General features: G+C 41.2%; 2 protein-coding genes across 2 annotated transcripts; one reads left to right on the top strand and one right to left on the bottom strand.

Moving 5' to 3' along the window:
• Nucleotides 1-3,459: 3,459 nt before the first annotated feature.
• On the top strand, nucleotides 3,460-14,937 carry ccdc172 (coiled-coil domain containing 172). The gene is made up of 8 exons (XM_072676720.1): nucleotides 3,460-3,538; nucleotides 5,149-5,234; nucleotides 7,832-7,948; nucleotides 9,687-9,861; nucleotides 9,940-10,041; nucleotides 10,871-10,973; nucleotides 13,411-13,498; nucleotides 14,905-14,937. The coding sequence occupies exons 1-8, from the start codon at nucleotides 3,460-3,462 to the stop codon at nucleotides 14,935-14,937; spliced, it is 783 nt and encodes a 260-aa protein (XP_072532821.1).
• A 7,309-nt stretch (nucleotides 14,938-22,246) lies between these two features.
• Nucleotides 22,247-28,177, bottom strand: LOC140553930 (uncharacterized). Its single transcript, XM_072676719.1, has 6 exons — nucleotides 28,084-28,177; nucleotides 26,511-26,584; nucleotides 24,715-24,829; nucleotides 24,490-24,602; nucleotides 22,682-22,796; nucleotides 22,247-22,422 (listed from the first exon to the last, which is right to left on the bottom strand). The coding sequence occupies exons 1-6, from the start codon at nucleotides 28,175-28,177 to the stop codon at nucleotides 22,247-22,249; spliced, it is 687 nt and encodes a 228-aa protein (XP_072532820.1).
• Between the last annotated feature and the right edge of the window lie 32,771 nt (nucleotides 28,178-60,948).

Below are 60,948 nucleotides of genomic sequence, written 5' to 3'. Positions count from 1 at the left end.
CTCAGATCTAAAACACTCCTGAGACCTGCAGAATGAGTGGGTGGAGCTAAACAGTGATAGACTAAGTGGGTGGGAGTATGTAAATGAGTTGCTTCTCCTAATGTTAAGTCTTTTCATATGTGGACTATGTGTATATAAACAAACAATATTTAAATATTGCTTTTTATAATAATAAAATGAATTTAAATTAAATGAACATACATACATACACATATATATACACATACATACATACACACACGTGTGTATGTTTTTAATTTAAATTAATTTTGTTATTATGCAACACACTAACTAATTGTGTTTGGGTGTTATTTTAATTTATTTTACTACTACTGCATTTACAGTTAAGACCCCGTAAAGACCCCTGGTGGTCAGTACACTCAGCTACAGCCCCTAAGGCCCTTGGGATTAAAACATCCCTGGTAGCACTGTGGCATTACCAAGAACAAAAGCACGAGTATATATTAATGCTGTTCATTTAAAAAGATTCAGTCTCAGCAGTTCTTCACTTACATTCAATAAAGAACCTTTAGAACCTGATGTTCCTCCAAAACATCCTGACAGCACTTCTACAGGGAAAATACATCTAATGAAGCAGGTGGAGCAACACCAACAGCTACACACAGGTTCCGTCTGACTCATCATCAACAGAACCTGAAAACACCAACCTCCAACTCCACCTGCACTACCAGCACCGGCCAGCAGGTGTCCAACAGCTGAAGAACATGACTAGAACAGCATTTCAGACGTTTACACACTTTGTTAAAGACTCTCGAGCTGATTTCAGGAGGGTGTGAGGGTGAGCACAGCGTTACTGTAGTAAAACTACAGCAGTTTCTTCATGAGAAACAGCACAGCAGCTCCAACCTGAGCTTCAAACACCAGCTTTCAGTTGAGGGTGGAGCTCCAGGCTCCCAGCTGAAGCTCATCCTCTCTAAATGGATGGAAGCAGTGTGGGACTTAGCTTTACCTCCAGTGTCTTCTCAAGTCATCTTACATAAATCACAACTCTGCTGAAATTAGCCAACGATCACGTCCTTCTGTAAATCAGTGTGATGATAAGAGCAGGGCTTTGTTAGGAACTCACCTGATTTCACTGCTGATCCTCCTCCTGATCTAGACGGGTTCTCCTGCCATCTTCTGTCTCTCGTCAACCTAAATCAGATGGAAGTTTACGTTACTGCTGTGTTTCTGAGTAGGTGTTTACATTCTGGTGTGAGTGTGAAATAACCCTGGTTGTTACTGGTAGGTAAATAAAATTAGTTGCCCCGCCCCCAAATCTACTGACTGACAGCTAGCTAGGTAGCCTCCCAGCCAACATGCTCATTCATGTTTCATTCCCAAATAAGCCCCATTGTCCACTGCCCACCTTAATCTCACATGGGCCCTATCTAGAACCCAGATGGGGCCCACACTTAACCCCTCCTGGTCCCATCACTGACCCTATTGGGCGTCCGTATGTGGGGCCAAGTGTTGGTACATCTCCTTTTTTGTCGCTTTTCGTACTTAATACACTATATGTCCAAATGTTTGTGGACACCACTTCTAATGAATGCATTTGGCTACCAATGGAGGAGCCAATGAGAAACATCAATATGAGGCAAATGAGTAAATCCATCATCAGTGCAGTTTGTTTATGTGTTTATTTAAGTATACAATTTATTTATTTGGGTGGGTAAAAACAATTACATTAGATTACAGTGTAGAATTAATAAAATGACCTCAGAATTACTCAGCAATAGCTAAAACTAACCAGACACAACTTTGCATATATTATATTTTCAAGCCATGTTTAAGACAAGAAAAGGTACACTGACTGTAAGGATGATCCAGCCAATCCAGGGGCAGGAAAACCAATCCTACCTGCACCAGGATAGGCTATACTACCAGCTTAACTTACCTGTCTCAAACGAACCAGCTGAACAAAATTAATATTAATCAGCTAATGATAATAAAGCTAATTTAAAATTATATTATTAAAATACTTAATTTATTCATAAGACAAATCACAACAAATTATTGTTATTGCTTTTTTTTTTTATCTATGTTTAATTTCTCAGACTGTTCAATGTAATTTAGGGGGACCGTTACCATTCATGTTACCATCATCACTGACTCTGCACTGACTCTATAGTGCTATATACGATTTACAAGCCAAACCTTCTTCAGTCTGTACAAACTGTACTGACTAATAATAATATAACTAATAAATAAAGCTAAACATAATAAATGATTAAAAAAATACATTTCTTGTTGTTCTGCTGCCGCAAAACGGGTGCACTGATATAAGCATCAACTATTAACCAATCATAGCTCAGATGACCCAATCCTACCGGCCAATCACAAGAGGAGGCGGGATTCCATTTCGAGGCAATTCTAGCACGGATGGGCGTGGTTTGTCAGAATATGTGTATAAAAAAAATAGCCACCTAAAATTAATAAATTAATAACAGATATGATTGTTTTCGCTTTTTTTGACAAATTCAGGACTATTTATCTTTTTCTTTTTTTTTTATAGATTGATAAATGTAAATTAGGATGACCATTACTATTCATGCTGCCACCAACACTCCTCAAAAAGGGTGCACTGACTCAGAAGAGCTATACGATTTACAAGCCAAAACTATCTTCAGACCAGCACTGACTAATAATATTATTACTAATAAAAACGTAATATTAAAAAAATACGATAGAAATAGTCTGTTAATCGAACTGTTGCCGCAAAACGGGTGCACTGATTATAAGCATCAAGTATTAGCCAATCGTAGCTTAGATGACTCAATCCTACCGGCCAATCAGAAGAAGAGGCGGGATTTCATTTCGAGGCAATTCTAGTGCGGATGGGCGTGGCTTGTCTGAATACGGGTATGAAAAAAAATGTACGTTAACTAGCTAATGATAATACAGCTACTTTCAAAATACGTAATAAATTATATAATTATACAGACTATTGTTTTTGCTTTTTTGACAGATTCACGACTATTTATCTTTTTTATTATTATTATTATTTTTAGTTTGATAAATGTAAATTAGGGTGACCATTACTATTCATGCTGCCACCAACACTCCTCAAAAAGGGTGCACTGACTCAATAGTGCTATACGATCTTCAGACCAGCACTGACTAATAATAATATTACTAATAAAAACGTAATATTAAAAAAATACGATAGAAAGAGTCTGTTAATCGAACTGTTGCCGCAAAACGGGTGCACTGATTATAAGCATCAACTATTAGCCAATCGTAGCTTAGATGACTCGATCCTACCGGCCAATCAGAAGAGGAGGCGGGATTTCATTGCGAGGCAATTCTAGCGCGGATGGGCGTGGCTTGTCAGAATACGGGTGTGGAAAAAAATCTCAGTTCAAACGAGCCAGCTGTTCAAAATAAACAAATAAACGCTAAATTAATATTTAGTTATTTCAGAAATTATCCTGACTCAAATATTTTAGTGGAAATATGAGCCTGGACTCTCTGTTTCAGGAGATTTTACTGACTGAGCAGCAAGTGTCAGAAAACACTCGTCAGCTGCATGAAGGTAGCTAGCTAGTGCTAGCTAAATAACGTTAAATTAACGGCTGACTTAGCTTCAACAAATGAACCGTTAGTTAGCACTAGCTAGCTTATATATAGTATGTGGTGGCGTTCATGACGAAACTGAAGAAAAGTAGCTGGTATTTAACGTAAAAATCCGCTGACGAACTTTTTTTCAAGCTGGCTTTATTGAGTGGGAATCTCGGATCATCATCTGAGTCGATTCAGTGTCGAGTCAAGGAGTCAAAATACAATGATTGCTATATATGTTGTTAAGAACAATATTATTAACATTTTTCTTCACAACAGTAAAGTGCTAGTTGATTGTAGTCCATGTTAGGACACTTGTTACTTGCTGCTGAATGTGTTGCATCTAAGAATCGATTCTTTGCCCTACGATTCTTAGATTCGGATCGGATCACCTGGGAAGTAGTATGTCAAAATGTTTACTTAGTATACTAAAATAATGACTTACTATACACAAATATTGACCAATTATATCACAAAGCAGCTTTACAGAATCAGTAATCAGTAAAAAGACTAACAACATAAGAAGACATGAAAATCTAAGACCCCCAGTGAACAGCTAAAGGTGACAGTGGCAAGGGGAACTCCCCTCAGAGCTGGGAGGGTCTCACAAAGGGGACCCATCCTCCTCCTCTGCTCTGAAATATTGATAAATGATTTATAAAAAGTCACCGAACCTCATAATAAGACTGTTCTACTACAGTTCTACCATTCTCCTCCACACAGCGGGATTGATAATCCATAATAAATATACCTAGCTATGTGCTGGAATTCCAACTACCAGTAATAAAATACCAAATAATACCCTGAGGCTGTAATTCTCTAAAATTACCATTGTAAGGGCAAGTCTATAAATCTATATGATCTTATATACCATGATTTCTACCTGCTGTCCTAAAGAACCAGGGGAATCTCAATACGCAGTAGGCCAAGTTCGGACTGGTGTACTTGGTAGTGCTTACTTGGCAATTTGACTCCACCTTAAAATACACCTGATTCCACTCACCTGTTAACTGCCAGGTTGAGGGCCCTATCTTACTCTATCTTCGCGAAGCTAATTGCTATCTTACGGCTAGGCCGATGGGCGTGGTGGTCTCAAAATGAGGCGTGTTTAGGTCAGTTTCTGGCGTGTTGCTGTGTATCTTGGCGATGGAAAAAAACACAGGAGCTTTACTGACAGAAAACGACCTAGGAAGACGCCAACAGTCAGATGTTCGTTGCTATCTTGGCAGCGAATTGTCAACATAGGCACGTGCCCAATGTGCATACACCCCGCTTATTAGGCACACATGGACACGCAGTAGTGCATAAACCCATCTCGTGTGCATCAACTTTTACATCAACAATAAACAGAAACTAAATAAAATAACATTATTAAAGAAACGCTGCTGGGAGCACGGTTAACAGCTTGCCTAAAGATCAATAAAGTAGGGCCCTAAGTGTTCGAGGAGGGAAATCACCGGGACTGGATTTTAGGTCTAAATACCATTTGGATTCAGATTTTGATGTCCATCTAAGTAGCCTAATTGCTTTTGATATCCCATAATGAACATGTACGATATTTAACCACCTTTTTATCTCATTTAGTGAAAGCTGCCATCGTCAAGACGCAGGAGAAAATAAAGTATTTCTCTGACAAGCTGGAAAAAGCACATATTGAGCTGAACGAGAAGGTAAGATCCACCGACAAAGCCGTTAACTAGTGTTTTCCTTTAATATAGTAATTGAATTTATTCATGTGTCATAAAGTTGGTGTTGAAAGACACTCCGTTGTCCAACAAAAGCCTATGCTATGATTGGTTTTGTGATAAAAACACTTTGGTAAGGCTTTATTATAGATGCAGTGGATCGATTGTAGGCGGTGCTGAAAAATCAATTGCTAATTTGCCCTGGATTAAATTAGTTCAGTTAGCCTTTCAGAAAAAAAACACTGTACATCATGTTCTCTGTGATTTTTTATGAATATACACTCAATCAGTGGTCACTATTTTTATGTTCACTCATCATGCATAGGCTGTGTAAAGCATGAAGCATAACTCAACTTTGGATTTCCCTTGATCTGTAATTAATTACTGTGTTCATCTTGCGCAACTGCGCTCTCTAAGTGGTGGAGTGTGTGTGCAGGACAGTAGGTGAAGATGGATGTATATAATTTAAGAATATTAAGAGTTTTCATTACTAATAATCATGCTGACATAAAATCAAAGAAATGTAACAAAGCCTGGAAGAAGTCAGTGTAAAGCAGTGGGGATGCAGTAATATGTGGATTCTGGACAACAACATCCCGTATTTCTGTTGTACCAATTTATAGATGCCAGTACACACATATTTGTTTGCTAAAATTGAGACTAGAAACTCCTGGGTTTGCATTACAGAAAATTAAACTTTACAGAGGAGCATTAGGTATAACAGCCTTGCATACGGTTGTAATGTTACACAAAAAAGTAAAAAGTAACAGCTTTACAGAAAAAGGTTACATGTAATGTACATGTACATGTAACAGCTTTACAGAGGAATGTAACATGTAATCACAGATACATGTTACAGCTCTACAGAGAAATGTTACATAATTACATGTAATGTAACACACAATTACAGAGAAATGTAACAGTTTTACAGAGAATAGTAACATATACCTGCAGATAAATGTAACATGCAATTACAGAGAAATGTAACTATACATACAGATAAATATAACATGGAATTACAGAGAAATGTAACGTGGAGATACAGAGAAATTTAACAGAACTATATATACAGAGAAATGTAACATGGAATTACGGAGAAATGTAATGTTTAATGTAATTAAAGAGATATGTAATGTATTACAGCATTATCAAGATAATGATCAGTGATTTTCAACTATTTGCAACATCCGGCCCACGCAACTGGCTGCACTAGCTTTCACGGTCCCCAAGAAGGTGTGACCGACCCAATTGGAACTCAGTTGCCAAATGTGGCCAATCTAATTTCACTTAAATGTAAAACATTTACAACAACTTAATAAAACCCAAAGAATGCAAACATAACTAGATGGGAAATCAACAAGATCGATCTAAATATTATGTTTTACTTTTGCAAATAAATGTCACAGCAGTAACATGTCATGGCCAGTTGTTTGGTTAAGGTGATTCAAGGATGAATAGAAGATGGAGGAAAAAGGTAATACATGGTATTGAAAATGTTATAGCTCGATAAATGACCCGTTATAGAAACTCATTAGTGATTGCTCTGGCTCAAGAAAAGAGATTTTGCTTTTAGTTGAAGGATAATTTGACCACTTTTGTCATTCATACTCCCGCCCGATTCAAATCCTACAGAGAAAACACAATCCAGTAGACTTTCGGTCAAAATGACAAAGTCCATTATTGCACAGTCACTAGTCAATTTAGGCTGTAGCTAACCGCCTCCTTTTTTAATGTAACTTTACCCAATAAAGGAGCCACTGACTGTAGAACCTGAAATATATCCACTTTTATATTCATAATATATTAGATACTCACTGCTTCAAACACTGCTTGGGGTATTTAATATTTATGCAATGCTCATATTATGTCCATCCTGCTTCTGTCTGTGTAGCCAGAGAGAAAGCAATTACCTGAAGGAAGCTTGATGTCTTTCACACTTGAGTGACGCTGATAAAGAGACAGATTGCCCGACGCTCTGAGACAGAGAGGCTTGAATTCATTTGGTCATCATTATTGCAATTACTGAATGACCTACCACAAAATGATGTGAATGAGCGTTACACACATCACTGAGATATCCCAGCCACTGAGTACTCAAGCTATTGGCTCAACAGGAAAGACGCCAGGCCGTCTGCTTGACCATTTCCTGAACTGTCAAATGAATTACCATGTAGTCTAAATACTTAAATTACTAAATGAACAGCATAACGTGTCCAAAGATATCCAGACAATCCTCATAATGAGTAAATTCATCTACTTTAAGGTGCGCCCATTACTGACATTGTCAGTATAATGGTCCTCTCTAGTGCTCACATGGCTGAATGCAATCAAATCCTCACAGTACATGTACATGTACCAACATCTAATGTCAAGCCTCACTCAGAGGGTTGAAAGCTGTTACTGCAGCAAAGGGGGGCAGGGACAAATTCCCTGTTAATACCTTTGATTTCCTTTGATTTACCTTTGATTGAAGAAATATTAAGTATAAGTGCCTAATGTGTGTCTGTGTGTATCTGTCCACTCATGGACATCTTTTGAAGACTTCTTGGAGTTATAATAGTAACGCTCAGTTCTGACCACAGGCTCGGCTCCAAGCAGAAGCTATGCTGCAGCTGCATCTGGTAAAGAAGCAACAACAGCAAATAGAGAAGAAAAAAGAGGAGCTGCAAAAGCAGCAGAATGATCTCAAGCTGGAGCTGGTAAGCCCAGATTCTAGCCATATGTTGCTTTAATAACTAGAGCGGCTACAGGAATAATGGATTTACAAATGTTTCCTTATTAATGGTTAATGTAGGCTGGTTAATACTTGTGGACGCAAGGCCAAAGTGACGTAATTGTGGACGAAACATCTCGTCCGATGGCTAAATTTACACTGCTGTCTTTCGTGGCCGTGCCTGCCAACGCCTTCTCTGTCTGTCAGCCAACCTCAACAAAAGCTCCTCCTCTTTACTGATCGATATGAATCAGCTTCACAGTGTTTGGCAGCCCTACATTATACAGAAGACGCTTTATATGTTGTAGGCTGATTTCAGTTCATTTGCGCTATCACCGGGATACACTGCTGCTGCTGCCACCTACTGGATTTATTTTGAACTGCATGATCATATATACTTAGAAGTATGGTGAACTATGAAGCGTAAATATGATTGTTTCTGTGAGTGGATTTAAGAACGAGCATTTGAATATTTCTTAGTGTTTCTGAAGGAGTGCCCAAAGTCTGTAACTGGAATATACTGTATATTTAAGGAGAGGCTGGTGTTTGTTATTCTTGTTACCACTCCCTCAATCCTTAAGGACTAAGCTAACATCCAGTGTCAGCTGTTCTCCACCCCCGTCTCCTTTTTAAAATAATATGTACGTGTGGGAGACATCTGTGGGTTTGATTATTGCTACTGTGGGATTTAGAGAGGCATGACATCAGCACAAAGCTGTGCTGAGAACTCATAGCAGCTGCATTTTGAGGTCGTCTGGATTTCATAAGGTTACACAAACGTACATATCTCAGTTTTGAATATTGGTGAATGGAGCACACTCTTAAACATAAAGCTACCAAACCACGTAACCATGGTTACCTACAGCAGTGGTCCTCAAACCAGTCTAAAAGTACCCTGAGGCGGTCCATGCATGTGCTATGCATGTCATTTACATTTACATTTAAGGCATTTAGCAGACGCTCTTATCCAGAGCGACTTACAAAAGTGCTTTGCTATTTACTAAACCTTAGCTAGTTTGAATAGTCTAAAATTCAAAGATCCTCTAAGTTAAGACACTACTAGACACAAGTCAATAGGGTGACCACTCTCGGAAGAGAAGGGTCTTCGGTCTGGGTTTGAAGACAGCGAGCGTTGGACTCTGCTGTTCGGACACCCAGGGGAAGTTTGTCCACCACTTCGGTGCAGGACAGAAAAAAGTCTGGACGCTCGTCTTCTGTGGATTTTGAGGGACCGAGCCGAGCCGTACTTGAAGCTCGAAGGACTCTTGGTGTGGATCGGCTTTTGACCATTGCCATCAAGTACAGAGGTGCTGGCTGGTCCGTTCTTGGCTTTGTAGGCCAGCGTCAGGGTTCTGAATCTGATGCGGGCAGCAGCTACAGGAAGCCAGTGGAGAGAACGCAGCAGTGGAGTGACATGGCTGAATTTAGGAACATTGAAGACGACCTGTGCCGCTGCATTCTGGATAAGTTGCAGGGGTCTGATGGTGCGCAAAGGGAGACCAGCCAGAAGAGAGCTGCAGTAGTCAACTCGTGTCCCTGTGTGCTGTGGATAGGCTGGTGGAGCAAAGATCTGGACTGTTTAGGGGTCCCACTGCTCTAAAAAAAGTTCCACGTATGGTTATTTAAAGCTTAAGATTTTAAGGTTGTAAGAAAATTGTAAGAAGAACCTACTTACAGCCACTAAACTCGCAAGTTGAAATTTTGCGCTAATTTGAAACCTGCAGGGCCGACTGAGGAGAGAGTCTAAAGAGGAGAAAGAGAAGTTCATGAAGGAGATCATGACCTTCAACAATGACTTCAACCTGCTGACCAAAAGGGATGTTGTTGGTGCAGCTTTCCAGAGCCAGACCAGGGCTGAAATACAGAGCCTCCAGCTGGAGAATGACACACTCAACCAAGGTAATCTGATGTTCTTCCTGCTGTTTAGCCCTAAACAGTGCTTAGGTCTTATCATCATGGTTCTCTGTTGTCTTTTAGAGATGGCGAGAATGAGGCAGGAGAGCCCATTTCTGGTCTCTATGTGGTCCAAGAAAGGAACGTTGGAGATGGAGCTTCAGGAGCTGACGTCACAGCTTACAGGTAAAGGAAGAAGCAAATCATGTATTACATGTATTGAACCAGTATTCAGTATCATAATCAATACAGTTATTGTTAACAGTTATTGTTTCAGTAGTCTGTCAAAGTCAGACCTCTCCCAGCTCTTAAAGGGAATGGCGAGCGACACGCTGATTGGTTTATGGCACAAAACACAGCCATGATTAATTAGGAGACTTTAGTACATGCCTTTTGCTCGTTTCGAGCCGTGCAAGGCGTACTTTTCCCATTGTTACGATAGCGAAGACACACTGACGTGCCCTAAATCAAGCTAAATGAGTGCTAAATAGGGCTCCTTATAAAAATACTTAGTGATAAAGAAGTTGAAGATGAGGAATCTCAGAAAAGTATACTGATCATTATCTAATACATTAAACTAGTGGCTGCCACTAACCTATTTTTCTATCGATTAATCTATGGATTATAATTTATTTGTAGTTTAGTCAATTAAACTATTAATTTTCTTCCAAAAATGTTAGACTGAGCATTTAAAATTTCTTTTACTTTAGAATGGAGCTTTAGGAGTTTTAGAATGACCCAAACTAATGCTCCAGTCACCAGTTAACACACTAGCCACAAGATACCACCCTGGGAACATTACAACAACCCAGTAGAGTTTGAGGCTATAATTCATTGCAATTCAGTACTTGTATTGTGCAATCCTCATAATCAGGGGTAGACATGCCCTGTTGCTCAGAGCTTTGGTCACAATATTTTACACTTTAGCCACTAAACATGCAGAGTCCTTGGCCCAAGCTGGTCAATATGGTGTCATAGATGCTGTTCCATAGATATTATATGAATATTTCTGTAGAGCTGGACAGAGAGCTGCAGGAGGCAACAGCTCTCACCGAGTCTCTAAAGGCCGAGAACCTCTCAGCCAGTCAGAAACCACTGACTGACAGCACTTGCCTCAGGTAAGCAGTTACTTTTTATACACTATACGGCCAAAAGTCAGTGGACTCCCGCTTAAACAATGTTTCCAGGGGACTAATTGTTAGACCCCGTCCAGTCTCAACTCTTGGTGGAAGGCTTTCCACTAGATTTTCAGGTACACATATTGGACCTATCAGTTCTGACACACCTCAGCTCATCCAAAAGGTATTTAAGGGAGATCCATCAACCCAGAGATTGCAGTTCCACTACTGTACAGCCCAACGCTGGGGGATTTATACTTATATAACTGATGTTTGGGATTAGAAATGTTGACATCCTCAGGCTCATGTGCAGCTAAATTGGCAGTCCTATTTAATTGGTGATAAATTTATCGAGATAAATGCATTCAAACACCTGAGCCAGCAATGGGTGCATCTTCAGATGCAGCTAAATTTAATTACATAAAGGATGTCCACAAACTTTTGAACCCAGTTAAAAAACCCAGTGCTGGTTTTGGAGTAAACCTTCCCTACACATTAAGTGTTTTATTGCACTCCAGCATTCACTGCAGTGATGTAGTGGCTTTTATAGCCAACCTGCATCCGCTGGAACATTCATGTAGCAGGGCCAGCCTGACTAAAACACTTTAACAAATAGGACCATCGCTATCAAATATCCATCCAACTGGACATACCATTGACGTACGCCAGCCTGTTTTCCACTGAGCCGCAAGCAGCCCTTCATTCATCTGTCCATCCTCTCCTCCTCCTTTCACTAAGCGTGTAAATAACACAACAAGGAGCCCATCCCTTTTAATTAAGCCTTTGATATGGCACCCACACCGTCCGGTCCAGAGTGAGGCACACTAGTAAAACAGCCTTCCGGCCAGCATGTAAAGACCCAGCCGAAAGACAGGGGATCGATAATTAGCCTGTCTTGGACAGGAAGCTTCCTCCACAGGCATGTAAATCACACGTGGGCGGCGTGTAGAGCGAGAGCAGCCGCTCTCACAAATCTCTCTCATTAACAGCAGGCCGGATTAAAGCCCATGGCTATTCTGAAGATGAGGCTTCAGGGAGGAAGAGGCCGAACCCAGGATACTCTGAGTAACCGTTAATCACTCTTAAATGTCTGCCCTCCACGCAAGGCTCTGCTCTTTTTCTGCTCTCTGTCTATCGATTGTTTGAAATTGAAAGCACAAAAGCTGAAAGGAGAGGCGTCTTTGAAATGGAAGAAAATGCCCACGGAAGTGCTTTAATTAAAAGTATCGCAGACGAGACAGAGTTATTAGTCTAAAATGAAGGTAAATAACCCTGTGCACCTAGCAGCCTTTTGTTATTGTCAAGTGATGTCAAGAGAGTAGCACGAGAAACCGGGAACCGGGAGTCTTTGGTAGGTTTTTTGGGCCATATCTATGGCCAGGTTAATGCATCATCATTCTGTACATGCTAAACTCGGCCAAAGATCATGGCCAGGAGTCCCAGAGAGCACAGTAGGTCTCACTCTTCCTGGGTTTGTAGGATAGGCTTCCCTTACAGTTAATCACTAACCAGTGCGATCGCCTGTTAGCTGATTACATAGAAATAGCAGTTAGCCTTCTCCTACAATAATATAAGCTTGTATAGCCTGTTTTCTTTATTTATGTCACTTATTATTATTTTTATTTATTTCAGTGATTTTTTGTTAAAATTACTTCTTTAAAAGGTCACCATATCAGTCCTAATTTCTCTTCAAACATAAAAAACTCTGATAGGCCTGACTGGAACTAATAATTTCTAGGTGACTGTATTTTTCATTAAATATGAATACATCTAAGAAGTAAATAAATAAATAATTAATCTAAGCACTTGTGATTTAGAAGGCAGACGTGTGGACCTACTTTCCCGTGTTCTGGGGAGCCCAGCAAATATATATAGAATCAGCCTGTAAATAATGTATTTAAATAATTACTGCCTGCATTCGATCTGCCCAGATCATTGGACAATGGCTGCCTATGGCACCGCACCCGTTTCAGTGGTTTGCCGTGTTGGATGTTGTGAAACGATGAGTGAATTACTGCAGACTGAGCTCGCATTTAAGTTCATTAGGAAATGTCTCCTTACTTTAGACCTTTTCTGAAACATTGCTATTGCCAGCCTAACTTACCACCCCCTCCACCTCAGCTTCTCAGCTTCAGCTTGCCTCAACAGTGAACCACCAGCATGTGCTGTCCTGTAGATTTTTTATTAGCAAGCGCAGCAGATTATAGCCCCACTAGCATATATTTATGATTCCCATTATTTAGAGTTCTCAGTTAAACTGTAATCCTCGTGCATTTTTGTAAGCTTTTGTCTGTTTTTGTAAAAAATTATGATTTGACCTGTCGACTTTGAGGGGGCAGCCCTAGTAAAAACTGTAAGGTGTAAGCACTTCTAGATAAGGGTGAGAAGTAGTCCACATGTGACTGTGTGTGTATGTGTGTGAATGCTGTCTCTGCAGGCTGAAAAAGGAGCTCGAGGCATATAAGGAAGGAGAGCTGGAGTTGCTCCACAAGGCCCTCTGCGCAGAAATTCAGTTCCTGCGCTCGGTAATTAGCTTACACAACCAATTAAAAAGGAGGTTTTAAGCACAGATAGGATGCTAAAAGTGTGGTGCAGTGGAGAGTGTTTAGTTGTGTATGTAGGTAGAGCTGTGTGATATATGTACAACATACTAATTTGAGTCTAGGATGCTATGCACAGGTGAGCCAAAACATTATGACCACTCATAGATGGATTTTGAAATGTAAGTTATCCCATAAAAAGCACCTCAAGGTCTGGGATGTATCCTCGATTGTCAAAGACTACTGGGTCAGAGCATCTACACATTACTTTTGAGCATTAACTAGTGTTGTGTGAGGGCAACGGAGGCTATACTCTATGGGCAGAGCTGAGAGTCTCAGAAACCTGTAATGAAAGCTGCACGAGGAGTGGGCTATGGAGACTGGTCATAGTGTCCACTATCAAAAATCAAAAGGGCCTAGAGTTGCCACATGGCCAAATGGTTGCTAAGGCCTTGGGAGCGGGTTGTTTTTCCATTTGCTGTGTTGCTAAACCTGGGCCAGGAAGTGCACAGTGACTAATGATAGCTAACTCACTGAAGCTGTAATTCATCTGTTAGCATCATGTAATCGTGCGTAGATCCCACTAGGTTGAACCAGGACCTAGTGCAAGGTCATTTTATAGCTGCAGTGCCAAATTTATAATGCTAAAGTGCGCTTAAAGAGGCTAAGATGAAACAACTGCTCTTGTACTTATTCGAGACCATCTCCGTCATTTTCTGTACCGCAAGTATAAAGACCCTGGATTTTGTGGATTTTGGCACAAAGGTGACGCAAATATAGAGCCAATCAGTGGATCTCTACATCATTAAGCCCTCCCATCTGTTCTGTGGCCCCTAGTACAGTTAGCTAACCATGACATAAATATATATATTTTTTTTAAACGAAGCCAACAAATAGACCCATTCACTTAATGGGCTTAATGGGGTCTCCTCGCTCGCAGTATCAGGGTCAGCAAAATTTATTGAGGCCAGGTCCACATATTGTACGATAACCGGATAAGGTAATTATTGGGACAGGCCGTCCATGGTGGTTCCACCTCACAACTTACAGGACTTAAAGGATCCGCTTCAGAAGGTCTTGCAGGGTAAGCAGCATGTGGTGAACCAAGAGAACCAATGTGAGGCAGGTGGTTATAATGTTTTGGCTCATTGGTTTTACAATACTGTGATAAGCTTTGTAGTATTTTAAAAAAGAGCTGATGAAGAGATTTTACATATTGCAACCTTCTGTAGTATGGATGTTGCAAAGCCAGTACTGTACTATCAGAATGACTAACCAAGAATGCACAGTTCAGCCCTAATAAACAGTAATTATTTACCAGTGATGAGAAAATTTAACTGAAAATTGAATGATCTGTAGCCTTTCATAAAATAATGTTCTACTCTCTGCAGGAATTATCACAGAAAGGCAGTGTGCCGAAATGAGTGCCCTCAGACAGATGCCTGTGCTGCTGAAGGTATGTTGAAAGCAGACACAATCTAGACAGCCTGTTCTGTTTTGATGTTTTACGGCCTGCAGTCTAGACGCCTTGTTATCTGGTTTGATGAAACGTCCACAAAACCCTTAAGCGAAGGACTCCAGTTCATGCGGTACAGTTCATCCCTCATGCCCGAGCTCATTTTCCGCTTCCACATGAAATGTCAGGCCAGTTTAGCTTGTTCTTGAGTGAAAGGTAAGTTTCTTCCATTGTGAATCACTTGTCTAAGACAGTGTTTCTATAGATCATCACTTGGCTTGAAATCTGTGCAATGCTGGCCTCTAGTGGACAAAGATTAAATAGGCAAAAACTGAAAGTATGACGTCACAAAGAACTGCATATTCAGAGCATTCATGTCACGTCTCAAGCAAAGACCAGCAAGACCAGGCCTTACTGTTACTGGTAATGTGGGTGACTCCACGATTGGGGTACATTGACTTAATTGAGTAAATGAGTTCATTTGCATAGTATTAGCACATGCAGCATCTGAGCTGATTTGTCTGAAACATTACTGCACATTACTGACCAGCCATAACATTAAAACCATCCGCCTCGTATAGTGTAGGCCTACCTCGTGCCAACAAAATAGCTCTGACCCGGACTCCACAAGACCTCCGAAGGCCTCTTGCACACAGGTCCTTACAGCAGTAGCAGCATTTTGAGACAGGGCATCCATGTATCACTTATCATCAGTTAAACTTGGGTGCCCGCCACCCTTTCTGGGTTTACCTGTTGTCCTTCCTTAGAGGACTTTTGGTAGATACTGTACACTACATACCAGGAACACCCCACATGACCTGATGCTTGATGTTTTGGAGATGTTCTGACCCAGTCGTCTAGTCATCGCAGTTTGGTTCTCAAAGTCAAAGTGGCTCAGATTCTTGCTTACCCTTTTCCCAGACCCATCATCTTCAAGAACTGACTGTTTGTTTACTTGCTGCCCAGTATGTAGATGACAGCCCTTTGACTTTAAGTTCCACTGTAATCGGATAATCAACGTTCTTCACTTCTTTATCCGTCATTAAATTTTATGGCTGATTGGTGTGTGTATATATTTGTAGTTATTTAATGGCATCCCAATCATGGGATCATCCAGGTGGACGAATTGCAGCAGTTACTGTACTGTAGTATTATAGCTGTTTGTTGTGATTTTTGTAAGTTATTGTTTTAGATTCTACTGAAATGTAACCATTAGATCAGTGATGTCAATTTACACTTACAGGCAGCCTTATGCAAACTGGAAGGAGGTTTCGGATACAGTAAGGCCTGTTTTGGACATGAGCAACACAACTGTACTAGAATTGTTCTTTTTGTACTAAAATTGTTAAAAAAAACTTTTCAAACATTAACAACAGTTTCAGTTCCTTCAACAACAGTTCCTTCTTTATGTGTAAAATATGCAAATGAACTTCAGTTTGACTGCATTTTGATGCTTGAGCACGCCATCTAGTGATAATTCTATGACAGTACACGCAATAGATTTGTAGTATTATTATCACCTAATAAACTGTGTAATGGATCATGATTTGTTCCTCCTTGGACCACTGTCTGTAGGTACTCACCACTGCGGACCAGGAGATCCCTCCACATGCGAAAATGCTGAAATTTCTAAAATGGCCAGAGTGGCCTTGTTTGGCCTGTGTCAAAGTGGCTCAGGTCTTCACGCGTGCCCATTTCTCAAACAGCCGAAGAACCAACTGCTCACTTACCCTCTAATAGATCTTTACATAGACAGTTGCATACACTGAACTGAAAAAAAAGAGGTACTAACATACTGGGTCATTCACAATACTGGGCTCTCCCCTCTAAGTAAGCAAAATTCGTTGTTCACTTCATCTGAGAGTGGTCATAATGATTTGGCTTATCAAAATCCTGCCGACATGATGGGGAGTAATCGACAAAAACATGCATCCCAGTGCGATAGCCGCCTCTTCTGATAGAACCATAATGGCTCAACGATATCTAGGAAGGCAGTGCAATGATGAAATGCTGCCAGTGACTGATGGTTTCACTCGGGCAATAAAATAAAAAAGGTTTTTGGTAATTTTGATAATTGCTGTTCATCCTACCAGCCTTTGTTCTCCCGGGAATTGCGGCCAGCAGAAGCGTGTGGTTAAATTTTATAGGGGTACCACGCTCCTCTAGGGAAAACGTGTCATTACAAAAGACAGAGCTCACTTTCATAATTTGCGTTTCATCAGATTTGAGTCAATTAATGGGATAAATTTGTACTTGAATCGCGTGTTTTTTTTGTCTGTCTGTCGCTGATGATTTGGACTAAATTAGCATTGATTTTCCAGTGGACAGTCCACAATGATTTGTAATTTAGTGCGGGGCCAAGCCTAATCTGTTCAGACAACCAACCTGCTGATTTGCAGACTTCCAATATAAATGCCTGTTCTGAATACTTATGAAGTCCATTGCTCTGTTCTGCCTTCTGCCACCTGCTTCTCTGCTGGATAATTGCTTGGACACTGTTCAGCTTGGCCAGGTTTCATTAGATGAGGAGGGAGGTGGCGGACGCTTTGCAGAATACGCAAGAAAGTAGCCCGGCAGAGGCGTAGCACCGGCATTCCTCGGGCTTTAGAGAGGATGGAAATGTCTTGAAAGAAGAGAAAACTGCAGGAAGGGCTGATCCAGAGCCCCTGTCCACACTCTTGTGTGATGCCAAAAGTGGTTCTTCTATGGCGTTGCTTAAAGAACCTTTTAAAAAATCTAAAAGTCTAGCTCCTCTGGCAGCCCAGCAAGCAATTGATCTATCAGATTTTAACATTTTTAAAAGAAAATGATGGAGCTTGTCCTGGGTAATATGCTAAATGTTCCTTTAGTTTCTGGTTGATTGTGATTTGTGCTAAACAACCTTTTTGCACTGTGGTCTCCCACTGGCCCACCACAATCAACCAGACAGTGGGCATTATTCTGACCACCACCTTCAGTATACTTTAGCTCACTCTGTACGCCAGCTTGTTAGCATGCCGTTTTACAGAAAGACATAACATACAATAACAAGACGTTAGCAGCAGTCCTGTTGTCCAAGTTGTGAGGGTGGTGCCTCCATGAGCAAGGTGGTGCCCATGTGGATGCGCCAGTTGGCAGCACTCAGCACTCAGCTCTAGACCCACTCGTTAGCACTCCTCCTATCCCCTAGCACATGTAACGCGTAATACACACCACCGCCATGCCGGCTGGCATCACACTGAAGTGATGTGGGGAGAGAGAGAGAGACATCTGTGCCAATTGTGCTCTCTCCGGCTCCTGTTGCTGATGACTCGCGATTCGAACCAGCGATCCTCGAGTCATAGTGGCATAGTGTCTTAATCCGTGAGGCTTAGTCGACTCTGAAACCATGTCCTTGGAGCACTTTTGGTAGGTGACCACTGTATACCGGGAACACCCCACAAGACCAGCCTGATTTTTGCTTTGGAGATGTTCTGACCCTCCAGTCGTCTAGCCATCACAGTTTGGCTCTTGTCAAAGTGCCTCCAACTTTTACTTTCGCCCATTTTAACCTGCTTCCAACACGTCATCTTCAAGCACTGACCGCTCACTTGCTGCCTAATATATCCACCGCTTGACCGGTGCCACTGTAACCAGCTAACCAGTATTATGGCTGATTGGTGTGTTTTGCTTCTCTAGTCTTTTTGTGCATAATTGTTGGGACGTTAGCTCTGGACAAGGCATCCTGTCTGGCCTTTTCCACCTCTGACCTGCAGAATGCTTCTTTCAGTAGTAGTAGTAATAGCTCTAGTTACCTCCCATCTCCCAGCTGCCTCTAGTTTCTGTTTCAGCTGCTGCTCCCTGACACCCAATGGGGCGGATTATTCCAGCACCGCTGGAGCCCGCCGAGACCCGCCGCGATGTTGGATTGCTTTGTTTCTCTGTTGTCTGCGTGTAATTAATGGGGTGTAATCACATCAAGAAACATGACTGATGTGTCACGCTCTTGGAGAAACTCCCCTCCCCTGCAATTAGAGCCATTATACTCACCGTAATCAGAAGTGCCTCTGTAAACAGCAGTGTTTACATTTATGCTGTTGGTTTTAACCATGTAATTGAAGCAAGACATCTTCTAATGACTTTGGATTGTACCAATTACCCAGCTAAGCCTTATTTACTTGTTACAGTAGGAATCTTATGTACTTGGAGGAACTGTTCTGAACGAGTTAATAAGCACGAGAGAGCAGTAAACTGAATTCTGTGCTGCTGCTGCTGCTAAAAGCAAATCAAGTCTCAAAGCAAATAGGTCCACACTCTTCCAGGTAGCATCTTCTAATGAATGTTGGCTTGCTGGCTTGTAAACAAAGTTAAGTTCCTTTGGGTGGAGCTAAATTGAATCTAGACTATTTTTTGTAATAAACTAAATAATAATAAAGTGTTTGTAACTGTAATAGGAGTTGGATACCATTAGACCATTAGGGACCATTAGGAAACTCCAGGTTATCAGCCTGTTTATGCTTGAATTTTCTGGCTGTCCACATAAACTGCATAGTAACTGGGTCTCTATAAATGATGGCTACTTGTGATGGGGAAAAGGAGCATTAGGGCTACACTTTCAGACGTAAGTTTGAACCAGTTAACTGGTTACGAGGCCCATTATGTTATGGGCAGAAGTCCTGAAGTGGTGGTATTAAAGTAGATTATACTTTTAGTCGAAAAGATTGGAATTGATTACATTACAATTGTAAGTACTAGTACTACAGTACTAAGTACTAGATAACATCTAGTACTAGATAACATCTTAAACCCTATGTAGCTCCCATGGTGAGATAAAATCCAATTTTATTTAGTGATGCACAATAATATTAGAAAAATATCAAAACAGGAAACATGAACGAAGACACTTCAGCCAGAAGCAGGTAGCTAAAAAAATTATATTTTTTTAACATATAATATTATATATTTTTAAATATTTAATATATAATATTATATAAACTCGTCTTTTTTTTACCAGATAGTGCTGGTGTGATTAATGGATCCTCTCAGTGCCGAAGAGATTGCAGCTGGTTGGCTGGGTTAGCTTTTAACGCATTACCCACTGCATAGCTTTTTGTCTACTTTTAGCCTATAGGCATTTCTTTTTAGTCACACTTCCATTTTCCCCGATGTAGCCATTGCATTTTGTTTTGATAGGCTTTCACTAGTGGGCTGAATGTGTGTACATTTTGGAGGCATATTTAATGTCAAAAGGTCAAAACTATAAGGTAACAGTACTGTTACTCATGGCTGTTTTGCTATCCTTTAAAAACCCTTTAAAAGTGTAACAGGGCATCTGTCACAGAATAAAGATCATATGAATGACCATAAAAGGAGTGAATGAATGCACGGCTGGACTTTTCTCCCAAGGATCAAAGGCTGTGTCAGATGGTCAGAGCTGTATAGGCTAGCTTACATCTTCTGCAAGTTGGCCTGTGCCTAATTAATCAAGCCCTGTAATAAATGGAAGGAGGGCATGTTTAAGTTGTAGGGTTTCTTTCTTTCTTAATTTGTTTTACTGCTCTACACATTTTAGAATTATACTGAAAACATTACAAAACACAACAACAACAACAACATACATGGGCAGCTAAAACAGCTAACACTGATCTGATTGGCTCAAAGAAATATTAACATGTTCCACTATCACAGGTATGACAGTATAATGTGTAGAAATTCAACTATTAATTCCTAAAGTTCTTAATTTTAGGAGAAAATGTATTTAAAAAAAAAAAAGTTATTATTTAAAAAAACGTTTTAAACTCTTGCGTTTGCTTGGAAATGAATTCCCGCACTGGTGCCGTCACTATTTCTTCACTAATTATTTGTCTTAGGAAGACATTTAAACCGTCAAGCATAAACCCCAAGATCATTAGTAGTTTAAATAGGTAATTTTCTCCCCAGTTTAGTCATTGCCTAATAGCAGGGGTTTTCGCTAGCGGGTGGAATTGGCTATCAAATGATGTCACCAAGCACAAAGGGTGAAGACTAGGACGTGCTTCCACCAAGACACAACAACATTCAGTTTCAAGCTTGGCATGACTACCACTTCTGTTATGCCAGCAAACCAGTCCTCAACACTGGCTAGCATCGCACTGGGTGATGGGAACGAGAGGGAGGACCACCTTACCGACCCAGAAAAAGAAAGGCCAGTTATGCTCTCTTGGACTTATGGCCACTGATGGCATCGCTGGGGATGGCCACAACTCAGGATCTCAAAACAACAACAGATCTAACAAGAGTTTTTGATGCTATTATCTTAATAGTTGATTTATAGTCCAGAAGACCAGTCCACAATTACTGCTGACTGTCAGACTGTACAACTCATTTCATGCTGGATTAAAATGAACTCAAAATAGTTGCTGTTGGTTTGTAAAAAACTACTGTATATACCGTGGATTCATACTGCATTAAAATCACTCCATAACTATTACTGCTGGAATTATAATTGGATATATAATCCAAAGGATAATATGGATTCATACTGGATTAAAATCACTCTACATGTATTACTGTTAGACTGAAAACCACACACACTTCAGATTCACACTGGATTAAAATCACTGCATTCATTGCAGTCAGACTAAACAGCAAACGCTGTAAATTCATACTGGATCATGCTACATGTATTACTGCCAGACTGAAAATACACACTTCAGATTCACACTGAATTAAAATCACTCTACATGTATTACTGCCAGACTAAAAAAAACTCACTTCAGATTCATACTGGATTAAAATCACTGTGCACTCATTACAGTCAGACTAAACACTACAAACACTGTAGATTCATACTGGATTCAATTTATTCTACATGTATTACTGCCAGACTGAAAATGCACACTTTAGATTCATACTGGATTAAAATCACTACATGTATTACTGCCAGACTGAAAATACACACTTCAGATTCATACTGGATTAAAATCACTCTACATGTATTACTGCCAGACTGAAAATACACACTTTAAATTCATACTGGATCAAAATCACTCTGCACTCATTACAGTCAGATTGAAAACTACTCCCATTGTAAATTCATAATGGATTAAAATCACTCTACATGTATTGCTGTCAGACAGAAAACAATACACGCTGTAGATTCATACTGGATTAAAATCTACATTCATTACAGTCAGACTGTTAAGAACTGCACAAACTGCCAATTCATACTGTATTAACAGCATGAATCCCTATATTAAGCACTGGCATTATGGGATATCTTCTGGTAAAGGTAATCCAGACCTTGTAGCGCTTTAGATAAATTGTGTTTGGTGCTGATTTTATCCACATAGAAGACAGGTATGTGTGACTATGCCTTCAATAGAGTTATTTCTCAGCTCTTCCACAAAGGTGTCAGTGACAGACTTCTCTAGTGCTTGGACACTCTTAGTCTTCAGACAGTCCTGGTCTGTAGGGAAATAGGCTGAAGGAGCTCCTGATATCTGGATGTTGGATTCTGCAGGATGAAAGAAACAGGAAGTAACACATGCAAAATTATTGGCAGTATTTTTAATTACTCTTTAAAAAGTGTCAGTAAATGCACAGAAATTCAGTGCAGCCAGTAATGGCCAATGAGCGCGGGAAAGTTAGGAGCACCTAATTACATTGCCCGCTCACTAGAGGCTTTACGAATGCTTCTTCTTGATGACCATAATCTCCTGATGGCAGAAGTGGAAGAGAGTGGGCTGGAAGGACGTGTCCAGAAAGGCACTTACTGTTACAGACTGCCAGCTTGTTCCCGCCCACGTATTGTGTTGTCCACTTGTGGTTAGTGGCAGCACTGCACTCCTCGTACACCTTCGTTCTCCTCAGAAAGGAGAAGTCCTGGCCCTGTAGGAGGGGGTGAAGTAACACCTGAGAGACGCTCTCACATCTGTTGCAGTGTGTTATTGCTTTAACACGTGTGTGTCCAGTTAAGATCAACCCATGTAGGTTCACTTTTTCAGCAGTCTTTGCAGCTATGATTTATTGTTAAAATATCCGTTTGATTCATTGTTCAAATATATGTTTGATTCTTTGTTCAGATATTCGTTTGACTCATTGTTCAAAAATTAATTTGATTCATTGTTTAAATATGTGCTTAATTTATTGTTCAAATATTTGTTTGATTCATTGTTCAAATATTCATTTGATTCATTGTTCAGATATTTGTTTGATTCATTGTTCAAATATTAATTTGGTTCACTTTTTCAGCAGTCTTTGCAGCTATGATTTATTGTTAAAATATCCGTTTGATTCATTGTTCAAATATATGTTTGATTCTTTGTTCAGATATTCGTTTGACTCATTGTTCAAAAATTAATTTGATTCATTGTTTAAATATGTGCTTGATTTATTGTTCAAATATTGATTTGATTAATTTTTCAAATATTCATTTGATTCATTGTTCAGATATTTGTTTGATTAATTTTTCAAATATTGATTTGATTAATTTTTCAAATATTGATTTGATTAATTTTTCAAATATTTATTTGATTCATTGTTCAGATATTTGTTTGATTCATTGTTCAAATATTCATTTGATTCATTTTTCAAATATTTGTTTGATTAATTGTTCAAATATCCATTTGATTCATTGGGCAAAAAGAAATGGCTAAATTAAACTTTTTCAAACATCTGATCAACTTTAACTCGAAATGTATATCTTGTATATCTTGTATATGTTTTTAAACTTGTGTAGTCACAATGTCCACATTTTGTACATTATGTTATGTGTTGGTATTGACAGATATGTACATGGTAAACATGAAATACTAGCATCAGGTCAAAATTCCCTTATCTGTGTGTCCCCCCCATGCTAAATGCAACCCCAATAATGCTGAAACGTTTTACTAGATAATTTTCTAGTGGAGAAATTCAATTCAAGTATGACAGTTATTTTCACTTTGATTTCCTTGGCAAAATCTTCTCTTGTCTAGTAAAACTTTGAATTAATTGAAAAACAAAAAATAAACCCAAGTAAATATTGGAATTGTTATATTGTTTTACAGTAAATTACAGTTATTATTAAATTAAAAATTAAATAGTTGATTATAATATTAACCCAGTTGATTATAATATTAACCCATTATAATAGTAATCTTACTGAAAAGTGGTTCTCAATGTTTTGCAGCATTTTTATTTTACAGTATTTATGATACTCAAAGCTTCATAGAGTTGAATAACTTGCCTTGCACCTGCATTCTGTCTTTTTCTGTAAATAAAATATGGATAATGACAGTAACAGCAGTTTAACTCTAAGAGTAAGTCCTTGAACCCACACCTCCCTAACTCAAGCTATCGTAACATGTAATACCAGCCCAATAAAGCTATTCTATATGTATATAAGAGATTAAGGGGTTAAATGATGCTAAACCTGCTGTTCATTTCTAAACTGTAGTTTACTAAACTGTACTTTTGTCAGCATCCACATGAGGGTGCTGGTGACCCATGGCCTTGAGTGTCTGTACAGGCGAGAGGACTGGTTCATCCAATGTGGGTTCTGTTTGTAGAAGCTTTAAGGTCTTTAATAAATTTTTTGTACCTCATTGCACATTGGTTTGCAGTAAATCTTCTCCTCAATGACCACACAGGCCAGTCCTCCTTTGCTAGGGATGACTGGAAAAGGGCAGTCGCCAGGCATCATGTCTTTACAGGCTGCAGATCAGAGAAACACTGCTGATTATACTTAGAGGAGTAAGAGAAGAGTTATGGTGAGAGAGTTAGAGAGGGGTTTTAAAGGAGCTAGGCTTGGCTTGTTCTTATTAACCTGTTTTCTGACGCTTTTCCAGAATGTCGGTCAGTCGGTGCAGGCTGTCAAGTAAAGCCGCCGTATCATTGTCTCTCCACTGAGCAGCATGTAACTGGAGGCATTCCTCTGAGAGCTAATTCAGAAAAGAAAGAAACATCGGAAAGAAGAGCACTGAAGACTTTATGAAGATTTGATCATTTATAGAACCAACTCTCTCTTTTTACCTTCTCCGAGTAAATGGCCACCCAGCCCGACCTGCTGGAAGATTGCCCACTGAGGTCCCCTCAACCTGCGTCAGACCATCAGACCCCCCACCCACCACCACCCATGCCAGACCAGCTGCACACCCTCCTTCTACTGCTACCTGTTTAATGACCATGTTCAAACCTAAATAGACTCTTAACTATCTGCCACTATTAATAATATCACCACTATTAACGATCTACACCATAATTATTATTTTATGATTATGATCAGAGCAGTTTAACAGTTTAGATGGTTTGGTAATTTTTATCAAAAATTTATAAATAGTTCTGATCAGAGGAGGAAGGGTCGGGTCCCCCTTGTGAGTCTTGGTTCCTCCCAAGGTTTCTTCCTCCAGCTCTGAAGGAGTTTTTCCTTGCCACTGTCTCCGTTGGGGCTCACTGTGGGTCTTGGATCCTTTATGTCTTCTTATGTTATTTCTTTTTTTGTCTGTCTTTTACTAATTACTAATTATGTAAAGCTGCTTTATGACGACAACAGTTGTAAAAAGCTATACAAATAAATTTGACTTGACTTTTCTGTAAAATTTAACTGTTGAATTTCTTTAACAGCTTGGAAATAATATAACATATTCTATGTGCCTTATTGCCTTGTTTCCCCCCAATATGTTAATAATAAATACATACCTTGGTTATGTAAATATGAATCACTACTGCGGAACAACCAAGTGAAATTAACGCAAAACAGAAAGGTCTTGTTCTATTATTGTACTAGTTCATATAGTTTGACAGACACACTTTAAAAAAGGGTTAATTACAAATTTTAAGTCAGTTGAGCTTAAATATAAAGTAATTGTTCAATTCAAGCTAAGTTACCTCAAAAATTTAAGGCAGCAAGTTAGCATTTGCATCTAATTCAGCTCATAAAAAGCTTGTAAAAAGTTAATTTGCTTTTATTTATTTATGCATTTGTTGGTGGATCAATTATTAATTTGGTTTTGTACACATTTACAAACAACCAACCAGGAGAGAAAATAATAAAATAAATAAATAAATACATTTTTAAAAGCAGAAGAAGAAGAAGAAAAGGGAAAAGAAAGGGAAAAATAAAAAGGTTTTGAGGTAATTTTGAATGAAAAGTCATTTATAAAATTGCATCATATTAAATACTACAATAAACTAAAAGAAGTACATTCATAATCTTTTTAATTTAAACATGAACATAAAAATATATTTAAACATGAACATATAAAGTTAACAGAACAAAAAATATATATTTGATTTATTTCAGTTAACAATTCCAGTTATTTACAGAAATGAATATAAAAAAATCGGTAGCAATTGTCTATCTTACTCTCTCATTTATATTTTAGATAGATTTACAGCTATAATGACCACAACAGCAGCATAATGTTTAAAAAAAGTTTAAAAAGTTAACTTAGATTTGAAAGTAAATGTACCTGTGAACTTTTTTTCCTCAGAGAATAACCGTAACTGTGAACTTCTAACTGTTAAAGTAGAGCTGGAAGGTATTAAATGTGTGTCCGTGATGTTTTTTTTTCTCCTATCATTTTTTTTTTTTTTACGGCAGAAGTGAGAAGAAAACAGTACCTTCAGGTTTTCCAAGAAGTGCTCTAAAGACCTGCTAGGGCAGCTGGGTGAACTGGTCTCTGCCTGAGCGCCACCTGAGACGAGCACTTAAGAGAACACACACAACAGCAACAATCATCCAGTTTTTATGAAGTGAAAAGCCTTTTAGCACAGTGTCTAGTGCCTTAATATTCAGCCCACTGAAACTGAGCCTTTGCATACCATCTCTAGAGAACGCACGCAGTTCAGCTTTTGGCCTACGGTCACATTCGGTTGCTTTATTAGAATGGACGGTCATATTAGAAAAGCAGAGCTGGACCATCAGCTCATTAAATGGAGTTTACCTACCTAGCGTCAACCACAGCCATTTGAAAGCCCCCCATGTCACAGCGTCTGTCATGGTCGCAGTGCTGTAGCGTTCGTCAGTTTTGTGACTCTATTTGTAGCGGTTGGGTAACTATGTGTTGGGTAAAAAAAAAGAAAACACTGGCTTTGTTGACTTAATTACGACACATGCAAATGTTGACCAGACCCTGACCGGAATTTCTGATGATTTTGCAACAGCAGTTAAAGGACGGGTTTGGTAAAAAACGTTCTTTTTCCCAAATGTGGAGAAAATTACATTAGAATTTACTCCTTTGAAAGACAAGCTGTTTACTGGCAGCAGTGAAAACAAGGCTCATCAAGTTACGATGGCTCTTACAGACATAATGTAAAAACTTTGCTGCTCTTTTTCAAGTAAATCTTCAGAGTTAAGGCTTGATCTTGAGCTTGACTTGTTGTCACTCACCTTTGGACTCAATCTTGACTTAGACTTTTGAAGGCAGTCTTGAATTTCGTTCGGTCTAGCTGTCAATTGGACTTTGCCATGACTGGATCCTTTCCCCCTGTAGACTGTCTTGACAGGATCTTACCGTCAGTTGGACTGAGTCTTGACTTGATCTCAACCCCCTTGAGACTCTATCTTGACATAGACTGGCTCAAACTTGGACTTAATCCTGATTTGATTTTGGACCTCGACATGGCCTCACTCTCAACTGGACTTGTTCTTGACTTGACCTCTACCTACCTACTCTGAGTCTCTGGACTGTACTGGACTCTTGTCTTGGTCTTACTCTGAATTTGACGTTGTCTCGCTCTCAATTAGACTTGGACTTGATTTGAGTCTCTGCCTTGACATGTTCTCACTCTCGTTTGGGCTTAATCTTGGCTTGGTTTTGCTCTCATTGGACTCTACCCTGAATTCCAGCTCTCAAATGGATTATCAGTCTTGTCTTTTATTCTCTGTCTGGACTTGGCCTAGCTCTCATTTGGACTTTGTCATGACTTGATCCTGTCCCCCTGTAGATCCTTTATTGACATGGTTTTGCTCCCAATTAGAAACGATCTAGACCTGATCTTGGATCCCTTTACACTTTGCTTTGACGTAGTCTTGGTCTTAACTGGACTTGTTCTTGACTTGATCTCGTCTCTGTCTTGCAGTGATGTCACTCTCATTTGGACTTAGACACTTCAGACTGTTTTGACGTTGTCTTTTGCTCTCATTTGGACTTTCTGAATGTTCTGAATCTGTTTTTACATCCTCAGGTCTCACTCTCATCTGGACGTGTTCTTGACTTGATCTTGCCCCCTTTTAGACTTTGTCTTGAGCTGCTCTGGCTCTCAATTGGACTTGTCCTTGACTGCATCTTGGCCCCTGTTAGACTCTGTCTCAGCCTTTAGACTGGACCTTGCTCTAAGATTCAGTCTTGTTTCTGTCTCATTCTCAGTTTGACGGTCTTGCTTGGTCTTGATTTAATCTTGACTTCATTTAGACTGTCTTGACCTGGTTTGGCTCTCATTTATACTTGGTCTTGACTTGATCTGGACCCACTTTAGACTCTTGTCTTGTTGTGGCCTTTTTGCTTTTATTTTGACTTAGACATGACTTGATCTCAGCATCCTTCTGAATCTGTTTTCACATGGGCTCACTCTCATCTGGACTTGTTCTTGACCTGATCTCTGTCTTCTTTAGCCTCTGTCTTGACATGCTCTTGCCCTCATTTGGACTCATTCTTGACTTGATCTTGTGTCCCCTTTATACATTGTCTTGAGCTGGTCTTGCTCTCAATTGGACTCGTCCTTGACTGCATCTAGCCCTGTTAGACTGTCCTGACATGATTTCATTTTCAACTACACTCAGCCTCTAGACTGGGCCTTGCTCTAAGATTCAGTCTTGTCTCTGTCTCATTCTCAGTTTGACAAGGTCTCGGCTCGGTCTTGATTTAATCTTGGCACCCTTTAGACTGTCTTGACCTGGTCTTGCTCTCATTTATCATTGGTCCTGCCTTGATCTCGGCACCCTTTAGACTCTTGAAGTCTTGTCTTGGTCTCACTCTCAATTAAACTTGGTCTTAACCTGAGCTAGGCCATCTTTAGACTTGGTGTTGACTTAGTGTTTAGACTCGCTTAGGGTTTAGACATCACTGTACAAGCATTTCCTGTGACATTTTGCCTTCGTCTTGCTCAAATAACGAACAACCAAGAACTGTTCAGAGTAAACCTGCCTGCAATGAAGGCTTGTGCTGCTAATTAGTTTGTCTGTCATTGCAATATTATTGATTTAGATGAGCACAGGTGGGCCATTTAAGGACACAGCTGTGTCCACACTAAACACAGACATGGGTCACCAAGAAATCAAGTGAACCATCAAGTGAGAAAGATCAGATATGAGCAACAAATCGAAATTGATCAACACAACTTGTAATGTGAACGTACCTTAGATCTCAATCTCAGGCCTTATTTTTGCTGGTCTGTGGTAATTCTGCCCAGGCTGAGTGAATGTTTCTCTGGTTTTCTGACAGCTTCTTGTGTGTATTTGTGCTTATATTTGTGTGTGTGTGTGTGTGTGTGTGTCTGTGAGTGTTTATTCGTGTGTAGGTGGATGAAGCTCTGTTGAGTCTTGGCTTAGTCTGACAGTGGCAGGTGGGGAGGAGCTGACTGTTTTGGCAGGACTTCTCTCCCAGCGAGACTTCTCCCAAGCATTTCTGTCTGTCACTGCAGTCAGGGACACACAGCTCCCTGCCAAAAACTGTATGTGAGTGTTAGTGTGTGCATGCTACATGTTACATTTAAAAATTAAAAACCATTTCCTTTTTGCTACTGAGGTTAAGGTTAGATGTAGAGCTAGGCTTCGTATTACATGTAGATACTTACATGTCCTGGAAGTATCTGTCTGACTCACTAGTTCGTGACTCCAGATACCGTAGGGTGAACCTATTGTTGACGGTCACTCAATTGCGCACTCCCACCTGGTATAATCTCCATAGAAAAAGCACTGACTGTGGAATGGGATGGGTTGGAACCATCCAGGGGTATAAAGTCTCCAAGCATTAGACATTTATATTACATTATAGAAGTGCTTCTCTATTTACCCAAGGACAACCACAGCTAGTTTGAATAGACTCAAAATTCACTACTAAACACAAGTCCATATGGAGACCATAGTACTTTACTCTTCACCCAAGTACTCTCGGAAGAGGAGGGTCTTCAGTCAGTCAGGTTTGAAGACAGTGAGTGTTGGACACTTGCAGGACAGAAAAAAGCCTGGATGCTTGTCTTCCGTGGATCTTAAGGGATGACAGGTCGAGCCGAGCTGTACCTGAAGCTGGAAGAGCTCTTGGTGCAGATCGGCTTTTGACCATTGCCATCAAGAACGGACGGGCTGGCTGGTCCAGTCTTGACGTTGTAGGCCAGCTGTCGATCATTGCGCCATTGTTCTCTGGAGCAACGATGATCCATTATCCACCAATTGTCCTTCCTTGGAGCACTTTTGGTAGGTACTGAACACTGCATGCTGGAAACAAGACCTGCCTGATGTTTTGGAGATGCTCTGACCCAGTTGTTCACTTGCTACCATCCCCATTATGACCACCCCTGGTTCCTGGACCACTTGGCCCATTATATCAGCTCCACCTCAGTGGAGAGTGGTAGAGTGGTAGAGTGTGTTGCACTGGTACGACTAGTGGATCAGACACAGCAGTGCTGCTGGAGTGTTTAAACACCTCAGTGTCACTGCTGGAGTGAGAACAGTCCACCAACCAGAAATATCCAGTCGACAGCGTCCTGTAAGCACTGATGAAGGACTAAAGGATGACCAACACAAACTGTGCAGCAACGGATACAGAGCTTCTGTCTCTAAACTTCACATCTACAGGGTGGAGCAACTACGTAGGAGAGGGCAGTGAGTGGACACTGTGTCTGATCCACTAGTCGTATCAGCGCAACAAATATCCAAATACTACATGCTCTGCAGTGGTCAGTCTTGTAGGTTGCTGAGCATTGAAGAATAGGGTGAAAGGATACTAACTAACAAAGGTTGCAGAGAAACAGATGGATAGAGCTCCTGCATAGTGCTCCTATATATGGGAGGTGGAGCAGATTCCAACCAGTGGGACTATTCCATTCCAACCCTGCATCGATGGCAAATGGTTCTTTGAGTGATGCAATTAGATGAACCACCTTTGTTTCTATGAGGAAGCATGTTTGTAATATAGTTATGAGTATGGTTTGGATGACCTTTACATTAAGTGACATTTATGTTACAAATGTGGTTCTTAATGGAACCAAAAGTGGTTCTTCTAGGCCTTACCTAAAGAACCATTCAAAGCACCTTGATTTTTAAAAGTCTGCAATAGATGTGTGCATGCTAAGCAAGGAAACTGTGCTCTGCCCTACAGTCTACACAGTGCTACTGTATAACTGCCCTGTGCCGCACCTCCTGTACATCCACTTTACCCTCTATCCCATGACATACAGTGAAGTGTACCCAGCATAAACCATTTAACCCAGTAAAACAAAGTTGTTTAGTCAAGTCAAGACGGCATCTATTATGAAAGGAGCATCAGCGAAGTAGAGATAAATTATTCAGATTTATGAGGATAGTGAGCTTAATAACAGAGGAGCAATGGAATTGCTTTACTGGGAAAAACACTGGGACGTAGATGAGATCGGATAAAAAAAATATATATATATAAAATGCGGCGATCATCAGAGACGCTCATTATGCTAATAGTTGACGTTAGCTTTCACAGGCTAATTACTTGAGCTCAGTGGGTGCTATTAACTAATCTAAAAGGACAGTTTCGCAGAAATCTTCATTTATTTGCAAGCTAATTTGTTGATGAGAGAGAGAGAGAGAGAGAGCGCTTTTAAGATGCAGCTCAAATCCTCCTGTTTAAAGTCACCCTGATTTATATAATACATAACAGATGATTATCCATTTAATTGTTGGACTATCCAAGTGGCATAACTGGAGCGGTCTAATCGGGTTGAAATGCAGAATCAGTCATTTTAATGGAGAGAATTCAGACTGCAAGCTTTGAATGGATCTGCTCATGACGCCAGCAGCATCACGCCAGCAGATGGCTGCGGACAACAGGACTGCCATCCCGTTTACGGGCTTTTCTGTGGACCATGTCAGGCAGTGACATTCTGCAGGGTTTTGAATGTTTTCAAGCTCCTTTGATATGAAACAAGACACTCTCTAAGTAGCTATCGTGTGTTCGACTGCTGCAACATTCGAAGAGTGAATCAGAGGCAGGAAAGCAGGTTATTTACAGCCCTGGTGTCCATATTCATTTCTGTGTCATTGCCAATCGCTGTTGCAGTTGGCTGGAAATGTTTTGGTGTCTGGTGTCTGTTCAACACAGAGCAACTGTGCACTGTATCTGTCAGTAGAACCACAACATTTAGCTACCGAAGCTAAATAAACAACCATAACCATGCACTTCATGCAGATCATGTGTTTTTGAGAGCAATGCTGCACAGTAGACCAGTGCACCACAACTGCTGGTCCTATGTTGTCATATAGAGGTTTACTTTGCCTTTCTTGCCAACACATGAGAGAAATCTGAGTATTTTCTCTTCTGAATTCCTTCTGAATCTTGCCCCTACCTCTGTTCCCCTTATTACAGACATTTTGGACAGTGAGAACTTTGAACTGGAAGCCCTTTATACACATGTGGACAAAATTGTTTGGTACCCCTCGGTTAATGAAAGAAAAACCCACAATGGTCACAGAAATAGCTTAAATCTGACAAAAGTAATAATAAATAGATATTCTATGAAAATGATCAAATGAAAATCCTACATTGCTTTTCAACCATGCTTCAACAGAATTATTTTAAAAAAATTTAACTCATAAAATAGGCCTGGACAAAAATTATGGTACCCTTAAGTTAATATTTTATTGCACAACCTTTTGAGGCAATCACTGCAATCAAACGATTCCTGTAACTGTCAATGAGACTTCTGCACCTCTCAGCAGGTATTTTGGCCCACTCCTCATGAGCAAACAGTTTTGAAAAGTGCCTTCTTCAGGCGGCATGTTTCAGCTCCTTCCAAAGATGCTCAATAGGATTTAGGTCAGGGCCCATAGAAGGCCACTTCAGAATAGTCCAATATTTTCCTCTTAGCCATTCTTGGGTGTTTTTAGCTGTGTTTTGGGTCATTATCCTGTTGCAAGACCCATGACTGACCCTGAGACCAAGCCCCTGGGCAGCACCTTTCTCTCTAGTATCCCTTGATAGTCTTGAGATTTCATTGTACCCTGCACAGATTCAAGACACCCTGTGCCAGATGCAGCAAAGCAGCCCCAGAACACAACAGAGCCTCCTCCATGTTTCACAGTAGGGACAGTGTTCTTTTCTTAATATGCTTCATTTTTCTGTTTGTGAACATAGAGCTGATGTGCCTTGGCAAAAAGTTTCATCTGTTCATAGGACATTCTCCCAGAAGCTTTGAGGCTTGTCAGCATGTAGTTTGGCAAATTTCAGTCTGGCTTTTTAATGATTTGTTGTAACAATGGTGTCCTCCTTGGTCGTCTCCCATGAAGTCCATGATGTTCCTTGAGCTTGAAGTTCACCTTTAATCTCCTGAGTCAACTCTTTCCTTCGCTTCCTCTGGTCCATGATGAGTGTGGTACACACCATGTCACCAAACAGCACAGTGACTACCTGTAGTCCTATATATAGCCCCCCTGACTGATTACAAGATTGTAGACATCTGTGATGCTAATTAGTTGACAAAAAACAATGTCAGATTTTCATTTGTTCATTTTCATAGAATATTTATTTATTATTACTTTTGTCAGATTACAGTTATTTCTTTCATTAACCAAGTGGTACCAACAATTTTGTCCATGTGTGTATATGCATATAGATGTCTCCTGCTTGGTAGCACCAGTTCATCTTCATTTCTTTATCGTCAGTCAGCTGCTTATACCAACCAATGGCTGTTGAATTTTGGCACGAAAAGTATTTGAAGGGTCCTAATGATACTTCTTGACCTAAATAACCAATTAGCCAATCTAGCCAGTCCCACCATGTTGTTTAGAGAAAGAATAAGCGCCCATGTGTTATGTGTTTGAGTGTGTGGGTTAGTTGGTATGTAGGCTAGTTGGCAAATACCCAGCTATACTGTCATACACAGTAAAGTAGACAGCCTCTGTGCTCCAGGCATGTTTTTTTCTGCTTTCATACAGTGACTAAAAAGGCCCACTGCAAGTTTTTACAAGCCTTTTTCTCTGCATGAACCTCCACTCCGACCACTCCGAGTCTTCCACTTCATGACTGTGGACACAAAAATTTGAAAAAAGTAAGTAAGAGCAGAGGAAGAAAGCAGGACTAAAAGATGGAAAGTATAAATAAACAGTTACACGAAATGTAATGCTAATGCGAAAGAAATAGATTCTGTGTATCTCAAAGCTAATACCTGGAAAGCTCAAGTTCAAGTCAATCCCCACGTTCGGCTTGATTCCATCGGCGCTTGTCTTTTGAGAATCTATACCATCTTAATATTTATTAAGCTCATCTGTTTTCAAGCTTTGGAAACAAGCAGCTCTGCTGTTGAAAGGCCTTACTTGAGTGAATAACAGTTCCTGGGCTAATAAATATTCACACTGCCACGCTACCTAGACATTATTTGTTTCAAATCATGCCCCAAAGGATAGTTTACTCAAACAAATTAAACGGTAATAATGACTTTCCCCCTCTAATTGCTCCCTTCAGTTTGAAGATTAAATGTAGCTGCAAGCAGCAATTGCTGGGCCCAAGCACCATATGACAACATTTGGCCCCGGTGTATTGGGAATAGCACAGATGATGACGAATTTCGATAGGGCCTTGTGCGTTTGTAAGCGGTGGCACTTTTTCCGCCTGCCCAATTATCACAATACATCTTGCATTTGTCGAAACATCTATAATAATTGGTTATGTAAAGCAGGGCAAAGTAAATAAATTAGCCACAGCATTAGCAATGGGGTTTGCACAAATGTAGCCGGTAGGTCAAAAGTGTATTGTTGTGATAATTAAAGGGGCACTCCAGCTGAAATAAAAAACGTAACCAATGTTTCTGTTGGAAACATGCCTAAACTTGCACCCTACGGCAGTGCAGCAGCTTTAGAGAGTGTCTAGAGTGAGATTTTCCAGAAGAACTTTTAAAAAGTTCTGTAGTAAGGTTCTTTAATTATTCTCAAGTGGCAGAAATTGCTCGTCAGATGAAGTAAGCAGGTTAGCCACCTGGCTAACTAGATATGTTACATTGGTTTGGCTCATTCCTAAAGCCTTAGGTTGATACTAGAACCTTAGCTTGGGTCTTGGGCCTTAGCTCTGGTATAGGCCTGTAGATTGAGACAAGTAATGTAGCTTGAGGCTAGGTCCATAGGTCAGAACCTAAGTTTTGGGCTAGAGTCTTAGGTCAAGACAAGAGCTTTAGCTTGGGTTATGGCCTTAGCTCTGGGAGTGCATACTCCAATGCTTACCAATGCAGTGTTTTTAATAGTAGAGTTTGCTTGTATAGGATATACAGGCCTTAGCTCAGGGCTAGGGCCTTATGTCAAGACTAGGGCTTTAACTTGGGGCTAGGGCCTTATGTCAAGGCTAAGACCTTGGCTCTGGGCTAGTGCTTTAGCTTGGAGCTAGGGCATTAGTTCTGTGCTAGGGTCTTAGGTCCAGACAAGGGCTTTAGCTTGGGTCAGGGTCTTAACTCTGGGATTGGGCATTAGGTCAAGACTAGGTCTAGCCTTAATCCTGGCTAGATAAATCTAGGGTTGTGAAGTATTTTTGATAGTAGTTTGCTTGTATTTGATAGTCAGGCCTTAGCTCAGGACTAGAGGCTAAGGGTTTATGTTGAGGCTAGGACTTTAGCTTGGGGCTGGGGCAAAGATATGGTCAAGACTTAGGACTTAGTTCCACTCTAGGTTTATTTCAGGATGGCTTTAGCTTGAGGCTAGGGCCTTAGATTTGGGTTAAGACTAGTGTCTTAGCCTTGAGTAAATAAAAAAACTAGGGTCTTGCATATTTCAGTTATTTACCAGTGCAGTATTTTTAATAATAGACAGTATTGCACAGAGTTTGCTTGTATTTCATACTTCTGTCTAGGAAAAGAAGAATAGCACTCCTTGGAGGGTAAACTGTACAGAATCAGAAGCCATAGCTGCTGTGGGAGTGAGAAGACTCACGCCTGATGCAACTGATGTGTGAAAGTTTTAAACATCTGTCTCGCACTCTATTATGTAGCGAGATGTAGTAGATCTAGCTGCAAGTATAAGCGAGAAAAAGGATTGATTTGAGGTTCTACCACCCTCTGAATTGAGCGAGACGGGAATACAGAAAGAAATCTCTCTGTTTCTCTCTCAGACTGCTTGTGGAGCCCCGGGGCCCGTGCCAGCTCACTGTCGAGCCTGAAACCGTGGAATGTGCTGGGTAGTATAACGGTGAGAATGTCAGTGGTAATGAGAGACTGAAGGAGTATTGCAGATTAATATTTAAAAGAAGCTTAAATGCAGCTTCGCTCCCTGCAGTGTTGCTGGAGGAGCGTGAATGATCCAAGAAGCTTTTAAAGTCCACAGCTCGCTCAAAGCCAAACACGACAAACGGTGAGCTTCCTTTCACTTCCTTTCACTTCTGTGTCTAAGTTCAACTTTTAACCCCAGTTAAAATCCCAGTGCTAGAAGATTTATTGTGTTTCTTTAGCATGGGGCTGGGGCCTTAGATCTGGACTAGGGATTTAGGTCAGGACTAGGGTCTTGGCTTAGGGTTAGGGCCTTGCTCTAGACTAGAGCCTTTAGCTTGAGCTGGGGATCCTTAACTTTAGAGTTGACCTTAGGTTCGATCTAGAGTCTTTGCTTGGGGCTAGGAATAGCTCTGGACTAGGGGCTAAGCTTGTGGTTATGGCCTTTGCTCTGGGGGTAGGGCCTTTAGTTAAGACTTGGGCCTTAGCTTGGGGTTAGGGCCTTATCTCTACAGGTATCCCCCATCTGGGCAGGCCCACCAATTTCCTTGGGTAAGATCCCTATGTTACTAACTCCTAACCGTAACATGACTGTAATGGAAGTCTCTCTGGAGTGTCATAAGAGTGTCATCCAATAAATGCCATGAATGTAAACTGTACTGTATGCAATGAGACAGCATGTCCCATTGTCCCATCCATCTGTGCAACGTCGCAACCTGTTAGATGCACTCATTAACTCATAGACAGCTTGAGAAGCTGTACATACAAGCTATGTGTGAACTATGTGGCAGTTCTGAATGGGTCAGTTGAGCACAAAGTCTGTGATAATGAAATAAATCCCATAAATATAACCCCCCCCCCCGCCATACACTCACACACACCACCAGATATACACACACAGTACATTCTGTCTCTAATGGGCATATGAGTTATAGGTTTAATTCCAATCTTTACACTGCTATAAATGAAGCCATTTGAATAAACCACAGCGGCTCATAAAAGTGCCAGACAGGGAGAGAAAGAGAATCCTGTTAAAATCTTTTCCCTATTAGATTCCGTCTCCTCTTTATGGCCTAAGATGGAAGTGCATGAGTGATCCGATGTGACAGAAAGAGCATTAAAGACACTGCCATGTGTTCCCCCCCCTTTTTTCCCTTCTGCCGTGCTCTGTGAAATGAACCTGAAAGACAAATACCTTCTTTTTTTTCTCATTCCAACCCTCAACCCCCTCCCCGATTCCTTTCTCTCTTTTTTTTCTTCCTTTGGCCCCAAAATAGAACCAACGCTAAGGATTTTCTCACCTCGATGAGGTCTGGTTTCGCCCGGGGTCCTCCGTGATTATTTCATGAATCAAAAAAAACAGATTTCCCTCCGTCTCATTTCAGAATAAAAGCACTCTGCAAATCTGCGCCAATGCTGAAGGAAGGCGCTCTGTTTTTCGCTGCTTTAGCACGAGTTGTTTTTGTATTGTTTGACTTGGTCTCCGCCTCCTATGTTCGCCTCTAACTACACTTTAATCATTTCAGATCCAAAGGGAGTCAGACTTATTGCGGTTCTTCATCAGCAGGACGGGGCCAGCCATGCTAAACTGGGGCTTTTTTGTTTTTAAATGCGCAGTAGTTCATTTGTCGCAGACTGTTCGCACAAAATAGACTGAGGGCATTTATATTGAAGTTAACAAGATAAGGAATATAACGTAGAGTCATGTGCAACAGTTTGGGAACCCTGGGACTTAGCTCTAGTAGTAGGGCCTTAGTTCAAGACTGAGGCCTTATCTTAAAGCTACGATGCTAGCTCTGGGGTCACTGGGGGGACTTAGTTTAAGACTATACTGGATCCAGAACTGTCCATTAAAACTAAATCTCTGTTTGTGCAAAGCAGATTTTTAATTTGGCCTGGGGCTAGAGTCTAAACTTGTCTTAGGTTATAGGTCTAATCTAGGGCTCTAGCCTGGGGCTAGGACCTTAGCTCTGGCATTATGACTTAGTTGAAGACTAGGGCCTTAGCTAGGGGCTCTGAGGTAAGGACTTAGCTTATGTTTGTAAGAAGCAGATTTTTTATTTTATCTTAGATCTGGGCTAGAGCTTTAGGTCAGGACTTGGGCTTTAGCTTGGTGATAGGGCCTTAGCTTGGGGTTTGGGGCTTGAGCCTTGGCTTGGGGCCCTTTTGGCCCTTAGCTCTTTAAAGCAGGCTGATATAGGCCAGCCTTGCTTTTAAACATAGCACCAAAGAACCGACTCCCAATACACACGGGCATCTCTCCAAACAGTAATTACTTCTTGGACCTTATTAGCTGGCCAATGAACATTTCGTGTTCCTGTTTTAATAATATATGAAAGTGGCTTATCCAGTTACATAGTAAACTGTTTCAGATATCCGAGATAAAAATAACACAAATTGTGGATAAATAAGATCAAGCTGACATTGGAGAAAGAATTTCGAGATTACCCTATGTCCGATACAAACCTACTACCGGATATGTTAAAAATAAAACACTGTGTTTTTGGTATATGAATATGTTTTAGATATGGCGATTCCTTATTTTTTCAAATGGTCCCTCCAAAAGGAACATTTCTGTGATCTTCTTCCAGACATTTACACCTTGTTCACCTTTGTGAAACACAAAGAATCCCCTAAAGTCTCTTTTTATCTTTTTAAAACTAAGTTTTATCTCCAGTTTAGTCGTGTCTTGTTAGGACTCCCAATGCTGGGAGGGTGAAGGTTATCATGCCCTTCCTCCAAGTTGCATGAAGCTCCACTGCATCTGCATCATTGGGCAGCTGAACATGCTTGAAGGGGAACACTAACTGCCAGTTGTGTTACAGCAACTAAGAGAATGATGAGGCGGGAGAGGGAGGGCTGTCTTTCCCACCCAGCGAGAGAGCGAGGCCAATGATGGTCTATGGGACTCCTGACCATGGAGGGCTGTGGCATCGCTGTGGATTGAACCAATGACCTCCCAGTTACAGGATCAATGCTTAGACGTTGGCACAAGAGATAACACGACTGTCTGTGAGCGAGACTGGGGTTGGAGTCCTTGGGCAAGACTCCCAACACTACATTGGCCCACCTCTGTAGTAGGAGTAACCTTGTGAGTCGCCCTGGATCAGGTAAATGCCATAAAACAATAAATAAATAAAAAAAAGCAATTTTATGAGTTTTTTTGCCCCAATATCTTAAATTCAGAAAATACGTACAAATTATGTTCAGAATTGTGCAGACAATAACAGAAATTTCAGTCATTTGAACAGGGTTGCTCAAAACTTTGCACAAGACTTTACATCGTTTTATTTTAATGGCAACATTGATTCCAAACTTTGCCCCCTTTTACCCTTTAGTTCTCACAGGATTCGCACCATTGATTCATCCTTTTATTATTGCAATCTGCCATTCAGTTCCAGACAAATAGCTTGTTAGCAGCATGTATGCTTCACATGTTCTCTATCAGGATCGATGCACCGATGCACGCATTGTCCCGTATGCATGCACGGCCATAATCACAGCCAGTCAGCCCATCACTGGACATACAAAGTGTGAATTACATAGACGGATAAGGGTGGAAAGCCCTATCCAACACACCAGACACCCTGTGATGATCATCAAGCTGTTTGCCTCCATTTAGTTTTGACGAATTGTGCTCATACTTCAGCCCATTCCCACCCCCATCTGACCTGCATCTGTGCCTCTGCTTAAATGGACGTGCTTTATTGGCAGCGATGGTGGGGCTGAAGATATTAGTAAATGCATTGCGTAGGAGGCTTGGCAGCGTTTTCTGATGAATCATGATCCACACACGAAAAAGCTGCTTTCCAATGTCTAAAGTAGAAGGCAACTGGGATAGATGCTACGTATGCCAGGCTGGCTCCAGGCCACCAAATGTGAGTGTGAAAATCGAGAGCATATAAAGTGTTTAAAAGGAATGAGAGGAGGCAAAGTTAAGCAAGGTTTCTTTTATGAAAGATTGTTGGCTCAGTACGAGAGAGGGATTGGAAAGGAGACCCACATAGAGATCGCCATAGCATAATAACTGCTGTGAGGGTGTAAAGGCCTTGCCCAAGGGCTTAAGGGTCCAGCACTATAACCACTGAGCCACCACTGACCTTGATAATGGCAGGCCATGAAAATATCCATATGTCCTTGCTATTCCATACTTTCTAGTGATGTCGAAACACAGCTTTGATATGCGTGATATACTCTCACCAAGCAATCGATTAGGGAGACTATACTAACACTCTGTATGTCCTCCCTTTGTAGCTTCGATTCCACAAGATGTTGGAAATATTCTGGACATTGTCCATCAGATCCTGCACACAATTTCTGAAGATTTTTTAGCAGCATCTTTAAGCTAAAATTTGTCCTGTTCTACTACCTTCCATCCATCTTCTTTTCTGATTTTCCTGATCAGGGTCATGGCAGCCCAGAGCCTACCCAGGATCATTTGGACACAAGGCAGGAATACCCCCTAAACAGGGTATATGTGTTTTAGGAGGCAGGAGGACACTAGTGTGCTCAGAGGACAGCTGTTAGAGTGAGGATCGAACCCAGAACATACCAAATATGTTTTTATTGGATTCAGAGTGTAGGCCCTGGAAGGCTTGCTTAGGTAGAGGGTGAAATATAGCAAAATATAGGAAAATCCAGGAGGACAAACTACAATTTGGAGAAGATTTACTTTCCAGGATTCCAGTGTCTTAAAAAAAACAAGGTGAATGTTCTGGAGTGGCCCAGACCTTAATCTAATAGAGAATTGGTGGTTGAACCTGATCCCTGTGCAACCTGACAGAGCTTGAGTAATTTTACAAAGATTCATGGAGTAAAGTTGCAGTGTCCAGATATACAAGCCTGATTGAGACATAGGCTTGAGGGGATAGATATGTATGCAGTGACACATATTATATTACATGTATATTATATTATACATTATTTTTTATTTGGAAAAATTCATTATCAACGATGATTTCATTTATAAAAGACAAAACAGCAGGAAACAGGGGCAGTGGTGGTTCAGCGGTTAGAGCGCCAGGATATCAATAACAGGGTTGTGGGTTCGATTCCCGGGCTTGGCAAGCTGCCACTGTTGGGCCCTTGAGCAAGGCCCTTTACCCTCTCTGCTCCCCAGGCGCTGGAGTTGGCTGCCCACCGCTCTGGGTGTGTGTGTGTACTCACTGCCCCAAGCTCACTAGTGTGTGTGTGTGAGTGTGTGTTCACTACCACAGATGGGTTAAATGCGGAGGACCCATTTCGCTGCACGGTGCACACTGTACAATGACAAATACATGCACCTTTACCTTTAAGTTGTGTACTTTCTTTTTTGGAATTATTTTTTTGTTTTAATTAAAGCAAGTAAACAAAAGCCCATGTGGTGCATATATACATACTGATACACAGTGTTCAAACACCAATCCCTCAATAATAATAAAGTTAAACAATAAGGTATACAAACATCTCTTAGTTATAGTCTTATAACCATGCTGTTAATTAGAAGTGAGATGATCCATGAAATAATCCCAAATTTCCAGTTCCACAGGCCCTTTGCCCCTTTTTCTAGCTAACCTAACATGGTGTGGTCACTCTCATTAGGATGTTCCACTCTTGGAGTGTTGGACATGTGGGTGATTTTCAGTGTCTTAATATAACTCTGGCGGCTGAGGTTATCCCCACCATCAAAACTGAATATACACCTTTTGTTAGAGTTGGGGTTTCTGTTTTATCTCCCAAAAGACATAAACGGGGAGATGCTGGCAATTCCAACACACTGTGCCAAAATGGTTTAACCATGTGGCATTCCCATATGAGATGCAAAAAGGTTCCCATTTCTTTTTAACACTCCCAACACAAACGACTATTTGTTAGTCATATTTTGAAGAGCCTACAAGGTAGACACTGAACATTGTCCAGCAGTGACTTTCTACCTACTGTAAACTATAAAGGCCTAGACATGTGTTTTTAAAATCGACCACTATGTCCTATGAGCACAATTTATATAGGCACATGGGCTTTGTAAAGTCTTCCAAACACTTCGGATCCATCCAAGTCAGTGTTTACATCAGTGCTGCCCAAGCCAATAAAACTGAGTCGCGTCAATCTGCAGATGATGGACGTCTGCAGTGTTTCTTTTCTTAATCTAGAAGTGACTGCTTAATACGAGTGTTCTGAGAGCATCGCTGCCTCCGCTGAAGGATAGCCATAAACGTAAAACCTGAGACACCTCTTTCTGTGATGGATGCACAGTGTATTTTAGTGAATTCAACCATATTTCAGCTGCTTGCAACGTCGACACTTCTTGATCTGTCTAAAATTTGATTCAGCTTTGGAGTGCTCCAGTGTGTTAAGCATCTTTTTGAATCTGTTCCCCCTTGGGTTCTCTCCGAGTTTTCAGGTGCGCAAAGCCAGATGAAACTGCCTGAAGCTTTAAACTTTTTGCGACATCTTTCTTACCTTTCTTCTTCTCTCTGCAAGGGATGTGAAGAGATTGGAGTTTCTTAACTTAGGCTTGCGTAAGAAGTGGAAGTCATGGGCATGGCTTGCAAGTCCATCATGGATTTGTAACGATGGAATGATCTTTTAACGGCTCAGGAGAAATTGCATTCACTCGTTGACGGTATCATAAATCTGTGCATTCAATTTATGATTTCCAAGCTTCATTAATTCCATTCATAACCTTCCGCCAGTTTTTCCAAGGACTACTTCCATTTCATAGCCCATAGCCCATTTCTTGTACAAAATGAATAGTTGAAAGTAGCTCTTCTAAAACATCTACAACCAATAGTTTTTGTGCTGTAAGGTAGATTGCAAGAGTCGACTGCTCTTGTGTTGTTTCAGGGTCCAAACGACTTCTCTTCATTATGCTAAGAGGTTTTGAGGCTGGTTTCAAATCATGTGCATGAAGGAGTGATGGATTTGAACTTGTATGGCTTTCAGTAAAAAAAGTAAATGTAATGTAAATATGGATGTGTAGCCGGGGTTGGACAGAATACTTTGAGTGTTGATGCCTGAATGCTGAATACACTGTACTGATGTATTCAGTAATGTATTCCATTACAATACATGAAAAGCAGTTCATTCAGAACACATCTTGATGAGGCACATGGGGAAACTCTGCTGTTGTTTTTTCTTACCTTCCTTATACCTACTGGCTGTAAATCTGCTGGTAATGTTTCATTTAAAAAATTGCATCATTTGAATGAGCTGCAGAATTTCTCTTAGATCAGCTTCAGTCCACCGCTGCTCCCACAATCCCCTGAGCAGGGCTGTCACCTGTCTCTTGAACGAACTCCAGTCCTAGAGGGCCAGTCTCCAGCTAAGTGCCCTACTCAAACACACCCACTTTGTCTGGTAATTACCTGATGAGTTGAATCAGGTGTGTTGGAGTAGGGCAACAACTGAACCCAGACAGGATTGCAAAATTCAAATCTTGTTAAGCTTATTATTAGACATGCCTTTCACAGAGGACATGGTAAAATTCAACCATCTCTCAAAAAGTAACACTGAGAAAAACAGCTGATCAGCACAGTGATTTATCAGTCTACTCAGGCTTTAGTAGAGCTCAGTAACACTGAGATAAATAACTGACCAGCACAGTGATTTATCAGTCTACGCAGGCTTTAGTAGAGCTCAGTAACACTGAGATAAATAACTGATCAGCACAGTGATTTATCAGTCTACTCAGGCTTTAGTAGAGCTCAGTAACACTGAGATAAATAACTGATCAGCACAGTGATTTATCAGTCTACGCAGGCTTTAGTAGAGCTCAGTAACACTGAGATAAATAACTGATCAGCACAGTGATTTATCAGTCTACGCAGGCTTTAGTAGAGCTCAGTGACACTGAGATAAATAACTGATCAGCACTGTGATTTATCAGTCTGCTCAGGCTTTAGCAGCAACTCTGGTCTTTGAGATGAAGCCAATAAACATGTTTACATCACTGATTCTTTTACAACAAACAAGTATTGAAGTTTTTTTCTTTCATATGTTTATGTTTAATTCATTGGGCTTTCCAAAAGCACTCTCCTAATCATAATTAGCTATAACACCATACTGGAGGTTCAATGATTGACCTATTGCTGACCTCAGATTTCAATATGTTTAATCACATTCTGTATCATGCAGTCCATTGCATCTCAGTTCTGTTTTTATTAGAGTGTTAATGGCAGATTTTTACGGTTTAAAATAATCCTTTATCGTCTAAAAGCGCTGTGGATATGCTTAGCTCATAGCAGGGATCCAAGAAGCTAGAGGAGAAAAAATTGGTCAGGGCTCGTTAAGGGGGCCCATAGGTGGTAATCTGGCCGACCCGAGAACAGCAGGATGCTTCTTCTGATGCCTGCTCTTGCTGAGAAGCTCAAGGGGAACTTCTCCCACAAGCCTTTTGCTTGGGCAACAGTATTTATAGTGTTGACTTGGATGCAGAGAAAGAGAGGTTGTGAGGCTGCCTCAGTGCTGACTTGCTTTCACAGAAAGATACAGACACTACAGGGTAATTTCTTTATTCACTTTATATGGTCAAAGCATAATATTTCTCCTAAAGCATACAGTGCTTATGAAAGATGCGCTGCATCTGTTTAGATCTCCTTCATAAACATGCTTCAGTAGAACCATGATGCTTTGCCCTCGCTTTTTAGAACTGCAAGAAACAATTCCTTTGTTAGCTCCAACCACAGCACTGGGTGCATGAGTGCATTTGTGTTGTGACCTAGAAGTTCCTACTCGTCATGGACCATTTTGTCACAGAAATTAAATAGGAATTGTTCTGCATCTGGTGGACGTAGGGGACCAAAGGTGAAGGTGATGAGAGCAGCATTAAACTGACAGCAAAATAAATATTTCAGAGAAGTTCTATGATCTATGCTGAACAACATAGGCTATACTGTTTGCACCAGACTTCAGTCAGTCCTTTGATGCTTCTTAGATGCTAAAAAACAAGAAAACAATCAGGGCATGTAGAACCCAGATTGCAGTAGAAATCTATGAAACGACTTTTGTGGGGTTTTGTGGTGCTTTGGAGAATCGTGACCCATATTAGTCAAGTTTATTCGCCACCATACAAACGCATGGAATACATTTTTGAAAGATATACAACCAAATTTGTGGCACATAAATTCTCTAAGCAATTGTTATATTATACACAGTGTGTAAACAGTTAAAGGATAAAGGATAAAGTTGCACGTATTCGTCACTGTACAGTGTGGACTGTACAGCGAAATGTGTCCTCCGCATTTAACCCATCTGGTAGTGAACACACACTCACACACACACGCGTGTTAGGGGCAGTGAGTACACACACACACCCAGAGCGGTGGGCAGCCAACTCCAGCGCCCGGGGTTAGTTAGTTCCGACCTCACAGTCTGATTGGCTGAGAAGCATTTTAGCCATGCTGATATTTGTGATAACTGCACAACACTAAAACTGTATCACTCTGCTGATGTGTTGATAACAACTCAAAGGCAGGTCTGTTCACTTGGCAGCCATCTTTGCAACACCACGTGCAATAACGTTCAGCCCCAGAAGACCAGGCTCTCATCTCTATGGATGAAGAGAGGCCAAAATACTGGAAACTGAAGGTCAGATTACAGTTTAATTAAAAATCAAGGTTAAAAGCAGACCTAAAAATGGATAGTTTGTAGCGTTCGACTCTATAATTCACAAAAAAAGGGAGGGGGGACTTTCCCCACTAGCATGTCAACCCTCATCGGCTTCTGGCGTGGAATTTTGTTGAAGTGCTGGACATTCTACATAAACAGACACCATGTTAAGCACTGAGGCAATGGTTCTGGTCTACTCATTTATACCATCTTTGGCTGAACTTGATACTCGGACAGTTCCATGGCTCTGTCTGTAACACAAAGATGAGCCTTATAGTATCAGCAGTTATCTTGGGCTGTGTACAGGGCTCAACAAGTACCTTAATGAATATCCACTTAGTCAGTTCTGGTCTTTTGGAATTGTTACAGTAGCTCATTTGCTGTGGAACTACTTTTTGGCAGAAGGATCTGACAGTATTAAAATGTATTCAGGATGAAATTCAGGTTATGAGCTATTTGCCATAACACACTCCCTCTCAAATAAGTTCTGGCACTTATTTTTGCTGTTATTCTAGATATTCTAATATCTATGTTCTAATGTGGTTGCATTGCCTATTATGCCAGCCAGAGATACTACAGGCTGACCAACCACCTTAAGTCATTTTGTAGAGTATTCCGGTTCTGTTTATCTGACCGAAGGTTTGTCCACATTAAAATGTTGTTATTTAAAGCCGTGTTGGATCTGATTTTTTTTTTTACTGACCTGGGTTTCCTTCATACAATACCTGCAGCTGGTGACAAGATCAAACCTAAAGATCAGCTTGCACTCGCACCCCAGAGACTCGATTGAGATTTGAACCCCAGGGACTCGAGAGACTTGGTCTCACGCAGAGACTTAAACCCTAGAAACTTAAACCCCAGAGACCTGAGACTGGACTTTGACTTGCACCCTGGAGACTCACACATGCACAGCAGAGATTTGAGATTTGGACTCACAGTCCAGAGAGGGCCAGCTTGCTGTCACAACCCAGGGATTCAAAACTCAACTCAAACTTACACTCCAAGAACTTGACTCGAACTCAGACCCCACTTGACTTGATCTTTCACCCCTGAGACTCCAGACATTGTTCACATCCAGATCATCCTCGAGACTCAAATTCACACCCCAAAAACTTGACTCAAACTCAAACTCTAAAGACTCAAGACTCAACTTGGGTCCCAGAGACTCGAAATACCTTCACACAGCTAAAACTTAAGACTCAACTCTGACTCTTATGAAGCAACTTATGAACATCTCTGCCTTGGCACTTACCCTACAAATGCCTGTATCTTTGTTTAGCTTGTTCGAATGCTGCTATTGTTTAAGAAGTCACTTTTTCTGTCACTAATTCATGTCTGACTTTAAGAGATTGAGAATATACTGTTTACTGGCCCACAAAACTAGTATGTCACTCACTAAGTAGTAATTACTTATACTTGCAGTAGCACCCATTGTCTGTGCAATCCTCTTTGCACACATTTTCAGTCCATTTGTTTGCTGCACAAACTTCAGGTTTGGACAATGTGGACAAAAGATGTCCGGTTTGTACCTGAAACCATGAGCAATGAGTCTTTGTTGACATGGTCCATTGTGTTGGTTGACAGTGTAAGTTCCTTCATGGTCATTTTGTCTATAAAAACATATGTGCAATTTTTCACAAGAGCGAACCCATACCATAAGCACACTTCACTCAGCATTAGCTCCCCCACGTTTGACAAGCCTAATAAGGCAACGGATTTGGACGCTTGTGAATGAATTCATTTGAAGGCCTGTGTCTGGCTCCTCAGCATGCTCCAGTTAGAGTGTGGTCACGTTCCCATTAACATATGACTCAAAAGTACCGGCAGGCATTCGCAGCGTCTAGCATTCGTTTCCCATATGAAGCGCATGAAGCGGCAAATGTCCACGCAAATGCTGGTGTCAGGGCAGCTTTGGCTCAAAGAAGGAATGGTGGGTGGGGGGCCCTGCTGGCACTGCAACACTGGAGCATCTCGGCGGACGCCTGCTCAAGATTCTTTCACTAATACCTTCCTGTTTTCAAATGTCACCACTGTCCTCTGTGTTTTAACACCCCTCCATCAGAAATGCCACTGCTTCAGGATATGACTTGATTGGCCTTTCCCAACCCCCCCCCCCCCCCCCACCCACCCGCCACCACCCTGGATTCCTTTCCATCCCTTGACAGACGTTTCCTCAGTGTTTTCGTTGACTTTTTGCACTTCGGTAAGGGAGAATAGGACACAGCATAACCTAACCACATCCCCTCTTTTAGGTAATTAAACAAGGCCAAGTAGTATAGCTCTTGGTAGTACTCTTTTCTGAGTGGTCATTTGTCGATTATTAATAAACTCTTAACTTAATCAGCATCAGTAACACAACAACAAGATATCAGTAAAGCGCTGCGGTACACTGTGGTAAATATCCTGAAGATAAAGTTCTGTTGATGCTCTACTGATCTGTTACATCAAGTAGACTTAATATCTTACTTCCATTAGCTTAATCCTAACATTACCTAAGCCTGATCCTAATCCTAACTTTAACCTTAACCCAAAACCTAACCTCAACCCAAAACCTAAGCCTGACAGTCATCCTGTCCACTCATCCTGTCCCTAATCCTAACCTTAACCTTAACAATAATGATCTTATTAAAGCATCAGCCAGGATGAGGCATCATCATGTTCTAATCCTAACCTTAACCTCAACCAAAATCCTAATCCTAACCCTTATCCTGGCCATAACCCAAACCTTAACCTCAACTCAAAACCTAACCCTAACCACCATCCTGGCTCTAATCTTATTTTTACCTCAACCCAAGGCTTTATCTTCATCTTTGTCCTAATACTAACCTTAACCTCAACCCAAAACCTAACCCTTACCTAATCCTGGACCTAATCCTAACCTTACCCTCAACCCAAAACCTAATCCTAAACCTCATCCTTGTCCTAATCCTAATCTTAACCCAAAACCTAACCATTACCCCAATCCTGGACCTCATCCTAACCTAAACCTCAACCCAAAACCTAACCCTCACCTAATCCTGGACCTGATCCTAACCTTAACCTCAATCCAAAACCTAATCCCAACCCTCATCCACACTCTAATTCTAATCTTAACCTAAACTCAAAGCCTATTCCTAACTCTCATCCTGGTCATAACCCAAACCCTAACCTCAACCCCAGACCTGATCCTAACATTAACCTCAACCCAAAGCCTAATCCTAACCATCATCAAGGCTCTAATCATAATCTTAACCTAAAATCAAATCCTATTCCTACCTCTCATCCTCATAACCCAAACCCTAACCTCAATCCAAAACTTAACCCTAACCATCATCCTCGACCTGATCCTAACCTTTACCTCAACCTACAACCCATTCCTAACCCTCACCCCAGCCCCTTAACCTCAGCCTAATCCATCTGAGCTCCAGTTCCAGACTGGTGTGAGCAGCAGGTCTACAGCAACAGCTGGTTGAGGGTGCTGAGCTGGTCTGTATTAGAGCTGTTAGATGGTCAGGGATTTCTCAGGTGATTGTCTACAGACCTGAACTCAGACTCTCTGGATCAAGTGAAGAACAGCTAAATTCAGTAGATTAGAAACATCTTTTATTGATGCAGTTAATTAAGAGTCTGTTGATTTGCTGACTGTGTTCAGATGCTTCACTGTTGCCACATCACTGAGATGTTGTCGAGATGTTCCTGAGAGCCTGAGAAGTGTTTGTTTCATCTAAAAAGGAGCACTCCAAATAAAGTGCCAGTGAAATTTGCCTCAGTGTGATTTCGTTCCATTTTGTTTTACTACCGAACCCGAAGGTAAGTAATACAACAGTTGTCATGGTGATCAGCAATAAAGGTTTATTACTGTAGCTCAGTAATAAGTCTTAGAAGATTTCAGGGCTTTTCACTGGACATGCCACGTGACTTATGAACAGAAAAGAAAACACCCATTGACTGCAGCAGAAGGAAAAATGTAACTCAGTGGGGGAGTGACTCATGTGGTACAGGTAATAACACTTTATGTGGCTTATTAAAGTGATGTATGGACTGAGTGGTAAAGGGGTTTGTGGGATAAGGTTGAGTGTCTCTCCACTGCCCTAATAAAGTGCCATGTGCAGAAGAGAAGGTACACTGGAGCTATATACCCCCCACGGTGCTTTGCTACATATAGATATGTACACTTTAACGAGCACCTTTGAAGAAAGCCATATATACCTACTTATTCATGCAGTTATCTAATCAGCCAATCGTTTGCCAGCTGTGCAGCGCACACAGCCATGTAGAAATGGGTCTGCAGCTTTAGGTAATGTTCACATCCACCTTTGGAATTGCGTACGATTGTGATCTCTGTGATTTTGAGCATGGAACAGCATAAATTCTGCAAGGTGTTGGAAACAATCCATTGAGATTCTGGTCCATGTTACGTGATGCATTCCAGCTGATTTGTCAGGAGCACCTTCATGCTTCGATTCTCTACCACATTCTCTTGGATTCAGATCTTGTGACTGGGGAGGCCAAGGAAGAGCACTGAGCTCATTGGCATGTTTATGGTGTCTTGGCGAATCATCATGCTGGACTGAATCATCATGCTGAGCCAAAAAAAGACGGGTAAATTGTGGTCATGAAGGGATGGTCAGTAATAATACTCAAATAGTAGTAATTCAAGTAATGATTGTGCCCAGAAAACCTTCCCCATACTCTTACACCACCTCCACCAGTCTGGACGGTTGCCACAAAGCAGGTTGAGTCTCTGAATTCATGCTGTTGGTGCCCAATTCTGACCCCACCACCTGCGAGCCTCAGCAGAAATTGGAATTCATCAGATCAGACTTCGCTTCTATGTCTTTTTTCAGCCCCAGCTTTCTGTTCATGGTCGACAGAAGTGAAACCTGGTGTGGTCTTCTGCACGTCCCGTGGGTAACGTGCCCTCCCCCGGGCCGATCCCGAGCCGCTGCCCACAGGCCCAAATAAGGACATCTCTGTCTCTTCCGGTTCCTTTGAGTTTGTTTCTGTTGATTCATGTTTCATTGTGTTGATTCACGATTCATTGTCTGTTCATGTGTTTTACCTGGGACTGGGAGTACAAAAGGAGCATAGTTCCCTTCGTCCACTGCCGTCAATTGACTCCGTTGGGATCTCTGAGATGCTTGGAGATTCCTCACCAGTTACTGGCATGTTTAGGTTGGCTCAAGATTGTCAAGAAGTCTCCACCCTACCCAAGAGGCAAGCGAGGTGCGTTCGCTACATGCTCAGGTTCCAAGGCGACCCACGTTCAAGGCAGTACGCAAAGTCAGGTTAGGTCTGCCTTGCCTTTTGGTCTAGCGGCCTTTTGTACACAGAGCATGGCTCTGTCCTTAGTTTTGTATCCCCCCTTTAGTTCTCCCCCTAGTTCCACTGTTGTTCAGCTCCCTGCTCCTCCCAGTCCCAGGTGGTTTTGTTCGCCGTCTTGGTTCTGTTTATGGTTTTGCCTACATTGCTGCACTTCTCATGTCTTATCCCTTTGTTTGGAGTTTGGTTGTGTTAATAAACCATCTTTCTTTGATTTCCATCTTTGCGAGTGTTCATCCCTTTGTGTCTAGCTGTACATGCCATGACATTAGCGTCCCAGTAATAGTTTTTGGGGATTTTTGAAAACATCCCAACCTAATAAAACTGAAGCAAATTAAATGAACTGATGATTCAGTGATTCATACCCATACCCTCTTAAACAGCCTATGGGCTCAAAGTGTTATTACAAACTTCTATTACCAAAGAATAGCCCCACTAGTTTCTACAGACCCCCTGTGACTCACTGTGTTAAGGGGTTAATGATAAGCTTAGTAAAAACTATAAAACCTTGGTAAGGGATTCATCCCTCCTCCATTGTGTTATCGTGTTGCCCTCGCCTAACAAAACCCCTCCTTTATTGCTATTCATGACATGCAAATGTTTGTTAAACACAAGAATCTGTGATGGATTCCAGCTCTGTTGGTTGGCTGAGGTCCTCCTGTTATGAGCCACATGGTGGAAGACCGAGAGCCAACACAAGCTCTGGTGCACGACGGGCTGTCTGAAATGCCCTCCCAAAAGGAGAATGCTCTGACGAATCCGTTACTGTATCAGAAAGGTATCCATTCATCCAGTTCATCCTGACTGCGTCTGCTCCTGCTTGCTAGTGGATAGCCATTATTGCATGGCGCACTGTTTGTCAGACAGGCTGTGCCCGTCGTACAGCTGATACCTAATAAGAACACAAGAGTCGCTCGGACTAAATTACATCTGTCAGTCCACAGAAAGAGAGATGATTGTTACTGGAGTGTTATCTGGGCGAGTGTGACAAGTTCATTTCCCCCTGATTTGATGGTAACACACGGCTTCTTTGTATTTCCAGGACCAGTCTTGTTGTCACTGGGAGAGCCAAAATAGATTGAATTCACATGTTAGCATGGGCAAGTCATTATTCATTGAGGCGTGCGCACACTTCATTGTTCCTCGAATCTATTCCTGGCGTGTTCTTTGCTCTGTGTGTGGGCGAGCAAGAGAAAGAGATATTACTAGATGTACAGAAACGAAACTAGACATATTTTCTACCATACTCTAGAGAGGACAATCTTCCAGACACTGTGAATGTCAAAGAACCTTAATAATACGTGCTAGTAGATGTACAGCAATGGCCCATCTCCCAAAACCAAAGCTGTCTTTGACACTCATCAGTTATAACATTGAAACCACATGCCTAGCAAGCTCTAGTAAAGAAAGCTCTAGTAAAGGTTCTGGCAGGAGACCTTAAAATGCAGTGTCACCTTTCTTCAGCCAATCACCAGCCTCCACCTGTGTTAAAAGACCTCTAATTAAACATTTTTTTGATTGTGATTCTGGTTCCGAAGTGACGTCACATCTCTCGCTTCTTCCTCCTTCCCACCACCACCAGTTTGGCTCTAAGTTCAGCAGGATCTGCGAGAGTCCCAATGTTGCAAGACCTGGGCTGGTGACGGGGCCTCTGTCAAAGATTCTTTGAGTTTAACTTGCTAACATTGTTCCTGTATCAGTATTTGTCAAGACTGCATTTACACTTTACTGCACTCATGTCTTCTGGAGTCTTCTAGGTCCCCCTCTTGCTCTCAAAACAGTTCTGACCCATCAAGGCTTGGAGTCCACAAGGCCTCTGAAGGGCCTCACAAGGCCTCTGTGTCAATGGGTCTTTTGGTGCCCATGACCCTATCACCAGTTCTGCAGCTGTCCCTCCTTGGATCACTTTTGGTAGGTACTGACCGTTACATTGTGGGAACACACTGGTTGTTCAGTCTTTACCGTTTGTCAAAGTGGCTCACGTCCTTATGTTTGCCCATTTTTCATGCTTCCAACACAACATGAACTTCAAGAACAGACTGGTCACTTTCTGCCTAATATGTATATCCTTGCCATTGACAGGTGTCATTGAAATCAGATAATTAATGCTATTCACTTCACCTGTCAGTGCTTTTAATGTTATGGATGATTGATGTATGTTCTCAGCGGCATTGCACTTTGTTCTGGGGTTGTTTTGCTCCCTTTATCATCCTGCCAAAAGGCATTTCTTCCTCCATAAACAGTTTCAGGACTATCCTCCTTGTAAAAACACTGTGTAGGTAAGGATTGCAGACGGTGTCCCATAAGGTTCTGTGCTAGGTCCAAACCTGTTCATCTTTTTTTTTTTTTTGATTATTTCCTAATGATTTAGTCAGTAAATACAGGTGATGATTTGCTTGTATCCTTGTATTTAATCTGTGAATTAGGCTGTGAACCAGCCCAGGAAAATCCTTGTATGAAATGAAATGGGAACCACAGTTTTAATTATGCATACTTTGCATACTTACGCTTTGAATGCAACCTAAATGGATTGGACTTGAATGAATACATGAGCGACAAGATGTCTAAAACACATATAGAGGTGATGTTTTGCATGGGTGGTTTCCCAGACATGGATTAAGCCAGGTTTTGGAGTAAAATGCCAATAGTGATTCACCATTGAAAATCCTATTTAGTCCAAGCTTAATCTAAATTTGGGTCTAAGAAATTTGGGTCTTCTCTATGTCTATATAAAACTGTCGCCCATGTGACCTTTTCGTGAGTCAGCTTTTTGTGGTATTGAGCCGTCAATATTAAACCGACTAATGTGGTTTAGTACTGGGTACAACAGCAGCTTTGTGATTTAAGGATGGTCATGTTCATTGAGGCCATTGTAGTTTCTTGTAAGAAGAGGGCTCAAATTATGGATGGGTTGTTCATCTACAGGAGACGTGAATTTGTGGTACTTTTATAACCGTTTAATACCAAACTATGTTGTAATAAAGTGATTGTTAATAATTAATGATTATGTAATTGCTGCTTTTACTTTAATAAGTGCTTTGATTTCAATTATTATTAATTTATGTAACAGATTTTTTTTTCATCATGACAAATATTGCTGATCATGTATTAGCGTCTTCTTTGACTATCATGGTTTTAGTTGGTTCTTGGTTTCATACATTTAATTATTCAATATTTCATTATCATGTTACTGTATTTTATAAAGAGCGGTGGCATGGCAAACGTGCAGGCCAGATTGAACTCTTTCAAAGCTGAGCGACAGGGAATGAGCCAGAAGATTTAAGAGTTTTCGGAGCCTCAGGTCCAACTGACACATAGGGAGGATCACCTCTGAAACATCCTGGCTGGTACCTGTTTAGCTGGAGCAGCTAGTCTACTTGAATACAGCACTGAGCTCAGAAGACATAAGCTGCATAGTGACTGCAAAGGGACCACCTAAGCTGCCTTCATTGACCCTCAGTAGAGTAAGGCTTTCAGGCGATGACATAGCAGATGATTTGGCAGAATAGCGATCATGGCCTCGTTCCTCATGTGGCACTGTCTGGGAATGCCAATCTGAACACAATCTGCTTACCCTGCCTGGGAATCAAACCCTGTTCTGCCAAGGGGGAAGGTGGTGTTGGTACCCACTATGCTGTACCAACTGAACATGCTTCCTTAAGTATTTTAAGTAACTCTAACTTGTAAAAGAGCATAAGCTCCCCGGACAAAAAGCAAGTTTTAGGTGGTAACTAACGGCTCCTGCAGATCGCTTCCCTTCCAGGCAAGAACTTCTTCTAGAAGTCTTCTTCTGCAGGTCCTTCAGCACCAATTTCTGAAAGAACACTCCGCAGGGAACTGCAGACCATCAAGATATGCAGCAGAGTGGCACGCAAGAGGCCTTTGCTCACTTTTACTCTACAATGATGAGAATGTGGAGAATTTTCTGCCACTGCTGGTAGACCAGTATGACTGTGTGCTTCCAGTATGACTTAGCTACTTCCTTCACACTATGACCTTTGGCCATGTCCAACTGCAATCACTCCTTTCAGCCATTTTCAGCCCATTTTCCTCATATCCTCATATCCAGTCCCGGCGCACACCCTGCAGGTATTTATAGCCTATTTATCATCCTCGTGCATCACCATCTGGAGCCTGAAGGTACCACCACATGCAAGGGGACCCATTTTTTTGTCCGAGGAGCTTATTTGTTCATATTCTACATTTATCTTTTGTTGTATTTATTTCTTTGAAGTCAACATATGAAGTTTGTCCATTTTTACATCACCATTTTTCCATACACCTGTTACTCTGCTACTGGGCCCTTATGTTCCCGTTCAGGCAAACCCTATTAAAAATAAAAATGTCTGCGGTCCCGGTGGGACTGCCCGTTAAGGGTGAATCAAAGCAACTTCTACCACCAGAGATTCATGATGCCTGTACTCGTGGGGCACGCTCCACCATGCGCTCTAATGGAATCCTTCTGCAGAGCAACGAGGAAAGACATGACAGTGAAGGCATGAAGATGAGATGTTTACCGAGATCTTAACACTGGCCTGTGAGAAAGAGAGAGAGAGAGGGAGAGAGGGGCATTTTGCCTGTGCGCTTCAGACCCTCAGCACAGTTTGACATCTGGGTCCTGTGTTAAATAAAGGCCTTTCTCTGGAACATCTGGGCCACAGGGAGCACAGATGGGCTTCCCGCACCTAGCTGCTTCTCGCCTGCAGGCCTCGCTCAGCCTCTATCCACAACCTCAGCTGTGCACAGACCTGCCCTGGACCCTAGAGGGGTTGACCCCCCAGAAGTGCATGCAAAAGGCACTAGAGAAATCATATTCTACATACTTTTCATGTTCATCTTTTTATGACCATTTTTCTTAACAGTTAACAGGCAGTTTTGAGCACTGTGCCTTCAAGACTGAGATGCAAATGATCTGTGTTTTGATTGGCTGTTGGGTTTGGATGGACATCATCAGGACTGCACTGGTCTTTTCGGAAGGTTCCAGTGATGTGTTTGCCTTTGAAAGCCAGGAGAAGCACAACTTTGAAAGGAGAATTTCAGAATTTCAGAATTCCAAAATGTACCAATTCATAAAATTCCATATCAATTAATAATAAATTAATATTAATTAATAATTTCCCTACATCTTTCACTCAAATAACCATGTAGACATAACCTTATTCCTTATCATTTGCGCTATATATGAAATTGTGCCCATGGTTGTGATGTCCAAGCAACCAGGGGCTGTTTTTGCAGCTAAGCTTTACTGCATGGACTGTAAATTGAATCATTTCTCATCATTTGTCATGGTATTGGCCTTTTAAAGCATTACAGCCATTAGCCTAGCCTCTCGTCTTCTAATGTGACTGCAGTTGGCTCACAAACAGTGGTGTAACATGCAGTTTGGGCACAGTCCACTCCTTGGCCGGTTTCTCGGGTTGCAGGAACCGCGCCAAAGCAGAGGATGATGAGGGGATATATAGGGAAGAAGTGAGCTGGTCAGATAACTGTGTTAGCGCTGGAGCGGCCAATAAAATAAGCTCAGGCTCAGGACTCTGGCTGGGCTGCATGTAGCTGATGAAGTGGCCACTGCAGGGGGCTGTTTGTTGGCATACCAGCTTAAAAAAGGATGTTTAGGACGAGCGTTTGAAGATGAGGCCTAAATTCTCCTGTAAACCAAAGCCTGATACTTTATACAGGCCTAGCTAGTCTGAATTCTGTGCCTAATAGTTCACGCCAGCAGCACTTTTCACTGTAAGGACTCAACATGAGAAAAACATGACATGGTCAAGTCAGTTTATGTGTTTTACTTAATACATCATTATTTGGTATTAATTAATGTGCTTCACTTTGCAACTACCCTTTTCCTTCATAAGTATCTGATTGCCACTGCTACAACTATGCTAATTTCAATGTTACGTTAGCACCAAGCTAACAGTGGTGTACATTCACCAGCTCTAGTTTAAACGCTGACATTTTGAGCTTGGTACGAACCATAATGCCGCGCTCAAACTGAGATGATTGCATACCTATAACATACACTACATGTCCAAATGACAGTAGGACTGTATTGTCTGAAATTACGATGGTGATCTATTAGTACTTTTAGGATGAGCTGGGGATGATGAGGTGGGGTGGTGATCATCCAACATCCTGACCTCACTTGTCGCTCTTGTCGTTGAATGCAGTCTAATTCTCACTACTGTCCATTAAAGGATTAGTAGCCTACAACTCTGCTGCCAGTAAGGTTCTGTAAGTGTCGGGTCTACGTTTCTGCTGTGAATTGTGCTAGCTCCTTCTGAATAACCTTGTAAGTTATGCACCGTTTCGTTGCTTAGGTGGCATCTTAGGCAAATTCAAAGTGCGGCTGCAAATGCTTCTTTAAGATGAAGCGCCTGACAGATGTGCAGACCAGCCTTCCACACCAAGCCCTGACCTCCAGTCCTCCTCTAATAATAAACTCCATGCCTCTCTTGACATGTTATGACACACTCCCGCAGCTGCGATAATGACTTGCGCAGCTCGTGGCTGGCACGGGGGCTCGTAAAACGCAGGTTTTCAAAAAACAAACTGACAAGGGCGTCAGTCTCTTTAGCATCTGAATGCATGTTTCTCTGAGCGTCTCGGAGAGGAGATGTGAGTGTGAGGGAGAGCATGTATGTGAAGACGCTCGGCTCTCTTTAGATGCGTGCGATGGGTTTAGACCCAGCGGGACTCTATTGAGCAGACGCCGTAATGACCATGTGGGATAAGAGCAGCGTTTCTCACTCGGAAGTGCTGCTTGGCACAGAAGCAAGCAGGACTGTTGATTGCATTTGTGCTCAGCACTGCAAATTGTGGACCACTTGCAGGGGAATGATTAAAGCTGTCTTCTAATACAGAAGAGCCGGAGAACCTCTTGGGTTTAGGAAAGTTGTGGACAGGCGATGGATGTTTATTAGTGGGGTATGAAAATGCTCCCTTAGAAAAAGTTCACCTTGTTGGTCACTCTCGGAGGGGCCCAGCCCAGTTGGGGATTTTTCTGCACCTGATTCAATTTGGAAGTTACCAGCCAGGTTTGTTATTGGTTTGTTACAGCAGGGAAATCACCATGCTGTGCTGTTGCCCCCCGATGACTGGGCTTAATGACCCCCGGGCTGTTACTAAAAAGGGCCTTGAATTTGAATGGTGAGAAATCATGGGTTTGTGGCTCATGAGTGAGTGCTGACAAATTCAACCGTGAAGATCTGCACTCCTCAAGGATCAGATACAGATTTGGGAGTCATTATAACGCCCTTGTAGAGTGCTTATTAAGCCCTTACAAAGCTGCTGTTGATAATTGGAAAAGTGTGATTCCTGAAGAAGATGCAGAATGGCTGCACAGCTTCAGTGGTTCTGACTTTCCACTTTAAAATCATTCTGCTCTGATTGTCTTCAACTTTTATGTAGAGATGGGATGATGTTTGCTTTTGCTTCAAATGAATCCCTTGCTTCCTCTACCAGAGAAATGTTCCTGTTGACACTGGGTGCAACACATCTCAAGACATGATCAATCCATACTTGGGCTTAACAGTTGGAAAGGAGTTCTTTACAGGAAATTCTAAACCCCTTTGATGACCAAAAAATAAGACTGTCATTGAGCACCAGAAGTGTTCACTTAAGTCATCCGAGAGCTCCTGAGGTGCCCGAACATTTGGAAGGTGCTTTCTTTTCATTTTTCTACTTTAAAATGGTCTAAAAAAAAAATTAATACACAAATCTTGCCTACACCTTTGACATGAATGCTTCATTTTTAAACCTCATGCCTTTTAGAGACCAGATCATCTTCTATAAACTGAACTATTCACAGTAATTTGACATTTTGACCAGCAGAGATCAAACTGTTGCATGCCACTGTAATTAGTTACTTCATGCTTTGTCATTTAGCGGTCTTAAACTCTTCATTGTACACAATTCCTAACAGTAAATGTTGGTTTAATGGTTAGTAAACCATAACAAGTGTCTGATTTGGGCTTTAGTGAACAAAGAATAAGTATAAGAATAAGTAATACGTGTTCCAAATAGAAAGCATATAGCTTAATGTGCAGTATACAACGAATGCTCTGGACAATGTTCATATGCTAATGTATTAATAACCAGAAGCTCTCTCCTCTTTTAACTTTTAGATTTTCTTTTACAGATGGGGTGATGTTTGCTTTTCCTTTAATTGAATCCATTGCTTCACCATGTAGTAAAATGTCCCTGGTGTCACTGGCTGCAACACAACCCCAGAGCATGACCGATCCACGCTTGGTCTTAACAGTTGGAGAGATGTTCTTTTCATTCTTTTCTCGTTTGTCTCCAACCACACCTTTGCTCATTGCCCTCAAAATGTTCTGTTTTAACATCATCTGTCCACTGGACTTTTGGACAAACTGACTAATTTATCTGAGAGCTTAAATCTCTTGAGGTGCCCAAACATCTGCAAGCAAGGTGCGTCCTTTCTGTTTTCCTTGTCCCCACTTAAGTATATTAAATTATCTTTGTTTTGAACAATTTTAATATTGAAAAGAAGGCCTTATGTGTAACTTCATGTCTTTTGGAGATCAGATCGTCTTCATAGCAATTGAAATTCTCACCAGCCAAGACCAGCCTTTTACATGCCACTAGAGGTAATTACTTCATGCTTCATCATTTAGAGGTCTTAACAACTGCCTATTATAGGCTTTACTGAACAAAGAGTAAGATCTTAATTGAGCATCAGTCAGTGTTCCAAAAAAGAAAGCACTATCCTTACTGGGCACAGTACAGTACCAGTCAAAAGTTTGGATACACCTGGTTGAATATGTGCTCATCACGGGCTCATCCACCATAGTTAGGATGTCATGGCTGGGGGCTTTCATGTAGGCCTAAATAGGTTATTTAGTCAAAAGGCTATTAAGGCTAGTTATCAGTCTTTTGCTAAATTAGTACATATGTATTGTTTATTAAAGTACATTAACATTAACTGTATCTGCATGGTTTCAGAGGTATTGCCACATTGCCACTGCCTTACTACTTAGTTCTACTTGAAGCCCCCCAGCCAGCCACGACATCCTAACTATGGAGGATACCCATGTGTCCAAAAATATGGTCACCCTATCATTTGGATCATATTTTTTTTAAGACGATGATCAGCACACATTTAACTGTGTGTCCAAACTTTTGACTGGTACTGTACTAGTCAAAGAATGCTCTGGATGCCATGCTTAGCAGTGTAGTAATAAGCATTACACCCTTAACTATCAACTAAGGCTTGTTAAGGATATTGCAATGCCCATTTATTTTTGAATGTTGATCATATCCATATTTCTGTATCTGAGGATGCTACATATTCATCTTCACAGTAGCTTCTGCCAGGGGGGCTGTTAGTGTGTGTTTCTGTGTGTTTCCAGGCAGCTGGCTTTAGTCCGGAATTGACATGAGAGTGAATCTACGAATGCAGCATAAATATTAATGCATGTTCAGCCATGCAAGGTCAGTATGTTTGTTAAAGACAGGAGGCTCTCAGCTGGGGGGGGGGGCGCTGAAGAAGAATAGCAGCACTAGCGGCTAATGCTAGGCAGAGTCTGTCTGGGCCTTACAAGCAGAATAATTGTGTTTTAATTGAAAACAGATTATATGTACAAACGCTCCTGGATGATGAACAGGGAAAGGGGCCAGAACAGAGCTTCGCCGAGAAGAAGAGATCCACGGTTACGGCAGCAAATGTAATTTCTTATGGTGGAGCACTGCATGGTAAATGTGAGCATGCAAGCGTCAGAGGCGCTCTGCTAATGGACACTGACCTCTGTGTCCTTTTATTACCTGGACAATGAGATTAGCT

The sequence above is a fragment of the Salminus brasiliensis genome, chromosome 4 (assembly GCF_030463535.1).
Source record: "Salminus brasiliensis chromosome 4, fSalBra1.hap2, whole genome shotgun sequence".
Taxonomy (NCBI): domain Eukaryota; kingdom Metazoa; phylum Chordata; class Actinopteri; order Characiformes; family Bryconidae; genus Salminus; species Salminus brasiliensis.
The sequence above is the reverse complement of the archived record's forward strand: the minus strand, read 5'-3'. Positions and strand labels throughout refer to the sequence as shown.

Excerpts from the sequence above, each read along its gene's own strand:
- ccdc172 (XM_072676720.1), top strand. The coding sequence starts at position 3,460 with ATGAGCCTGGACTCTCTGTTTCAGGAGATTTTACTGACTGAGCAGCAA. Across the intron at positions 7,949-9,686 it reads ATGATCTCAAGCTGGAGCTG|GGCCGACTGAGGAGAGAGTC; the intron begins GTAAGCCCAGAT and ends TGAAACCTGCAG. Across the intron at positions 13,499-14,904 it reads AAATTCAGTTCCTGCGCTCG|GAATTATCACAGAAAGGCAG; the intron begins GTAATTAGCTTA and ends TACTCTCTGCAG.
- LOC140553930 (XM_072676719.1), bottom strand. The coding sequence starts at position 28,177 with ATGCAGTCAAGGACAAGTCCAATTGAGAGCCAGAGCAGCTCAAGACAA. Across the intron at positions 26,585-28,083 it reads AAGAACACGTCCAGATGAGA|GTGGCGCTCAGGCAGAGACC; the intron begins GTGAGACCTGAG and ends TGCTCGTCTCAG. Across the intron at positions 24,603-24,714 it reads GGAAAAGCGTCAGAAAACAG|CCTGTAAAGACATGATGCCT; the intron begins GTTAATAAGAAC and ends TCTGATCTGCAG.